A 72,089-nucleotide genomic window follows, 5' to 3' on the forward strand; every position below is an offset into this window, starting at 1 on the left:
TGTTGTGGAATCCGCTGGTACTGATTGTTTGCGTGATCTCCAAGAGACAGCTCCTGATCCAAGACTCATAGCATATCCTGAAGTAGATACCCCAGTTTCTTTGTCTCCATCGAAGTCTGAATCAGAGTATCCAATCAAGTTGAAGTCGTCCACCTGTGTATACTTGATTCCAAGGTCTTGAGTTCCCTTCAAGTACCTTAGAACTCTTTTTGCAGCAGACCAATGTCCCTCACAAGGCTTTTGCATAAACCTGGAGAGGATTCCAACAGCAAATGAAATGTCTGGTCTGGTAGTAGTGAGGTAGATGAGACTTCCTACAAGCTGTCTATACCTTGTTGCATCCTCAAATTCCTTTCCTTCAGTAGATGTGAGCTTCAAGTTTTGTTCCATTGGAGTAGAAAGGGGATTGCACTCTGTCATGCCAAATCTGTATAACAAATCTCCAATGTATTTCTTTTGAGAAAGAAATATGGACTTTGGATGTTGGGTTACTTCAATGCCAAGATAGTAATGAACATAGCCCAAATCAGTCATTTCAAAATTTTTTCCTAATTCTTTCTTTATGGATGCAATATAGCTTTCATTGTTCCCTGTCATTAAAAGATCATCTACATATACCACAAGATATACAACTGTTTTGCCAACTTTCTTGACAAATAAAGTTGCATCATCAAGATCAAAATGTTTGAAGTTGAGTTTCAGAAGATGCTCAGTTAGTTTTTCATACCAGGCTCGTGGTGCTTGTTTGAGGCCATAAAAGGACTTCACAAGTTTGCATACTTTGTGTTCATGTCCTTTCACAGCAAATCCTTCAGGCTGGGACATAAAAACATTCTCTTTTAGATCTCCATTCAAGAATGCAGTTTTTACATCCATTTGATGGACTTTCCAACCGTTCTGAGCAGCTAGTGCAAAGAGTGTCCGGATGGTGGCCCATTTTGCTGTGGGAGCAAAAGTTTCCTCGTAATCGACCCCTTCTTTCTGTGCAAAACCTTTTGCCACAAGCCTAGCTTTGTGCTTGTCAAGTGAGCCATCAGCTTTGTACTTGTTCTTGTAGACCCACTTGCAGCCAATTGGTTTGGTTCCAAATGGAGGATCAACCAGCTTCCAAGTGCCATTCTTTATGAGGGCATCATACTCCTTCCGCATTGCTTCTTTCCATTCATCATGAGAAGCAGCTTCTTTGAAGGAAGTTGGTTCAAAATCTGTAGACAAGTTCAATTCACAATCATAAGTAACATCCATATCAATAGGTGAATTAGAGTTATCTACATCACCTCCATCTTGTCGGTTTGAATTTCGGGTTCCTGTTTTTCCAATTTCATCAGGATGAACACTTTCAAGTGTCTTTGTCAGCCACTTTGGGGGACCTTTCTGAGATGGTCCAGGCTGTTCTGTTGATTGAGTTGGGTCTGAATCAAGATTGAGTCTCCCAATTCTATCAATTACATCACTTAAAGCATCATCCGTTGTTGGAGTGTCATGCAGGGGAGATTGTTCTTCAGAAGAAGATTCCACATGTTGATCTAGTATAGGAATCCCCCCTTCAAGATGTGGAATCTGATTATCAAACTCTTGAAATGATTTCTGTTTTGTGAATCTATCCAAGCGATCAAGTTGCCGCTCAACAACATTGTCAGATTTGGATGATTCAAGAAAAATGACATCTCTAGATAAAACAAACTTTTTATTTACTTCATCATAAAGGCGGTATGCTTTAGATGTGTTTGAATACCCCAGGAAGATACACTTACGACTTCTTGCACCAAGTTTATTTCTATGTACCTTTGGTATTAAAGCATAACAGGTGGAACCAAATATCCTGAGATGTTTTACCGAAGGAACATGTCCATACCACAATTCATAAGGAGTCTTGTTTCTTATAGCACTAGATGGACATCTATTCTTTATATATGCAGCACATAGAACAGCATCAGCCCAAAACATTGTCTTTACATTCTTGAAGAAAAGCATAGATCGTACCATATTCAAAATTGTTCTGTTCATTCTTTATGTGATAGCCTTATGCATTTTCTTCTAACATTCCATCAGCATATATATATCACTGCTCACATATATATATCACTGTTCAATCAAAACAAGGGCGCTCAAATCACTGCAATACTACATATGCTTTGAAAATTACTGCAATACTACATAAGCTTTGATACTCTGACTGATATAATGATTCTGATATATATATCACTCTGACTGCTTTTGAAAACTGCGAAATGTGAAAATTAAACCTCAGGAAATAAACATTCATATCCACATGCAACAGCAACTTTGCATGCGATGACCTGAATGACATAGACAAACCGGTGGCTATGCACTACTCAAACCGGTGTCAATATAACAACTCAGTTTTCAAACTCAGTATTCAACAGAGAAAAAGAGGAAAGCGCTGTATCTTCAATATATATCACTATCTGAACAAAAAATCAAGGGCGTATCAATATATCACAGTTTAAAAGAGAGGGTGCTCTTCGTTGCCACAGATGTCTGGAAACAAGTATGAGGGCGCTCTTCAATGTCGCTTTTTCCTTTGCTGGAAAGTTATTGCAGTAAAACAAGAAATTAACAATATCAACAACCAATCTGGTGTAAACATTAGGTAAAACGATGCCGCTGTTTCAATCCAAAAACGATGCCGCAGTTCTGTACAGTCTTCAAACGCAGTCTCTACCACCGTTCAGAACGTCAGGCACCACGGACTTCGTTTGCTTTCCACTATGAATCTCCAGAGACCCTCGGCGTCCATTTTCTCGCAGAGGAACTTGAGACTATTTTCACTCTTTCCACTTTCAATGGCCGCTAGGGCGGCGTTCTTCTGCTCTTCTAAGCGGGCGAGATAGTAGAATCACATCTTTTCTGCTGTGCATCAATTCTTCGATAGCGTCAGGCCAACTTAGGGTTCAGGGTTTAGCACTGCATAGATGGGTTCAATGGAGGAGGACAAGCAACGGCTGGAGGAGGCGTTTACAGTTCTGGATACCCAGAGAGGCGTTCTAGAGAAATGCACTCTCCAATGGAAGGAACTCACAGACCACTACGCCTCACTGGAGCAATCGCTCCAGAAGAAATTCGAAGAACTCGCAGAGAAGGAAAAAAAAATCTGGAGCTCAAAACCAAAGAAATGGAAGAATTGCTGGACAAAAGAGAGCAATCGATCGAATCCAACGAAGAAGCCTCTCTCACCCCACCACAGTCTCGGCTGCAGCAGAAGACAATATCAAAACAAAACGCTCACATACAGCAGCGTATTCCACGCTCACCGCACAGAGGCGCAGAGGTCAAGTCAGAACAGGTATGTCAGAGGCAGTGGATTCAGGCAAAGGGAATCACGTCAGAGGGGCAGCGGATTCAGAGGCAGAGCTGCTCTTAAGAGAGGAGTTACAACTAATTTAAGAAACCTGAGCTCTGATACCATGTCAGGCCAGGGTAACTCCAGCTATTGATGAACGCAAGACAACTTGATATTTCACATTAGATAACAATTATTTATATACAAAAGAAACGGATCAGTTCATCTTCTAGATGACTGTCCGGCTTCACCTCATCCGTTTCGGATTAGGTGTCAACAATAACATTTATCAAGTAAATTATTATAATTTCTTTAGTAAGAATAACACCTTTGTTTGCAAGGAGTTCTATTTCAAAACTTATATTTCACATTTATATATGATTATTGATACATATAAGTAAACATAAGTCATTAAAAATAACATGCCTCAATGGTTCATGTAAGATAATTTGAATGGCAAACAATTCATTTAAGAACACACACGAGCGTGCACACACATCTGGGAAAAAAATTCGATACAACAAAGTCATTGCAAAAACATTTATAAATAATAAAAAATATACATATTAATATAATTGGCAATTCCCATATATTTCAAAAATTATAAAATCATACAAATTGATTCAACAAAAACTATGTCCAAAATGTATTGAAAAATTGGAATGTACTTTTCAACAAATTTATAAAAGAAATTATCTCCATGAATTACAATGAAGTACATGTTCTATTGAACATTCGAATGTACTCATGTTTTTGTTTGATATGATGAAGTGTCTTAAGAAAGGGGAATAAAACTTGCATAAGCCACGTATCTTACTCTTTTCCTATATATGATTTTATTAAGATGTGGTTTGATCGATATCTGATGAATTGAGAAGTATGCTTTTCTATATCTATTAGCAATAAATTTGATTCTTCATAATTATCTCCATATTGGGACCACACATCAATCAACTTTTTCTCATAAAATTGTCTTGCTCTCCCTACTTCCAATTTTGTTTGCAAATGACAATGAGACTTGCCCCATGCAAACTTAAAGTCCTTTATATCAATATTGGATTTTTCAAGTACTTTTCGGATGTACTTGTTAGTGACATTTAATGTCCATATTGCGACATCATAATTTCTTAAGCAATATTTTAATACTTCTGACTGAAAAGGCCTTAAAAAATAGGACCTATCAGCAAACTGCCAATCTGGTTCTCTTTGAATATGAAAATTTTGTTCACCTTTGGTGTATGATTGGAAGAATACTCTTCCATTTCAAATATCAACAACATCTTTTGACTTGAAGTAATTCCCATCTGCATCTCCACTGCAACCACATGTATGATATTAATATATCTCCACTTCAACACTTCATTGCTTAAGGACATAAAAACCTATCATTTTAAAAATGATGTCAACATTTATTATGAACTATTTCCGTTTGTATGCAAACGTAATTTTACAATGAGTTCAAAGTATCACAAAACACAAATACAATTGCCCCATTAAAATGAACAAACAAATAATATTTTTACTTTATACATAGAGCCTAATACCTTTATTTAATTTGTATGGAATAAAAGTCTTATAAGTATGCATTGACCCACCATTTAAATCATTGATTTTAAGACTTGTAATGATTTATTCAATTGCAATTGAAAAATATAATTACAAAGGTCTAGTACAAGTAAACAAACTAATTATATATTAATTTTCACATACAATATAATACAATTTTTAAATTTCAAACCTAATTAATTAGATGTTAATTTATAGAGTTTCTACCTTAGTTATTTTTTGTGCTTCTTTTAGTACAAATTGTATGTTTATGGTTGGTGCTACATACAACTTAATATAATTTTTCAACTTATATGGAATAAAAAGGGTTAAAAGAATGCAATGGGTCATCCTTCACATTACTAATTTCTAAGAGGTATAACGATAACTTAAACCACATTTAAGGCAAATAATTGTAATGATCTAATTAAAACAAATAGACCAGTTATCTATTAATTTTACATACAATGTAATCCATTGTAACTATATATATATATATATATATATATATAGATAGATAGAATGGGAAATTTTGATATGAAAACATTAAATGACCATTCATCTCACCAAAAATCAAAATCAAAATCAAAATATTTTATTTTTAGTAAAGAAAAACCAAATCAACAATTCTTTTATTAGTGTTGTGAAATAAAAGTAATTACTCATGATGTCATACATATAATAGCATGATATAAACATTTGTAATCTTAAGGTACTTCTAAATGTAATTGAACATCCTTCAAAATAGCTCACACATCCATAGCCTTGTTGAGTTTTTGCAATATTCTCCATAGCTCATTGATCAACCAATTATCCCCTTGATTTGCTCCAATGGATGGAGGGGCAAGAATCAAATTTTCTTTTGGATTCTCTTTCACTCTCTCAATTAAACAAGCAACTATAATACTATTGGTTGCATCATATTGGGTATGAATTTCCCACACTTTTTTCAATGATTTAGTGTGTATAACTTTCGTTGTATTGTCAATGACCTTATGTCCCTTTTGTGGCTTACAGTCTGAAGCAGTCCACTTAAACACAAGTTTATCTTGTAATGTTTTTGAAACCAACTTTTTTAGAAATATTGTTGTGCTTTGTTTCAAAGTTGTCATCCAAATTGCAATGTCAAGACATTCATTTTTGAAACACATTTCAAAAAATGATTATGCACGTGGATGAATCCAAAATAATTTTTTCTCTATTGTGTAATCAGCATCAGCTCCCACTTTCTCAATATGCCCTTTTTTTTTGCTTCATCATCGATGCTATGATAAAAAATGTCCTTTAGTTCAAAAATAACTAGTTTCTTTTCAGTTATTTTGGCTGCAACACAATGGAAAATAATATAGTCAAACCATTTTATTCATGTTACAAAATTTACTAAAAAAATTGTTGAAACGATACACTTATCTTGAGTGGTTTTTGCACTATTTATAGATGAAACAATAATTTCTTTTATCATCTTGATAGGACTTGGAGTAAACATATTAAACCTTCAATCAAATACCAATTGTACTTCTTATTAAACCTTCAATCAAATATCAATACCAAGAAAAACATTAGTAATGCAACCTTTAAAAAGAAACACACACACACACACCTTTGACATTACTTTGATTGTTAATTTTATCATTTTTATTTGTTCCTATAAAAAAATTATATACAAAGTTATGGTAGTTACAAGCATTTGAGTTTGAAGAATAATAAGATAAACAAGAAGACAAGTTATAAGAATCTGATATGACATTATCTTTATATTTGTAGCGTTCCACCTCATCATCATCTTAGTTACCTTTATTTGTTTCCAAACTAAACATATAAAATATTTTGAATTGTGAAAATGAATAGAATCATTAAATAACAAGGAAAACAAGTGGACAAATTATAAGTACCTGATGTTATATTTTGTTCTTGATTAAAGTTTTTTTTAACTTTCATTTGATTGTCATGGTTCTCTTTGCTTTTCATTATAATAAACATTAAAAAAATGTTATAAATTGTGACATCGAGCAAAATTCATTAAACAACTATACAAAAAAAGAATCATCAATAATCGTCCATAATAATATTTTGGTCTTGATTGTAGTTTTGTGAGACAATACCTTGGTCATTATATGCATTCTCTTTATTTCCAACTATAATCAACATATGAAATGATATGAATCACAATAATTTAGAATAATAATAAAATTAAAAAAGATAGAGTTACAATGATTAATACCCATTTCTATCTCCATCGTTCCATGGTTATTGTCTTGATTAAGTTCATTCATCTCATAATTCCCTATAATAGTCATCCAAAAATGTTATGAATATAGAAATTAAATAAATTGAAAAATTATCAAGAGAAAAAACCAAACAAATTATGTACCTAGTATGATAACTTCTTCCTCTCCTCCTCCTATTTCCATCTCCATACTTTTTTCAACAACATAAGCACTATGTTGATTAATTTTTTCTTCCCACTTTCATCCTTCTCTATTTTGGAATCTCTGTCATTAGTCATTTTAGTAAACACTTTGACAATTAAGAAATAGGAAAAAAATAGTATCCAAAGTATTATAAGAAAAAAAAATGAATTGTAGTACCCGAATTTTCCAAGAAGTTAATGGATACTGGATTTGATAGTTGAAAAGATTTGTAATTATTTAACATGATTGTCCTTTGTGACCCTGTTTGCACAACACATGAAATTCTTCTTCCATATGTACAAAAAGCCTTGATTAAATTTTTCTTTGCATAAAGAGAAATAACCACTTTTGTATCACTACATTGTTGGTGTTTTTCCACTAAATCCATCTAGAAATCATAATCTCTCTCATTTTCATCAAATGTGTGAGAGTATTTTATAGCCTCCAAAATTTTAATTCTTAAGTATAGAAATGTATAATAAGAACTATATCATAACTATAATTGTTTTGGGACTTATATTCATAAATGCCACTAATCATTTTATAGTTGAACTTGGAGTTCTTTATGGAAATTTCCAAAGACTGATGGACATCATTACAAAACCAATGTTTTACTAAGAGAACTATAGTAAAGTCATTCAACTCCTTTTTTTCGATAAGAAATCGAAAAAATTCAATGTAATATCCCTTGTGGAATTGTTCGTTTTTCAAAGCAAGTGTATCCAAAACAACAAGGTCAGTATGTAAAATTGGTTGCAACTGACATGGAAAAGAGTGCAAAAGTGTTGACAAAAGATGAGGGCCCCCAAAATGACAACCAAATTCAAAATTGTTATCAACCTGTTGAACACTTGTTGATCCATTTATCATTCTGTCAAGGACTCCACATGCTTGCTGAGAAAGGGACTCTATCTTTGTATTACGTGTTCCTTTGACATAAGTAGACCCCTCCACCGTGTTGCAAAAATTGGTAAATATGATATCATTAATTTCATAATGCTCAAGAATGTCGAATGTGGTAAGAGTCATCTCATTCAAGTTTTGATCATGACTTTGACAATATGTAACCATTGCATCCAATATTGTTCTATTCGTTTTCAATTTAGAACAATAATATTTTAATTTTATGGCATTTGATGATGATTAATTGGAATAAAAAGCCAAATGGTTCCATCCAATAGCTTATATGCTACTGAAGCAATTTCTTCCATGGTTAATCCCTGAAGGGGCCGAAGACTAGGTGATGTCAAACTATGTAGACTATTTCTCTTGTAGTTCTCAAAATCAGGTTGGCTTGGAGAACACTTTAATGTGCCTAGTTGGTAACAGTTAAAAATAGTGTCGCATTTATCCCAAATAGGTTCATCAAGATATAAGAGAATTTTTTTTGTCAGAAAAAAATTGTAATTGGTCAGTCAAAGAATAAGCACAACATTTCATCATCAACCTGATAAAATAATAAATATAAACTAATAAGAATTCAACATAAAAATGAAACTAAATAATGTGTTATAATCTAATGAGAAATCATTATAAATATAAAAAATTACGCCTTATTTTATCAGCTTTAGTCATTTATCTACAATAAAAATAGATACAATAATAAAATGTTAAATGTAAAAATAATCAAAATTACATACCTTGTCTTCAGCCGTCTTAGAACATCCAATCCTCCTTTTCTTTAATTTGTCATTGGCAGTTAAGAAATGTCTTGCTGAGCGTACACAATCAATAAATGGAGTTTTGAAGAATACCTTATTTGCATAATTTAATTGACAACAAATGCGGATCACCTCAATGGGTTCAAATGATGGATACAACAATCGAGCATTACGTTTTTTATATTTTTTTTTTGCTTCTCTCGATACATTATATTTAGGATTTGTTAAAATTTCTTTCGCTGCTTGAATGGTATGTTGACCATCAACTATCGAAAAATTGATATTCTTAGAATTTAGATCTGTCTCATTTATAATTTTGATAGAGTTGACCAATGGATCAGGCTCATTGATGTCAAATGGAATCAGAAGAGCATCGGGTAATGAGGTTTGAAATTTTTCTAGGGATGATTTCACTAATACTTGAACATTTAAATCATCTCGTGATCTTAATTTGAACACTTTGGGGGCTTCTTTACATCTTTCAACAACCACTTTTCTATTAAAGGAGTTTGAAAATAGATAACAATGCTTGAAGGCTTCATGAATCTCATCACATTGATTTGCAAGGTTAGTTGTCTCAAATTCAACTTTCCTAGTTTTTTGAATTTCTATAGTGAGCTTGAAATCACTTTTTGTTATGTTCTCCTCTAAATTAGATAAATATAATCTTTTCAAATCAAGTAATTGAGAATCAATTTTATCATCTCGTATTTTATTAAGAAATTTACCTTTTTGTTGTAAATGAAGAAGTACAAATGATTTTTTTTAATTCTTACATAGCGATATCTCAGAACGGTGGCGATGCATTTTAAAAGATCTGCACAACTATTTAGTCCATATTTAGAGAAGCTCTCAAAGTTATCCAACTTGAACATTGAATTCTTTATCGTATTTGTTGAATCAGTACTTGAAGCTTCAATCAGATCTAATCTAAAATTTGTATACTACACTTGACATGAAATTAATATTACCTCATTTTCTTTAATCATTTCCTCTTGAAAGTCGATGTCATTTTCATTTTAAGCATAAAAATTAATTATTATTCCTAATATCTCTTGTTCGTTTCCATCTATTGATCCAAATAGATATATATCAGGAAACATATTCATGGGAGCTTCTATTTGGATGTACCAATCTTGCACAAACTCATATTTATTATATGTATTGTATTTTTTAATCATTTCAAAAGTAGAAGTAGAAGGTGTTATTGATACTGCCTTTTGAGCTGAATAACTTTTCTTTTTCTTAAGTGGTGGTTGTAACATTTCATTTTCTTTTGGACCAACCAATTTTGCAAATAACAACAAAAAAATATTTGCATTAATCAAAATGAAAATATAATTTCAAATATTGTCACATAATGCTCTTATAAATACTGAAAAACCACCTAATCTAACCATTTCTAAGAGAGTGTACATAAAATATAAAACCACCATATGAGTTGGAGGCAATGTTTGTATATCACTTTTTTTGGTTTCTTCTTCACTACTTTACTTCGAATTTCAGGCACACCAAATTCCGTAGTTTCTAGAATTTTTTTTTATGGAATACATGAAATACCAAATATTATTAAACAACCTTATAATACACGATTTCTATTTACATGCACAATAATAAATGAGTACATATGCTATGCAAGTTCTACTATATGACACCAAAAGTTATCACGTGGGTAAAATTGCTAAGAAAAGAAACCATCGAATCCAACCATTTCTAAAATAGTACATAAAATATAAAACCCCCATACCAGTTGAAGGGGGCATCATTTGTATATCACTTGTTTTTCTTTTTCTCTTTGCTACATTACTTCGAATTTCATGCCCAACAATTTCCATGGTTTCTAGAAATAAAAATATTATGGAATACATGAAATAACAAATAGTATTAAACAACCTTATAATACACGATTTCCATTTACACGCATAATAATAAATTAGTACATATGTTATGCAAGTTTAGTAAATGACACCAAAAGTTATCACATAGTTAAAATTTCTTGGAAAAAAAATACCCATGTTAGCATGGGTTGTCCTCATTAAAACCCCACTCCTAATTCTATTTCCATAGGTTTTATTAATCAACAACGAGTTATTAAAAAATGTCTAACGATTTTAACAAAGTATAAACTAAAATTGTCATACCATTTAAAGAATTCGGTGTTGTGTTTCTTGAACTTCATTTTTCCTTGGATGCTTCCTTTGAATTCTCACTAGCTTCATAGTCCATGGTATCTGAAAATAAAGTAAAAAATTGTTATCACAGTTTTGAATTATTGAAGAAAATATGAATTTATAAATACTATAACTACTCCCATCATTATATGTGTAACAAAATGAACAAGAACAATAACAAGTGTAGAACTCACAATAATAGCTAATCAAAGTTAGAAAAAGGGCACCCCCAAATAATTTATTATGTTCTTTTAATCATGAATATAGGAAAGCAAACATCTACTAGGTTTCCTTCTAGCATGAGCATAAGAACATTTCCAAAAGACATTACATTGTGAATAAATAAAAACAATTGTAGAGACTACAACAACATGATATATACACAAAATTTATCTCTTATAGTCATGTATATTCTTAGTTTGCTTTAGAAAAAATAAAAGCAAAACACAATGAAAGAACATTAACTATGGCGATCATTAGATTTCTTCTAGATCTTTGACTAGCACAAAGACAAACACATAGCAACTTTGCAAGGTGAAAGAAATATAAATGTGATATAATTACTTCTAACATGAACAAAAGCATATTGCCAACAAGAATCTTGCAAAGCAAAAGAAATATTCGCATCCTAGATTTATTTCTATTACAAACGCATGGATATTGTTAAAAAAAACATTGTAAGGTGAAAGAAATCTAGCACGTGCTAGAATTATTTTTAGTACGAACACATTCATATTTCCAAGAAAAACATTGCAAAACAATATAAATGTAGCACAAGCTAGATTTCCTTCTACCACAAACACAAACACATTGTCATTAAAAATATTGCAAGGCAAAGAAAATGTAACCCATGCTAGACTATATTCTATCGCATACAAGAAGATTGCCAACAACAACATTGTATTGTAAAGCAAATCTGGTGGATGCTAAATTTCCTTCTAGCAAAAACATAAACACAATGTCAATAAAAACATTGCAATAATAATATTTCCTGGGACATTTGACCTTGCCTTTTAGAGACGATGAGGTTTTAGTCCATGCCTACATAGACTGTTGTTACAATATAAAAAATGTTAAACCCTGGAATGATTAGAAGGCCCTTCATATGGAATATGTGGTCTAAGAATGGGATAGTGTACAAAGATTTCCTCCTATAAAAAACACAAGAACGTTGCAAATAACAACATTACAAGGTGAAAGAAATATAATGCATACTATATTTCCTTCTAATGGAAACATAATCACATAACAACATTGTAGGGTGAGAAAATTTAGTCTGTGTTACATTTACTTATAACACAAACATATAAATATTTTGAATGACAACATTACACGACAAAAAAAATCTAGCATAAGCTAGATTTCCTTTTAGCCTAAACAGAAACATGTTAGCATTCACAACATTGCAATGTAAAAAAAAATCTAACATGTGTTAGATTTCCTTTTAGCGCAAACTTGAGCACATAGAAACATTGTAGAGTGAGAAATCTATCAAGTGCTAGATTTATGTCTACCACAAATGCAAGCATGTTGCCAATAACAACATTGTAGAGTATAAGAATTCTAGATTGTGTTAAATTTTCTTCCAACACAAACACAAGCACATTTTAATTTGAAAGAAATTTAACACATGTTATATTTCCTTTGAGCACAAACACAAGAAGATAACAACATTGTAGGACTAAATAAGTTTAATGTGTGCTAGATTAACAACATTGCAATTTAAAATAAAACCTAACATGTGTTAGATTTCCTTTTAGCGCAAACTCGAGCACATATAAACATTTTTAGAGTGAGAAATCTAACAAGTGCTAGATATGTCTACCACAAATACAAGCACGTTGGCAACAACAACATTGTAGAGTATAAGAAATCTAGCTTGTGTTAAAGTTTCTTCCAACACAAATACAAGCACAATTAAATTTGAAAGAAATCTAACACATGCTATATTTCCTTCTAACACAAACACAAGAACATAACAACATTTTAGGACTAAATACGTCTAATGTGTGCCAGATTAACAACATTGCAATGTAAAAGAAAATCTAACATGTGTTAGATTTACTTTTAGTGCAAACTCAAGCACATAGAAACATTGTAGAGTGAGAAAGCTAGCATGTGCTAGATTTATGTCTACAACAAATACAAGCATGTTGCCAACAACAACATTGTAGAGTATAAGAAATCTGGCTTGTGTTAAATTTTCTTCCAACACAAACACAAGCAAAATTAAATTTGAAATAAATATAACACATGTTATATTTCCTTCTGGCACAAACACAAGAACATAACAACATTTTAGGACTAAATAAGTCTAATGTGTGCTAGATTAACAACATTGCAATGTAAAAGAAAATCTAACATGTGTTAGATTTCCTTTTAGCGCAAACTCAAGCACATAGAAACATTCAAGAGTGAGAAATCTAGCAACTGCTAGATTTATGTCTACCACCAATACAAGCACATTCCCAACAACAACATTGTACAATATAAGAATTCTAGATTGTGTTAAATTTCTTCCAACACAAACACAAGCACATTTTAATTTGAAAGAAATCTAACACATGCTATATTTCCTTCTAGCAAAGACACATCAACATAACAACATTGTGGGACTAAATAAGTCTAATGTGTGCTAGATTAACAACACTGCAATGTAAAATAAAATCTAACATGTGTTATATTTCCTTTTAGCTCAAAGTCAAGCACATAGAAACATTGTAGATTGAGAATTCTAGCAAGTGCTAGATTTATGTCTACCACAAATACAACACGTTGCCAACAACAACATTGTAGAGTATAAGAAATCTAACCCATGTTAAATTTTCTTCCAACACAAAAACAAGCACATTTAAATTTGAAAGAAATCTAACACATGCTATATTTCCTTCTAGCACAAACACAAGAACATAACAACATTTTAGGACTAAATAAGTCTAATGTGTGCTAGTTTAACAACATTGCAATGTAAAAGAAAATCTAACATGTGTTAGATTTCCTTTTAGCTTAAAGCCAAGCACATAGAAACATTGTAGATTGAGAAATCTAGCAAGTGCTAGATTTTTGTCTACCACAAATACAAGCACGTTGCCAACAACAACATTGTAGAGTATAAGAAATCTAGCTTGTGTTAAATTTTCTTCCAACACAAACCCAAGCAAACTTAAATTTGAAAGAAATTTAACACATGTTATATTTCCTTCTAGCACAAACACAAGAACATAACAACAATTTAGGACTAAATAAGTCTAATGTGTGCTATATTAACAACATTGCAATGTAAAAGAAAATCTAACATGTGTTAGATTTCCTTTTAGCGCAAACTCGATCACATAGAAACATTATAGGGTGAGAAATCTAACAACTGCTAGATTTATGTCTACCACAAATACAAGCACGTTGCCAACAACAACATTGTAGAGTATAAGAAATCTAGCTTGTGTTAAATTTTCTTCCAACCCAAACACAAGCACATTTAAATTTGAAATAAATCTAACACATGCTATATTTTCTTTGAGCACAAACACAAGAACATAACAACATTGTAGGACTAAATAGGTCTAATGTGTGCTAGATTAACAACATTACAATGTAAAATAAAATCTAGCATGTGTTAGATTTCTTTTTAGCGCAAAATCGAGCACATAGAAACATTGTAGAGTGAGAAATCTAGCAAGTACTAGATTTATGTCTACCACAAATACACGCACGTTGCCAACAACATTGTAGAGTATAAGAAATCTGGCTTGTGTTAAATTTTCTTCCAACACAAACACAAGCATATTTAAATTTGAAAGAAATCTAACACATGCTATATTTCCTTCTAGCACAAACACAAGAACATAACAACATTTTAGGACTAAATAAGTCTAATGTGTGCTAGATTAACAACATTTGAATGTAAAAGAAAATCTAACATGTGTTAGATTTCCTTTTAGCACAAACTCAAGCACATAAAAACATTGTAGAGTGAGAAACCTAACAAGTTGTGATGGATTTCTCACACAAAACAATCTCATACTCACCTCCATATCCCTCCAGATGCTCCTTCCCATCTAGGAGATGCATATACATGTTTATAAACCACATCAAGTAAATTATCTCTCTCACTCATGTGAAATCCTGGGTCTTTGTAAGATTCCCAAACCATGCAAATAGAACAAACTCTAGCATTATCATCAAGAAAAAAATTCCCTCTCTATGCTGGCTAAATCTAGAGTTGAGATGGATCTAAAGGAAAAGCTTGCACCTTGAGAAATTTGATCCCTTTGTAAGCTATCTAAATCTAGAGTTAAGATGAATCTAAAATGGTTTAATTATTAATAATTATAATTCTTCTTTTATTTTATTTTATATTTATGTAATTTGACTAAATTAACAAGTTTAAATAACATTACATAACCTTAGGACATCTCATTCACTTTGGGCTAAAGTCTCCCATGTAATCATTCATGTTGGACTAAAGCCTCTCCATGCAATTATTTAAATTTGTAGATATTTATTTTTATCTTAATCAATAATATTTAATATAAAGTAGAAATCATAAACTTGGAAAAGCCCATAAATATTATAAATATCAAGTGAATTACAATGAGATTTGAACCATTTAAAATCATAATTTTATATTTTTATTTTGGAAAATTTTCAAACCATAAAATTGATAATAATAAAAAATTTATTAAATATATGGTTATTTTATTTAATTTTATAAATATCATATACAATAATACATGAAAAATGTAATATAATTTCAAAAATTGTAATTTATAATTTCAAAATCACTAATAAAAAATATTAACTTACCAAATTCTTTGTTATTATTAAAATTTGTAGATATTTATTTTCATTTTAATGGATAATATTTAATATATGATGGAAAGTATAAATTTGGAAAGGGCTACCCATATTATAAATATTAAGTGCATTATAATGTAATTTGAACCATTTAAATTTATGATTTTATATTTTTAATTTAAAAATAAAATAAAATTAAAACATATAATTAATTAAATTTATGATTTTACATTTCTAATTAAAAAAAAAAATCAAAACATAGAATTGAAAACATATTGAAAAGAGGGTCCTCTGCATGGAGTTGGTAGAAATGTTCACTGAAAATGAGATAAGGTGTCCTTGAAATCACATTATACACTTGCCTGATTCATCACTGTAATGAGCCAAGGTATACAAATTTTAGGGATACCCAAAGTGCAGCCAATAGCTAAAATTCTTTATGCCAACACGATGGAACTAGAGGGAAAGGATTCAATGGAGATCAAGACCTTGCGTTGTGTTTTGCTAAGTGGAAGAGGTCCCTATAAATTAAAATTTTCCTAGAGATAGGGACAAGCAACTAATAACAAGCGAAAGCACTAACAATGTATCGAGGAGTTAGGTTCCTCAAGGACATTGTGCAAAGGGATGTAGTTATTGTTGAGGATTCCAACATAATCACAAAATTTACTTCAAGGGAAATACCATTGTACTATGAGGAGCATACAAGAGTATGCTTACATATTACTACTATATTCAATGCTAACCCTAAAATTCATGAATGGTATATGTTGAACTAGTCTTATGATTTATTATCTGTGTTGTTTATAATCAAGGTAATAATGAGAACCAACACATTGCACAAAAAAGAACAATTATCATGAATTATATGGAAAGTGAACCAAATGGTAGCATACCCTCCTAGTGGAATTATGTCTTTCATAGTTGAATATTACCTTGTAATTGAGTCACAAGTGTAATCAATCAATCAAATGTTGTAAACATACCAATGTCATTTTGGAACTAGATTGATAAGCCTAATAATAAATGTTTTATTAATTTATAAATAAGATTAAATACTTGTTGACTAGAAATGACATGGTACACTAATTAGAACCAATCTAGATCCATTTTAATTCTGAATTTATTAAATGCTAAGGGATCAAATTTTTTGGCATACAAACATTTCTTCAGGTTTTGCACTAAAAAAGAGGTTTTCACTTCAAAAGATTTGACCTCTCTCAACAATTGATAAATGATTTAGGCTAATATGTTAAATGATTTAAATAGCTGAAATTCACATTATATTAATATAAAAAGTTATTAATCGATCAGTTGGATGAATACATTGTTCAAGTTTAATTCTTTTTGAATAGATTGCTGTGGAGCCGCCGAAGATTGAAGACCTAGCTGCCAACCCTCTGGCCGCAGGCCAGCCTCGGCCCCCTCACTGCAAGAAACCTGGCTCTAATCATGCTGAACCAGAGCCCATCGCACCTGGAATATTGGCAAAGTCTGTCTGCTTGAACTGGTAAGTTTGGGCTGTTGGGAGCAAGATAGCACGGACCTGCGGATGCCATGGAATCCAGCGGGGGCTCTGCCCCTCCTCTCAATCCACCTCCAGAGATATCAACATTCAAAGCACTAATAGCCGCAAGTCAGAAACTCCCCCTCACGGCAAGCCAGCAGAAGTTCGTCAAGAAACTTGGATCGATTCCTACGGTTGCCCTTCCTAAAGATGAAACATGCAAGGCAGCACTGAACCTAGCAGAAAGAGGATTAATAGGACAGTTTACGGGCCTCTGGCCTTCTCCAAAATTGGTCGAGAACTGGACCCAAAGAAATTGGTCTCCATTGATCAAAGAAGGGGTCAAGAGCTATTTTGTCGGCAAAGGGTTTTTCGTATTTGTCTTCAAGAACACAGAAGATAGAAGTCTTATCTTCAGAAATGGGCCTTATTTCATGGGACCACAAGGCCTGTATCTTAATAAATGGTCTCCTGACTTTGATCCCTCTCAGGATGTCCCCTCCTCTGTCCTAGTGTGGGTGCAACTACCCCACCTACCCCTGCACTGCTGGAATCAAAAAACCCTCCAGATCATTGGTAATGCGCTCGGAAAATACATACATCAGGCAGCAAGGAAAGATCAGTACACATGCGCTCGAATCTGCGTAGAGGTTGACCTAGAAGAGGGCTTGCTTGAAGCAATAAAGCTCTCTGTCGCTGGGTGGACTCACATACAGGAACTGGATTATGAACAGCTCCCTTTCAAATGCAGACACTGCCACGAGCATGGCCATTTCATGAAGCATTGCAAGAAAAAAGCAGAAGATCAAAGAGACAAAGCAAAAGAGGACCAATGGACAGAATTCCGAAAGACTATTCATAAAAAAAAAGGAAATGGAAAAGGGCACACCTCCGAAGCTCTAGGCAGCTCCAAGAGCAACCAAGACATGGATTCGAAAGACACTGAGAAAGACAAGACCGAAAACCAAGAAATGGACGCAACCATGAATGACAATGAAAAATATCAGACCGTCATAGCAGGCAAGAAATAAGAAAAAAAGGAAAATACAGAAGATCCACCATTAAACCAAGAAGGACGAGAAGCTACTCAAGCTGTGCAAGGTAGCCCCTCCAATCCATATTATGCAGAAGTAACAAGGAAAAAAGCAATAGACAGTGCGGGTTCTTCAGAGGACGAAGCCTTTGAATGCCCCTCTAGAAGAGCAGGAAGGAAATCCCGCAAAGAAATAAGGGAAGAGGAGGCTGAGAGACTCAAAGTTCAAGGCAGCCAGTCCACAATAGAAATGTCCATTGGAAGAAATACAAGACCAAGGCCTTCAAAGGGAGGCGCAACCCCCCTCCTCAAGTAAAACATGAAGCTCGTCTCTTGGAACTGTAGAGGTTTGGGGAACCCCTCCAAAGCTGAAGTAGTCATGGATCTCCTGAAAATAGAATCAGCAGACATTCTCATGCTCCAAGAGACGAAGATAGAAGCCCGAGCGCTTCTAGATATCAGCAAGACAAAGTGGAAGAAAAGTTCAGGCAAAGCAGTAAATTCAAGGGGCTCATCCGGAGGACTAGCAACCCTCTGGTCAGAAGAATCTTTTTTACTCAAAAAATCTCATGAAACCCAGCATTGGATATTCACGGAGCTTACACAATATTCAAGTAAGTTGTCTTTCTCTTTATTTAATCTCTATGTCCCTGTTTCTTATTTTGAAAAAAGAGAATGCTGGACCTCTCTCTCAGCATTTTTAGACCAGCATACCCCAAGCAACATAATACTAGCAGGTGATCTCAACATAGTAATGAAATCAAAAGAGAAAAGGGGTGGCTCTGCCAACAGAGACCCTATGTTGGCCTTCGTGGAAGAGCTAGCGCACCAATGGGACCTCTTAGATTTCAAGCCCATTCGTGGTCTATACACCTGGTCCAACAACAGATTTGGGTCTGAACATATATCTGCTCGATTGGATCGATTTTTGGTACAAGGATCTCTGATCATGGATAAAAAGATAATCAAACAAAAATTTTACCCAAGTTAGCTTCTGATCACAAGCCGATCCAGCTGCTCCTTGAAGATGAAGAGGATCTAGGTCCTCTACCATTCCGCTTCAGCCCTTTATGGATTGAGAGAGAAGGTTTTTTTGAAACTATTAAAGAAGCCTGGGCCAAGTCATTCTCAGGGTCCCCAAGCTTTGTTTGGGAACAAAAACTAAAAGCCATCAAACAAGCGCTAAAGGAGTGGATAAGGAAACCAGCCCCTACTCCAATCAGCATAAGGAAAGATGCAGTAAGCACATTGGAGACTTTACAAACAGAATTAGAGAGCAAAGAGATCACAACTGAACTTCTGGAACAAGAAATCAAGGCTCAAGCTGCTACATACAAATCATTCAGAAAAGAAGAAGAATATTGGCGAATCAAATCAAGGAGTCTGTGGTTAAAGGCAGGCGATCGGAACACCACCTTCTTCCACAAACAATATAAAGCCAGGCTGAACAGGAATCACATCTATGAAATAAGGACAGCAGAGGACCACGTCAGCAGAGGCTTTGCCCAAGTCAAATCTGCTGCAGACAGCCATTTCCAAAATATTTTTAGTAGAGGAGAACAAGCTTCCGAGGAGGAAATCGCAAAATTCCTTTCCAATATCCCTCATCTAATCAGTCCAGAAGAAAACACTGCCCTCACGAGAGAAGTAATAGAGGAGGAAATTATTAAAATTATATGGTCCATGGAATCAAATAAGGCGCCAGGCCCAGACGGATTTACGATACACTTCTACAAAGTCTGCTAGAACATCATCAAAAGAGATCTCCAAAAAATGATCAAGGGGTTCATGAGAAAAGCTAAGATTGGTGGAGGAACCAACTCTACGTATCTAGCATTAATCCCCAAAGAATCTAATCCAGAAACATTCTCCAGATTCAGACCCATATCTCTGTGTAATGCATCCTATAAAATTCTGGCAAAATTGCTAGCAAGCAGAATCAAGCCCTTGCTCAAGAAGATGATCTCTGGTCCTCAAGGCGGCTTTGTGGAGGGCAGACACATCCTCGACAATGTTATCCAAGTCCAGGAGACAATCCACACCAGCGTGAAGCGAAATGAGAAAGATATGTTGATTAAATTAGACATGGCAAATGCGTTTGATAGAGTCAATCGCTCTTTTCTCATTAAGGTACTCCTCACCTTTGGATTCTCGCCTCATTTTGTTCAGCTTATTAATGCTTGCATAAATAACCCCTGGATTGCCCCCCTGGTCAATGGCCGCCCCTCTAATTTCTTCCAAGCCCGGAGAGGCATCAGGCAAGGATGCCCCCTCTCCCCTTTCCTGTACATTGTAATGGCAGATTCCCTCAGCAGAAGGCTCACAGCTGAAAGAACTCTTGGCACTCTTCCTGGGCTCAAATCATCCTCTGATGTAGTACCCCAGAACCATGCTCTCTTTGCCGATGACTTACTTCTCCTCGGAGGTGCGTCACTCAGAATCACCAAAGGTTTCGATTCAATCTTGAAAGGCTACTGCAGGGTCACAGGTGCTCTCATCAATGAAAAAAAGAGCAAAATTTATAGTTGGAACACAGGTCAGCAAGAGACCAACAGCATTGTGGCAATCATGGGATTTAGAGGACATGCCAATTGGGAGAAAATTAAATACCTCGGCCTTCCAATTATCAATGGTGCCAATAGGAGAATGCTCCGGATAGATTTAATATGTAAAATTAAATCCAAGATAGAAGCGATGGGAGGCTATTGGCTTATCAGAGGGAAAATAGTCCTAATCAAAATTCAGCTATCTGCGTTCCCTATTTATCAGGCCACCTTCATGCTGGCCCCCAGGAACGTCACGGAGCAGATTACAAAATTGCTACGGGATTTCTTATGGCAAGGCGGGAGAGGGAATGAAAATAAAATGCATTTAGTCTGTTGGGATATGGTCAGACGGCCGACAGCAGAGGGAGGCCTTCAAATCCGAGACCCCTCACTCGTAAACCTTGCGATGGGTGGGAAATTACTTTGGAAAATGGCCAACGAACCAAACCATCAGATTAGCAATACGATGATGTCAAAATACTCCCGAAATTCCACATACAGAGGCTTGCAGTTCGATTCCTCTGCAATTGGCACGCAGATATGGAAGCTATGCTGTAAAAGTAGCAAATTTTTTAATCAGCACCTTTACGAACCAACATCTGGAACGATAGAATAATGGGGAATGACCCATTAGAAGAAAATGAAGCCATAGCGGATATCAGAGAGTGGCTGTTGCATGCAGGTAAAACTAGACTTTATGACATTTCGAGCTGGGACAGCAGAGGTGAATGGGCCGGTTGGGATATCAAAGGTATCCGAGATTGGCTAATATCGCAAAAAAATCGTCTTATCGATTTGCTGGAAGGATCCTCTCGCAAGCATCGGCACACAAGAGACACCTGGGCGTGGGGAATGACTGGAACATATACCACAACAACATGATATAAAGCTCTCCAGAGTCCAAGAAACAGCAGTCATGCACTAGCCTTCTGGAAGTCTGTTTGGGACAATCTAGCTCTTCCCAAAGTTAACTTCTTCTTTTGGATGTTGGTGCACAACAAACTTCTCACTGGCGACAATCTAGAGAAAAGGAATATTGTAGGACCACACAGGTTTGAGTTATGCAGAAGCTACTCTGAAACAGCCCAGCATTTATTCCTAGAGTGAAAATTTTCCAAGGAAGCATGGGAGCACGCCCTTTTGGACCTGCAGATTCCAGCGTTTCCCCAAAATACAGTAGCAGAACTGTTTGCCTCCTGGAATAATATCTATCCTCATAACATCCCCAACAAATCCTTATAAAAAACATTTGGACAGCAATTCCAAACTTCGTTTGTTGGCAGATATGGTTGGCTCGTAATGATCAAATTTTCAATGGAAACAGAAACATTCCTCTTCAAGTTGCAGCCAAAGCTAAAGCATTACTCTTGGAAGCATCGCAACAACAGTTTCATAAAGAACATCCACTGCTCCTTCCTGAAGAAAGGAGATGGCTCCGTCCGCTTGAGCCTTCTCCTCGTAAGCTCCATCTCGTCCCTCAAACAGTTAATCCGGAGTGGAGAATAAGAGAAACTGAGGAAAGTTTCACAAATTGGTGGAAATCCAAAAATCTCACCACCATCTTTTTTTACGGAGCCTCCAAAGGAAATCTCGAGAACGCTGGAGCTGGAGGGTTCATTTACTCTCCGGACGGCAACTCAAGACACAACTTTTATTGGGGTCTAGGCCAGAAATCTAATAATCAGGCAGAGATCTATGGCCTACTCAAAGCTTGTTTAATAGCAAGAGAAAAGGGAGTCAAAGATTTCCAAGCCTTTGGTGATTCAGAGATCCTAATCAAAAAGTTAAATGCTGAAGATCTTTCCAACAATGCAAGCCTTAACAAACTTCTGGGAAGATTGAAAAGAATCATCCAAGAATTCACTTCCTATAAATTCTATCACATTCTTAGAAACCTGAATGGCGAAGCAGATCAAATGGTGAACAAAGGATGCCTGCTCATAAAAGGACAGTTGTTTATCAATGGCGAAAACTTCCACCAAATTCCCTGAAAAGTCTATAATTCACAAGCAGAATAAGCTTGTTGTTTTCTGTGTAAACGGGGCTGCCTCGGCAAAGACCCCACCTCTTTTATTCAAATAAATAAAATCCTACAGCGGTTACATTTAAAAAATATATATATAAAAAGTTATTAAATCATTTATAATTCAACTTTATATTTCTTTTAATTTAAAATATATTGATAAATTATACTTGTTAAATAATTTATAATTAAATATATCATTTATATTAAATTTTAAATCTAACTTGTTTAGATTTAATGATAATTTTGTCTAACTTATATTAATTTCATTATTTTTATTAAATATTAAAATTTAATTCTTTTTTAAAAAGTTTACTAAAATCACTATTGAAATTTCAAAACTTTAAAGATATTAACATTTATACACAATTCAATTAAAAAACTCAAACTTATATGACTTAGAAGGCTCTCTTATATATAATTTATTTAGTTAAAAAGCATTTAATATAAACAATTTGTAAAATTGTCTATCACTAATACCATCTAGATCCATTTTAACTCTTTATCTACTCAAAAGGAATTAAATCACCATGGAAAATACCATGGGTTCTCATAAACTTAGAGCTCAAAAACTGACTTGACCAAGTCAAATTTACCATAACTACCCAATAAAAATTAATTAAAAATAATAACTTTTTATTTTAATATATGGTTATTTTTATTTTTATTTCAAATTGACCTTAACTACCCAACAAAAATTGATAAAATAAATAATAACTTAGATTTTTTATTTTAATAATGTTATTTTTATTTTATTTTAAGTAATCAAGATTATAATATAATATATCAAACATTTCACCCAAAAATAATGAAAAAAATGTAATTAAATTAATTACATTTTACACAATTAATATTATTAAACATTTACCTAATTACATTGTACACCATTGAACATTTGAAAAAAACTAAGGAGAAAGAAGAGTATGAACATGAACATTAAGGACCAAAGCCAACTCTAAATAAAGCCACTCCAGATTTAGTGACATATGTGCAGGTGTGTCGTAGCTTTTATTACTCTGCCATATAGTGCATACATCTCGCTCAATGTTGGGAATTGATATGTAATTTGCAACCACCTTGTCTCTTTCATGATAAGCTCCAGGGCAGATATTGTCACAATAGTACAGTTTCCGACACAGGAAAATATTAAAAGACTCATTGTAGTAAACAAATGGAAAAAAAATCTAAGTTATTTTACACTGGTTATTTTTATTTTAATTAGATTTTGAAACTATTTTAAAATTTGACGGACAAAATATTAAATAATTGACATCATTTTTATCAATCAAATTTAAAAATATTCTATATGCAAAAAAATGTACAATCACATTAAATTCAACCACTGTAAATACTTTGCAAGAGAAGTTTCATTATTTGTTTAAACACTTATATTGGACTTTGACGGAACAAATGAGAACATAAGGAGTCACGATAGGTTCTATGGTGGATGTGCAATACCCATCAAAGTTGGCATCCTTTTCATTGTGCAATTTGTTTATCAAAAATTGAAGTAAGATGTTGTAGAGCTTGATATCCATTGTTTAGGCATTGAACCATAGAGCTCTCTATTTGATTTCTATTGTTGATGTTTTTAATAAACAGTTAGTTAATACAACATCAACTGCTAGAACAAAGATAAGGAGTGGTGAGAATTTTTTATCAAATGAGTGAAAAAAGTACCTGGCCTCTTTCTTATTATTATACCTGCCCACTGCTAGGTATATAGTGATTGATAAATCGCTGAAAGCCTATTATTTTCTTTCGACTTTTTCCAAATGGCTTGATTTAAGCCAATGTTTTCTAGAAATTTTTATTTAAAATTATTTTCATTTTATTTTTAATTTTTTTTATTGGACAAGAAACTTAGAAGTCTTATTGCAGTTTATTACAAGATTTTCACTTTTATATTGGGTTAAAGAGTCAAGTTTAGATATAATATATAGAATATGATGGAAACATTTAATTTCAAAAAACTAATCCTAAGTGTCACGTATCATTAATCTAATAACATTTTTTGTTTGGTATTTTTTAGCCTAATTACATAGCTTAATATTACATAGCCATCTGGCTCTTTTCGTGTTAATTACATACCATTGCATTGCTTAATATTACATAGCCATCTGGTTCTTTTGTGTCTGTGAGCACTAACTTTCTCTGTCCAGCAAATTTCTTGTTTTAGGTCCTCTGCACCCAAACCTGGTCATGCACATTCTCTCTCCTGCAGACTTCTGGATTTAAGTCCTCTACAAGGATACACATTCTCAATGAATTGCTATGTTTCAAGCACCCTAATTTGTCCCTGCTTCATATGCCTGTGGCCTGCATAATAACTCGCCAAACACTAATTAATTAAGGTATAATTTTGCAAGTACTAGATCTGCAGGTACTAGATGATGATTATTACTGTTTTGTTCATTCAGTTCCTCAGCGCTTCAGGCCTCGCACTATTCTTATTACAACAGCATATCAATGCTCTCTTCCTCTTCATACATGTTGGGTACATATAACAGGCTGCCCCATATACAATTTGATGGCATAGCTCTGTGGTTTCCTGACATTACCTCTTCGACAACGCTTCAGGGCTCACACTATTCTTATTACAACAGCATATCAATGCTCTCTTCCTCTTCATACATGTTGGGTACATATAACAGGCTGCCCCATATACAATTTGATGGCATAGCTCTGTGGTTTCCAGACATTACCTCTTCGGCAATGGGGGTTCAAAATCTCGGCTTCCATCATTATCAAGAAGTAGACAGTTTAGTAGGCTAAAGATTTAATCAGGATTGTCTTACAGTTATCGGTGATAGATTCTTACTTATGAAAAGTAGTTTCATGTTCTAACTCTAACCAGGGCACTATGCTTTGCTAATCATAGCACTATGCTTTTATACACCTATAGGGTGCTATAATATATTCTTTAGTTATTTGGACTTCTTTGGAGAGAAAACCCCGTCTAAAGTTCTTTAGTGCAGTATGTTACTATCCTCGGTCTACTCTCAACATACGGATGGAAACTTCCCTTCTATAGATTTGCTACTTGAGGTCACATTGTTCTCCATTGTTCTTTATGGGTTTGAGGTGTGAGGGCCTTGCCTTTGAGACAAACTGTGCCAAGATATAGAGTTTAGAGACCCATATGCTTGCACATGATCAAGAGAAATAAAACAATTCCACATGCCATTGTTCAGGTAGAGTTTGTGACCCATTCACTCTGGCTTGACACCATTTTTAGATTGGTCTAGCTGTCGCATCATATTTGCTATATCTTTGACACAATATTTAGTAGGGAGTGTTATCCATACTTCGCTTTTTATGCCTATTAGGCCATAGCCTCGAATAGAGACCCATTGATTGGCTTCATCGTTGAAAGCAGACTCGAATAGACCCATTGATTGGCTTCATCATTGATGCTTTCAGAGGTTTCAGACCATTGTCAATCAATTCGCATCTTGGTGGATAACTTCCACATATACAGGTAGGATGGGTAGGCTTGACTTGACCTACCAAGTAGGTTAAAGGCCAAAATGGCCTTTTTTGTAGAGATTTTTCCCTCATATGGTATGAGGTATTCAACCTAGATTCTCGATGGATCTGTCAGTCACAGTGTATGGTCTTCCATTTGAGCTACAAGGTCTAGGTCTTTGTTCCGTTGGTAGTTCAAGGGCTTCCCTCCAAAGTTCGCCATGCCAAAAGGAAGAAGTTAGATAGTTTATGCCCCTTTTATCATCGTTTAAAATCCTTGAAGCATCTTTTAAGGGATTGTAGATTTTATAGATCATGCTGGAGGTTGGTGCAGGACTGGCATTTTGTTCTGCTTCATGGGCAGCTTGATTCGTGCACACAGCTTCATTGGTATGGTCAACCTACAACATTTCTTTGAGGAGAGACATTGAACATTGCTATCATCCCATTGTATAGAAGTTACGCTGGCATCACCCCTGATCAAGGCTCACTGTAAAAAGAGCTGTCTACATCAACAATCAATGGATGTGTCACAACTACTAGTGCTAGTTACACATAATTGGTGGTCTTCCCCGCAAGTCTTAGCAGGTTTCCAATCTAGAGGCCACATTACCCCACAACACGACGTATTTGCACTGATCATAGAGCAGCTACCAACTACCAAATGATCATGATCCATATCCATAATAGGCAGACCAGTAAGGAACTCTATGGTCATAACTTAATCTCAAATTTTAACATACAAAGTGAAGTGGGTATGGTTTAAAGGCAAATGCAACACGTTGATGTATTGGCAAGAACCCATAACTAATCTAAATCCCTCACACAATAACAATGTGATTATCCGAGAGCCCCAGCTCCATTACCAATGTTGACTAACTGAACCGTCTCTAGAATCTAATTTACGAGCCTTATAATTACAAAAGGATTAAATTCCCTCTAGTATGAAGGAACAATGGCATATGCATCCATTGTTGTTTCCTTCCTAGTTCAAATTTGAAAAACATAAAATTAAAATGACTACAATGCAATAACTATTGTTGTTTCACAACCTGGTCTATCAACTTGTTTGCCTTCTTTCTCAGAGCATCCATTATTTTCCTGTTATCAATCATAAAGAGCCCACATTTCAAAAATCTCTATACAAATCCACATCCATATCCAAGAGCAAACAATCCTTAAAAAAATGGGAATTTGAGGAACACTGTGCCTCTCAATAATTCAAAAATATTGTGGATTCAGATATTCACAGATCCACTGTAGTCTGTCAAACATGATCAGGTGGGTAAACACAACTAAATGCTAGTTTCAAATCAAGACCTTAATATTAGTCAAACCTTCTGGCTGAGATCCCCCAAGAGCCAATAATGCAATGCAAGTTGCGAAGGGGCTCCGTCGATCATTTAAAATGATTAAATGCATAACTGACATTTATGTTTCGATCACAGCAAATCAATCGCAATTAAAGCCTAAAGGCAATTCACAATCTGCAAGGACATCAAATCCACTCAGTTCTCTCGGAGCCAAGCGAAGGCCAAAAAGGATATGAATGAATAAAAAGTCATGCAGGAAGTAAATCATTCAAACACATAAGGAATTCAAAAGCCTCGATGCTTTTGTTTCATCCGTCGAACTCCCATGCCACTGTGCAAAACTTGGTATGCCCATAAAGAGCAGATAATCAAGAAGGAAACGCTTCAATCACAGACTGGAAATCAGGGATGGTGATTATTTTATAACGACTGAATCCACCTTCTAATAAAATCTTCTTCCATTCTTTCTCGGTTCTTTCCTTCCCACCAGAGCAGTGGGCCACTGTTACCAGATCAAATCCACCCAACCACCCAAAATAACCCCAATTGACTCACATGTTGTGTTTAGTTAAGGTTTTTTTTTCAAATATTAAAACATGAAAGGCCTTATATTTCATCAATATTATGTACTCGTGCCAAGAGCATATAAAGAATGTATTTCCATTCTTTCTACTGAATAGAAATTAAGATTTTTTCCATTGAAAAAGGAAAGTTTCATGTCGAAAAGTTTAACTAATGAAAACAATAAATTATGTATGGAAACTTCCCACTAAGAGTGCAGTGTGCACTACATAGCTGGGTATTAGAGAGAGAGAAACAATCATATGGCCATTGGCAAATCAACTTACAGACCATAGCAGAGGATTTTTAGTATCAGAATTTTTTTTATTGAAGTAACCTAAACAATCTTGCTATGGCATCTTGCAAGTTATACTCAAAATATTTAAAGAAAAAAGAAAATATTAATGAAAAAATTAATTGAAATATTCAAAAGGAGGCCATTCTCATGTCATCCAGTAGACACGATGTAAAGGAAGATAAGCATAGTCACCCGACAGTCATCAGCGAGGTAGAATCTGCCTATTCAAGGTAGACGTCCTCCGGAATTTGAATATAGCTAACAGGCAAAGAAATATTGAAACTAGCAGGTTCTTAGTCAATGATGTTCACATTAAAACGGAAAGTCTTGCTGAAAGACAAGGGGCAAAATGCGCATTTTTTACTCGATGGCTCCAAAACTCAATATAACATCAATTTGATCAGGTAAAGAGACCTGTCAATCTAGTAGTCAATAAAATGACTGGCAAATACTAAATAGAGATCATTGGTGCAAATTACACTGAATCATACATCGCCTGGATGGCATAGACTCTAATACGAATAGCTCTCCATGCACTTGAGCTAGCTACAGTGCCTTTCTTGGTTATTTAGTGTAGTTGCTATAGTAAACTAAAGAGGATAAGTAAAGTTGCTTTGCATCAATTATTATCCTCAAATCCCACATTTCTTTGAGGAGAGACATTGAACATTTCTATCATCCCATTGTATAGAAGTTACGTTGGCATCACCCCTTATCAAGGCTTACTGTAAAAAGAGCTATCTACATCAGCAATCAATGGATGTGTCACAACTACTAGTGCTAGTTACACATAATTGGTGGTCTTCCCCGCAAGTCTTAGCAGGCTGCCAATCTAGAGGCCACATTACCCCACAACACGACGTACTTTGCACTGATCATAAAGCAGCTGCCAACTACCAAATGATCATGATCCATATCCATAATAGGCAGACCAAGAAGGAACTCTATGTTCACAACTCAATCTCAAGTTTTAACATACAAAGTTAAGTGGGTATGGTTTAAAGGCAAATGCAACACGTTGATGTATTGGCAAGAACCCATAACTAATCTAAATCCCTCATGCAATCACAATGTGATTATCTGGGAGCCCCAACTCCATTACCAATGTTGACTAACTAAACCGTCTCTAGAATCTAACCTAAGAGCCTTATAATTACAAAAGGATTAAATTCCCGCTAGTATGAAGGAACAGTGGCATATGCATCCATTGTTGTTTCCTTCCTAGTTCAAATTTGAAAAACATAAAATTAAAATGACTACAATGCAATACCTGCTGCTGTTTCGCAACCTGCTCTATCAACTTGTTTGCCTGCTTTCTCAGAGCATCCATTGTTTTCCTGTTATCAATCATAAAGAGCCCACATTTCATAAATCTCTATACAAATCCACATCCATATCCAAGAGCAAACAATCCTTAAAAAATTGGGAATTTGAGGAACAATGTGCCTCTCAATAATTCAAAAATATTGCGGATTCAGATATTCACAGATCCACTGTCAAACATGATCAGGTGGGTAAACACAACTAAATGCTGGTTTCAAATCAAGACCTTAATATTAGTCAGACCTTCCAGCTGAGATCCCCCAAGAGCCAATAATGCAATGCAAGCTGCGAAGGGGCTCCGTCAATCATTTAAAATGATTAAATGGATAACTAACATTTATGTTTCGATCACAGCAAATTGATCGCAACAAAAGACTAAAGGCAATTCACAATCTGCAGGGAAATCAGGGATGGTGATTATTTTATAACGACTGAATCCACCTTCTAATAAAATCTTCTTCCATTCTTTATCTGTTCTTTCCTTCCCACCAGAGCAGTGCGCCACCATTACCAGATCAAATCCACCCAAGCACCCAAAATAACCCCAATTGACTCATATGTTGTGTTTAGTTAAGGTTTTTTTTTTCTAATATTAAAACATGAAAGTCCTTATATTTCATCTCATTATATACTCGTGCCAAGAGCATATAAAGAATGTATTTGCATTCTTTCTACTGAATAGAAATTAAGATTTTTTCCATGGAAAAAGGAAAGTTTCATGTCGAAAAGTTTAACTAATGAAAACAATAAATTATGTATGGCAACTTCCCACTGAGAGTGCAGTGTGCACTACATAGCTGGGTATTAGAGAGAGAGAAACAATCATATGGCCATTGGCAAATCAACTTACAGACCATAGCAGAGGATTTTTAGTATCATAATTTTTTTTTATTGAAGTAACCTAAACAATATTGCTCTGGCATCTTGCAAGTTATACTCAAAATATTTAAAGAAAAAAGAAAATATTAATGAAAAAATTAATTGCAATATTCAAAAGGAGGCCATTCTCATGTCACCCAGTAGACACGATGTAAAGGAAGATAAGCATAGTCACCCGACAGTCATCAGCGAGGTAGAATCTGCCTATTCAAGATAGACGTCCTGTAGAATTTGAATATAGCTAATGGGCAAAGAAATATTGAAACTGGCAGGTTCTTAGTCAGTGATGTTCACATTACAAGGGAAAGTCTTGTTGAAAGACAAGGGGCAGAATGCCCATTTTTTACTCGATGGCTCCAAAACTCAATATAACATCAATTTCATCAGGTAAAGAGACCTGTCAGACCAGTAGTCAATAAAATGACTGGAAAATACTAAATAGAGATCATTGGTGCAAATTACACTGAATCATACATCACCTGGATGGCATAGACTCTAATACAAATAGCTCTCCATGCACTTGAGCTAGCCACAGTGCCTTTCTTGGTTATTTAGTGTAGTTGTTATAGTAAACTAAAGAGGATATGTAAAGTTCCTTTGCATCAATTATTATCCTCAAATCACACATTTCTTTGAGGAGAGACATTGAACATTTCTATCATCCCATTATATAGAAGTTACACTGGCATCACCCCTGATCAAGGCTCACTGTAAAAAGAGTTGTCTACATCAGCAATCAATGGATGTGTCACAACTACTAGTGCTAGTTACACATAATTGGTGGTCTTACTTGCAAGTCTTAGCAGGCTGCCAATCTAGAGGCCACATTACCCCACAACACGACGTACTTTGCACTGATCATAGAGCAGCTGCCAACTACCAAATGATAATGATCCATATCCATAACAGGCAGATCAGGAAGGAACTCTATGGTCATAACTCAATCTCAAGTTTTAACATACAAAGTGAAGTGGGTATGGTTTAAAGGCAAATGCAATACGTTGATGTATTGGCAAGAACCCATAACTAATCTAAATCCCTCACACAATCACAATGTGATTATCCGGGAGCCCCAGCTCCATTACCTACGAGCCTTATAATTACAAAAGGATTAAATTCCCGCTAGTATGAAGGAACAATGGCATATGCATCCATTGTTGTTTCCTTCCTAGTTCAAATTTGAAAAACATAAAATTAAAATGACTACAATGCAATACCTGCTGCTGTTTCGCAACTTGCTCTATCAACTTGTTTGCCTGCTTTCTCAGAGCATCCATTGTTTTCCTGTTATCAATCATAAAGAGCCCACATTTCAGAAATCTCTATACAAATCCACATCCATATCTAAGAGCAAACAATCCTTATAGAATTGTGAATTTGAGGAACAATGTGCCTCTCAATAATTCAAAAATATTGTGGATTCAGATATTCACAGATCCACGAAACTGGAAGTAAGGTATTGCCTTTTAAAAAAAAACAAAGATTAAGGTTTCATAATTATAAGAAAAATATTATTAGGTCAAGCAAAGAAAAAAAAAAAGATTGTAAAGTAGAGAACCTGCATGAACTTACTCGGCAGGGCTGAGGTTTTTCCATATATGTAAAATAGTAAAAAAAGATTCGATAACACAATTTTAAGAAAAATCGAATCAAAATAGTTGGATTTTCACCCAAAACGATTACGGCTATACCAACATCAAAGACGATTTTTCTATTTGAACATTTCATGACCTACTCAAGTCCTGTGCATTACTTTGCCTTATATTTATAGGAAATTTGTTATGGCATTATTAAAATATCAATCCACAGTCCAAGCATATTTTACCAAAAAGGGTAAAACATAAACAAAACAAGAGACATGACTACATGATGAATAGAACAAGAAATAGGACTCAAGGTTTCTGGTGAATAATAAGCGTAAATCACCTCCGTGACAGCATACATTACCATTATAAAATTGAGTTTTGGAGATACAAAACCTACTTTACTAGAAAAAGGAAACATAAACATAACCAGAAACAAAACAAAACTAGAATCGTGACTATAGAATTTTGACGGATAAGCAACTTGAACCCACCCATCTCCCTGAATATATCATGCACTTAAAAACTGGTGGTGTTGTAGAAGTGTAATCCCAACAGAGGAATGGAAATGATAATAGGAACAAGAACTGAATGGAAAAGAGGTATACTAGTCACACCTCTACTGACATTGATCTGAGTAATGTTGCCTGTCATCAAATGGGTATGTAGCACAGGGTAGAGATGTCCATCGGTCAGGGGTAGATCTAATCTTCCATTCATTGCCCATCATAGTTTTAACAAAAATTTACTTGGGAATATCAACCTCCAACCTAAACCATTCTATTGAATGACATATGGCAAGCTATTAGTTTTTCAAAAGTGAAAATCTCTACCTAAGCCACCAACAAGGCATTGGTTCACTAGTGAGGTCAGCAAAGTTTAACCCAACCACCAGGCTTCACTATCACTGTTGTCCACGCCACCTAAATGGAATAACAGGAAAGCACCGGGGGATTTTGGTAGAAAAATTACCATCCAGAATTATCACCTAAACCAACGGAAGTCACTCATGGATAAGTTTCTTGCATTAATTCTTATAATTAAACAATAAAAATAAAATGTAGTTACCTACCTCTTGAGTGGGTTTAGTATCCTCTGGAAACCTCTCCTCTGGCACAGAGCCTCGATCCTGCTTGTCTCAGTTCACATACATTTCCTCGGCATTTGATTTCATTGCTTCGGAACTCTTGGAACCCTCTGGTGCAGGCAAATCCAAGGCCTTTTTTGTGTCTCTGAAATTTATAGGGACGACTGGATCATCGCAATCCACCTGTGGCAGAGCATCTAGATGGTGACCTCCTACAGTCTTGGGACATTTTATTTCCTTGTCTTAATCAACACATTTTTTCACTCTTTTCTGCTTAATTTCTTCACTGATTTCAGGGTCGGAAAGACAACTGTCGTCTTCTTTGGCACATAACCCATACCTTCGGCTCCATCTTCCTCTGCGGAATCTTGTATATACAGCCTCTTGAGTGCCTCTTGCACTTGTCTAGAAGTGTTTTAAAGTTTCAAAGAGTGATGGAGGCTTGGGGATGGGCCATCGCACAGGAGTGTGGGCAACCTTGTGCAGATCCCCTCGTAGAATGAAACCACCACGATTGGAGGCACCTAGAATCCAATTTCTTGTATTCAAAAAAATGTATCAAATCAAACCTGCGACAACATGGCCGCGACCTTCCTCTTTCTTCCCTGGAAAAACCATGCAACATGAGGAAAATGAATAGGTTTTGATATTTGAGAAACAAAATGGGATGACATGGCGACCTTCCTCCCTGGAATGCGAGGGAAATGAACAAATTTTGATATTTGAAAAACCCTGGAACGCGAGGGAAATGAACAAATTTTGATATTTGAAAAGCAGAAATGCCGTGAAACTTTGAATGGAACTTAAATGAAATGATTTTGTGTTTTTCCATTGGACTTAAATTCCATTAAATGAAATGTGTAAGTGTTTTATTTGGCTTAATAGGGAGGTATTGCTTATGGAAAAGAATTATTAATCATATGATGCTTGTTTCTATGTAGGAAAATTTATTTGAGGGGATTTTAGTTGATTTTTCAATGTAACCATGTTACATTAAAGGTGAATTATGGAGACATAAAAATAAGTTGTGTGTGGTTAAAAAGTGCAGTGAAGTCGTAATGTTATAAGATTAATGATTATTTCTAATAAAATGTTTGGTTTAGTAAGGCTAGCTAATCTATGGAGATGCTCCAATATTAAATAAGAAATTGCAGATAGAACAGAAAGCAAATGGAAATAAAGAATTTGTCTAGAGAAGATCATATGGAAGAATCCAAGAGGAATTTCCATGGCAGTCTAACCCTAGGGTTTTTTCTAGTGTGAAGATGGGTTTTCACCTGCACCCGGGAGCGATAACAGCGTGAGGGAATGGTCACAACACTAGCCAACAAGGGTCAGTGCACCTGGTTTATATTTATCTGCGGCGGTTTGGCAGCTTATGGTCTTGCGCGTTTTCTCAGTCAACTAGTAAGGGGATCGAACGATGGAGGTGAACGTTTTGTTCAGTTGGTTCAATGTCTCTCAGAGGGTGCCGTGAACAACATCACATAGGGATAGTATAACGGAGTACATGTGAACATCATTTTGTATCGACGAGGAACTTGTGGATTATTCTTCTCATTCTATGGAGGCTTCCCAAATTTGGGTTGAGGGGCCACATCAACACCGAACTGGGATTTCACCAGCGACACACCATGAACCGGAAGTCCAAGTCAATGCATTTACCTCAGATATGGATAATGTGAAGGTTTCCCTAAATTCCCTAGGGTTTTCCCACCCGGGCTCGACGATAAATCCGAACTTTCTTCAACTACAGGAGGACCAGGCTCAATCGGTCTTGAATATCCCATCACCATCGGAGTTACAGTACTGGGAACTCGAACAACAGGGTCTTGCGACAAATGTACAAGGGGCGTCTTATGTGGTGGTTGGGGGCACGAGCGTTCATGGGACTGATACATATGGCGTCGTAAATACTGAGAATAATGTACCGTTCTCATCAGGAGTAGACCCCCAAGGCTAGCGACTTGCTCATGTAGCTCGCACTTCAGGACATTTTGATGGCATCACTCATCAGGAACCTGGATTTGAGGATATTAGAGCATCGGATTTGGATGAGTATGAGTCAGCAAAGGATGAACAATGCCCGATAGACCACGCACAGAGAACAGGGGGGAAGAAAAAAACAAAATGCACCAAGGTGCATGAGAAGGGGCATCTGTTGGTATTCGAAGAAGGTAATAGTATGGCCCAAGATGCATTTACTGAGAATATTGTGCTTGTTGGAAGGGTTCATGGTCGAAATTATACCCTTGGGCGATTGAAGCATTGGACTGTGGAAATTTGGGGACATTTATTGACCAGTTGCTAGCGATTATTACCATGACAAGAAGTTGGTTTGCACTCATCTTCACGCAACTAGACCAAGGAGGAACCATTTTGGTGGAACTTGGCCATAAAAGGGACATCTATATTTGCATAGTTTTTTAAGAGAAAATACACCTAGTGGATTATGATTGTAGGCACATCATTTTAGTATCTAGACTAATGTGTAAACACTAACCAAAGGGTATTTAGCTAAACCCACAAAATTATTATAGGTGCTTCTAGAGAAGTAGGTGTTCTTGTGCTCTCATTAGTTAGGTATGGACAATGAAGGTAAAGTAAGTGAAGGACTTGGCCACTAGTCTTTCCCATAATTTTGGTCCAATTTTTCAACATCACCATTTTTAAGGTAGTTGTACGTTTAGAATTGAGAAGGCCAACGTGAAATTGAGATAAGCTTTGATGGATCCTTTTAGTTGAAAAATACAATTGGGAGGAGATATCAAACATATTTTAGGAAGAGTATCTAGTAATGTGGCTAAGATGAGGGTTATGATTGCCTAAAGTAGCTATGTTGCACGTGTATATATTTCCCCATGGTTATTCTAGTTATCATTATGTGCAATTGTAATAAAAAATCCACAGGGATATTAGAGATCTACCTATGTATGCTAGTCCTACCATAATAAAGTTACACATGTAAAGGCTTCATAAAGAAAGTTACCTACTTGTGATCATCATAATCCAATATTTAGATAAGGGGAGTTATCATAGGTACAAGCCATACTTACTAGGTGAAAGTTTGATATGTGCCACGCGATTCAAATATTGGTCATAAGAGGAGGACATATATGAAGCATAGAACCCAACTCAACGATGAGTTGGAAGGCATGACCGAGGCATTTTTGTTTATCATCTTTTACTAAGTTTTGGCACAGAGAGAAGCTCAACAAAACTTGAAAAAATATGAATTTGTAGAAGTAAACATGTAGAAGGTTGAATATGTGGATCTATATAAGGCAAAGTACACAAGGCTAATGAGTCATCTCATATATTCTTTGCACCTACTTTTATGGATAATTTGTGTATCTCTCTAAAGAAATAAACTCTTTTGTACTCTTTTTTTTTGTTAAGTGGCTTATGGTTGGTTGATTCTCTATTATAACTTTGAATCTTTTGCAGCTACTCTAGTTTCCTATATATACGAGGTTTGTAAGGTACTTAAATAGATTCAATATTAGGGATAATTTGTAAGAGGGGTTACATTTTTTTATCAATTTTTGGTGTTCACTCTACATTAGAGTTATGTAATACCATGCATGTTATTAGTATAACGAAATACTATTCTACTGATGTGTTTGTATTTGTACTATATTTGGGTGATATATGCATGTTTTTATTCATTTGAATGATGTTAGTTCTAATGGTTTAAATTGGCACCAATAATATCATAATGAATGTGATCCCCGCTAAAATATTTGACATTTTGCGCATTACTTAATGGGAATTATTATATGTGCCTCAAGTGAGACCTTCTTGCTCCTAGAAGATGGAATATTTTAGGAGATTAGACAATAATAGGCCATGTTTGGAAACATTCCATTAACCTTGAGTGTATCATAGAGCCAACATAAAATAATGGGAAATAATTGTCTAAAATCTTTGAACTATGGTAACTAAGTTAAATTAGGGTTTAGTGATCGAGGGGGTAGGATTAACCTACAAAATGGCTTCAAGTGATTTAAATGATTTTAACCATGGCCCTAAATTTCCCCTAATCTTATTTAGGGATGCTAAATTACTTGGAAATGGGTTGGGAAAGGTAGAAGGTGACTTTAGGGAGAGGTGCTTCATGAAAAAATCTATTTTAATGGCTTTGGGAAAAAATCGAAAATAAATATTACTTTTAGGAAATTTTTTGTATGTTAGTGTACAATTTTTACCTCAGAAAAGACGATTTTTTCACTAAGCCATGATGGTAATTGGAGTAGTTAAAGACCTCAAGTATTGTCTAAGTGGATAGAGGAAGATATGGTGTACTTAGTCATAGTGGGGTACTAAGCTTGGCATTTTATTTTGAGATGAAGGTGGTGTTGTAAGCCAAATACCTTATAATTACAAAAGTATTAGCCTTACTTTGATATTAGAACAATTGATGACATTGTATTGTAGAGTATATTGCTTGAGTGAATCTTTAGGGAGTTAAAAACCTATGTACTAATTGTAAAAAAATTGTTTCTTGGATTGAATTGGTCGCTCGTGGTATGGGAGCTACTACAATGTAGTTGTCCAATCTTCCCAGTTACTTCCCAAACCTGCAAGTTCTTTGGTTGCTCACAAAGTGTTTGAAGAAACACCTGAATGAGCTAAGTGGGGCGGCGCTTGGGGCATTTGGGATATGTTTGTCAAAATGTTTCGCCATGATGAAGAGGGTAGGCATGAATCTATCCCTCACTTCTCACGGAAAAAACTAGTAAAGCATGGATCTTCAAATTCATAACCACCCCTTTTCATAATATTTGTAAAACCTCTCTCACAAGGGACTTCCTGTATCATGATGTTAGTAGCTAACTTGGTAGTCATGCTTGCTACCAAACTCCATGAACGTACAAGAATTCCAGTTGCGCTTTCGATGCTTATGTAGAAAGGTAGGATGCTACAAGAGGGATTCCGTCTAAGCAACTATGGCATTCAAAATGAGGCTTTAATCTCCCTCGTTGTAGAGATGAAAGGGGGAGCTAAGGGAGAGGAGGCTCCTTCTACCACCAAGTCAGAAAGGCTGCAAGCCTGGTCCCAACTCTTTAAATTTTAAGGATTATTCAGGCTTGGTCTTTGTGGTTGAGCACTCTCTAGCCACTCCTAGCCTGGAACTAATAGAGGTTGGCATCAATTTGAGGGCTGCATAGTAACTCAATCAAGCAATCATATGTCGTTTCAATGGTTTTTGACCCTCATCATCTACCCTTAGGGATTGGATCTATCAAAACTAGGCTTATAACCTAGAATTGATATTTTGCTCAAAGTGTTTTTTTGTGGTGATCTTCAAATGTCTTGAGGATAAGCAAAAAATCCTTGACCAAGGTCCATGGTTTTGGGGATGAGTTGGTCTTCCAATGAAGCCATGGTTTCCCAACTACAGTCTTCTCACTAAGTCGTCAATGACTACTCCAGTATGGGTAAGATTGCCTAGTTTTCCCATTCACTTTACCCATCCAGGTCTCTTAGAAAAAGTGGGCAATTTAATTGGAAGATTCGTCAAAGTACATGGGGAAAGACTGTTGAGAGGCATTTTCAGCTATGTTTGCATATGTGTTTAGGTAGATCTCAATGAAGGTCTACCAGATAAAATAGATCTCAAGTGGATGGGCATTGTGTATTCCCAACCCTTGGACTACGAAAATACAACTTTTTTGATGTAGGAATTACCAACAAGCTAGACACCTTCAAACTGTATGTCCCTCTCCGAAAGGGGCTTCCTCCTTACAGTCATCTAAGAACTCTAACCATGGTTGGAGGGATCTTAAGGAAAGAAGGGGATCCAAAAATTCAACTAGATAGGGAAGAGACAACCCACAACATCCTAATACATTGAACAATAAATCTTAATGCATTCAGAGCATATTCTTTTGGATTAAATATTCCTCTACACATTTCACTATAGAAGTAGATATGTCCCTCTAAAGTTGATCGAGTGTCTACTAGTAGATCTGTGCTTAAGGTTGATTTCTACCTTGTTCCATGAATTATGATAAACTTTGGGTCCTCTTTTAGTAGACACTCAAGCAACTTTGGAGGGACATGTCTGCTTCTATAATGAAATGCATAGAGGAATCTTTAATCCAAAACAATATAATCCCAATGCATTAGGATTTATTTCTTAATGCATTTATCTATGCTCAATATCATCTTTCTATTCGTCGTGGTACTCATAACTTTGAGCCCAAGAATTAGCATGAGGATAGGGGATATCGGTTGAGCCATATATAGGTGATATTAGCCCACAACGTGGATAGCATAGGAGGAAGAAACCTAGCTATTAGGTCAATTTTGAATAATGGTTTTGGCTTATGACCATTATTAGCCTAGTGAGAATAAATTAGATGGTGTGGGAAATGTGTGGGTTAACCCAATGCATTGTGGGCACTAATAAGTCTGATTGTGGTTTGATGATTTGTCATCATGGTTAAGTAGAGATCTATGCTTAAACACAATTGTGGAGCTCAACGCTAGTGTATGAATTATGGTGCATGTACTAAAATAACTCTGGATAGAGAGATAGAAAGAGGGAGTGAGAGGGATAAGGATATGTATAGAGGGAGGGAGATAGATAAAGATATAAAGAGAGAGTGGGAATGAAAGAGTAGGAGATAAAGAGAGAAGCAGAGGAAGAGATAGAGAGGGAGGAAGAGAGAAGGAGAGAGGGAGTGAGGGAGAGAGAGGGAGAGGGAGGTAGCGAGAGATCTAGACAGTGAGAAAGCGTGGGAGAGAGAGGGAGAGTGAGAAGAATACGGTTCTCAGATATATTTGAGGTCATTAGGTCATATTAGATATGTCATATTCTTTAGGCCAATCACATAAGTGTACCTTCCATCTTTGTTTGGCCTCCAATACCTCCAATATACAACAATACCCTTTTCCAAAAGATCCGTGAGAGAATGACCATGGGTAGAAATATCACCGGTCATCCAACCTGTGAAGGGTAGATTTTTAATAACATTAAAATGAAAAAAAATAAAAAAATTGATTGCTCGAATAAACTTTGAACCAAAGCCTTATTAATTCCAGCACAATACCCCTTTCCAACCCAAGAGAGAATGACCCTAGGTAGAAATCACCATAGTCATCCAACCCGTAAAGGATAGATTTTTAATAATGTTAAACTATAAAAAACTAAATTAATTGCTCTGATGAACTTTGAACGAAAGTGTTACTAGTTGAAGCGGGTGAACGCTTCATATCTTTTCATCGATGAAAATCACAGAGTCTTAAAGAAACCACGAAAACAAACTCAAAGGCTTCTATAGATCGCTTACTCGACTTTTTCTCAGTTCGAGACACTAAAACTTCATTACTATGGAAATTTGTTCAAGTCGTCGGGATTCGGCCATAGCTTTGAGCTAGCCTCCTTCTCCCCTATCTGTCGATCTTTATTTCGCTGGATTTGTTCACAATTTCACTGTCAAACCCTCAGCGTTAGGGTTTTTATTAAATATATTTTTCTTTCAATCCTGAGCTTTACCAGGCTTGTTAAGCTGAAGTGGGTATGCAAAGACCAAAAAATTATTAGATTTAGTTATAAGTCGTTGTTCCCGGACCCCGTCTTGTTCGAGGTATCCAGTGATGTTTTTTCCTATGGGAGGAAGAGGGCAGCCGCAACAGGGGGCTAGTAGCAATAATACTCATCGCAGTAATAGAAATCACAATGCGAAGGTGCATTAGTCCTGGGGATTTCATGGACCTAGCAATCGGTCCATCGGGCAGACATCCTCAAATATGGGGAGTGAGTGCATGGCCTAGATAGGGCAAAAACGGGACAACAACAAATTTTCTGGAATGGGAGGTAGTGGAAGCGGCCATAATTTTCATCTCAGAAGCCCCCACCAAGCGGCAGTCTCCAGGTAAGAAAAATTTAGAGCCTATCCACATTTGTTAGGATCTTATATGGCGTTCCATATATTTTTTATTTCAATATCTATTTATTTTTGGTTGTTACTAAGTGAATGAAATTTGCTGCCCAATTATTCAGATTTTTCTATATTGAAAGTTATTTTGATTGCTATATCAACGAGCATAATATATCAATTTATACAAAGGCGAGAATCAGTGTAAAACCCTTGAGAACCAACGGATAGAAGAGACATAACAGATAGAAGAGACCCAAAAGACGATCTGAACTATTGCTAACCTAAATATTGACCCTGGCCTAGCAAAAGATCTAAACAATAACTAGCCTAGTTTCTAGCCTCTTGAAAATTTTCAATCACCTAGCCCACATTCTGTCAATGCAGTAAACAAGAAATTGTAATAGCGCTCTTATACATCCCCGCTGACAAGAAAATGTTGTTTATCAGCTAATAGGTAATAAATCATCAAGTGCCTCTAAGGTGAATGGTTGGCCTAGTGGTGCTCATCGCCAACATCAAGGTTTCTTGTTGGTGGCTAGTGTCCTACTTACTAATGTTTACTACCCAATTTGTGACATTTTGATAGGTCGATGTACCAACAACTAATACATGTTTGTTAATCGAAGTGATATTTGATTTCAGCTCTTAGTTTAGCTTTATTCTAAGGTTTTTAAGTTTCCTTGTGTTAACTTGGCCCATTGACCTAGGTGGTCAATATCCCTCTTGTATCATTTATGTTCACACATTTGTTTATGGGAAATTTTTTCTTACAGCTTATCTTAACATTTTCTGATTATAGTTGTAGCACTCTTACATTAGTTATATAGAATTTTTACTCTGAATTTAGTTCATTTCCATTACTATTTTTAATTTTTTGTTCATTATATGTTATTCATTGTTACTTATACTCTACTCTATTTTGCAATTACACTCTACTTTATTTTGCAACTACAAGAAACACTACAACCTTGCATTTTGGTAGATTAACCCTACCACAAGTTGTTTTAATGCATTGGATACGTTCACTTTCCAATTTTCCAACTTCTCATTAGCATCATTGCCATCCAATATCACATTTAGCATATTCACCTTCGCATTAGACTGTTTCTTGTAGAAAAATAAGGACACCTGTAGCAGTTTGCAACCCGACTTCTAAGATTGCCCAAATTCACACAAAACACATGATAATCCGTGATTCAACAATTTGGGAAACTTTTGAATATAAAGATAATCAGTGATCCGTGTACTTTGATAATCCGTGATCTGTGTGCTTTGAGGAGCGGATGCACACATTATCTCCAATATGGTCGGGGAGTATCCTGTAGCATTAACAGGTGAGGTGCATCTGTCAACAACCCTTTCGAACGGACAAGACAGTTTTATAAGCTCTGCATTTGATACCATTTTTTTTCTGTGAGGCCGATCTTCCATAGTTTTTGCCTAAAACATGTATCTGTTTAGGCTTTCTGTTTGTTTTATTAAAAAATAGCTCTTTGAATAAATTATTATCATATCCTGTTGCTTGTTCAGATTGTTGGGGCTACCTTTAGATTATATCTTTTTGATTGTACAAACTTTAAACACATATCCAACCCATTTCCTTGTAAGCTCTACTAAGCATAGGATGATAATACGTTGCATTTTCTTGGATCGGATTCCAGCTTAGTTATTTCCTCTGCTTTTGGGCATATGTAAAGTTAAGTGCATTTTAATGGAATTTGATTGCTTGTTTCTTTATGTTAAGATATTTGCAAATTTCCTTGCTGACACTCTGACATCAATGTAAGTTCATCCATATGGCACCAATAGGATGCTCATCAAACTGAGTCGAACATGGTCAACCCTTGATCCAATACAGCTCCCAAAAACACTGATAACTGCTTGCTGCACTAGCTGTAAGTGCTTTATGAGATATGGCGTCAACATTCAATCCTCTTCCTTCACACAGTTACCAATCCATGACTTAGAGGTGCAGCTCCACCATTATCACGCTTTCAAGTCAATACCTTTGCTGCTAGCTATGGCCTGTGGTCTAGCCTAGCAGCAAGTTTGGCCTCTCATCTTCAGTCAACAAATAATATCAATGCAGTAGTATAATTCGTACAAGGACTTGACTCAATCTGAGTGTACTGATTTGAACTTTGGTCTAGGACAGATTTCATTAATATAATATGACTGTAGGTTACCAACCTTATAAACAGTCCTCATAAATAGTTTCAATCACAATGCTGTCATCATCATGTTGCCACTGAAATACTAAGACATGCTAGGTCTCCGTACTTGAACAACACCTAAAACACATCCTTTAGGACTGTGTGTTGAGTCTCTTTCTTATTGTGGATTAGGGGTTCATTTAGGCTCCCTTTGATTGTGTCTTAGCTGTGAATAGAAGACTGCAACTAGGGCTCTTTTGGAGCTTCCTTTGATAGCATATGGAAGCCTCCTTGCTGTGATGAAGAACCTTCTTTTGGGACAGCGAAGGAGCCTCTCTTCATTGTGATTTAATCCCTGTGAGAGCACCTTTTCCAGGCCCCAAAATTGTCCCTCAGCATTGAATTCATGTGGATTTGTTAGAGGTTTGTTGTCCACATTTCCTTTTAAAAATCTAGTGTGTGAATGATTGTCCACATGTTCATGGAGAAGAGAACATATTTGCGTTTGATGTGGTTCAGAGAGAAATTTTTTATTTGGTCAAGCCTGTATTCTTCATCAAAGATTTTCTTGACATCATTTTCATTCTCAGCACTGTAGTTGTATATGTCATTGAGGGTTTCATTACAGGTTTAATCAATTTTCTGGGGTTGTCCAACTTTGTTATTGTCAACAATAGAGCTATCTATAGGTGGAAATGGATTTGTATGACTTACAGCTTCAAGAATTGTGTGTTTATAACATACTCTTTGTTTGTCTACCAAGGAATATCCATCACATATGTCAATAACTTTGTCTTCCAAATGAGTATTGATAGTAAAAGGATGAGGCTTCCATATCCTATCTAGCTTGAGGAATAAATTCAGATCGTAGGCATAAAAAATAGCAGGACTGTCGGATTCCATGATATGGGATCTTTTAGGATTGAACTATAAAATCTTTTAGGATTGAACTAGCAAATCTTCCCACAATCGTATTTAGGGAGTGCTAACCAAATCCATTTGAGTAGTGAATTTCCTTTAAAGCAGTCAAGGTAGTGATTGTACCATGATTGAAAAAGTTGAAAGACATTTATTTATCATAATATGTGAATGGAAATGCCTCAGAAATCACTGAAATAATACTAGTATTCATGCTATCATAAAGGTGAATCCAATTTACCTCATTGGCCAAGAAAATAATTGTTCTTCTGAAAACTAAGTTAAGCCATCTTCACCCAAGCTTGTAAGGGCACAGTCTATGGATTCCTATACTTACAACCATGACATGAGCTTTGCATGAATCTGCACAATGAGAAGCAGGAGAGCCAACCAATCAGAGCACAACCAGTTACAAGTTACAACCATGACATGAGCTTTGCATGAATCTGCACAATGAGAAGTAGGAGAGCCAACCATTCAGAGCACAGACAGTTACAACCATGACATGAGCTTCGCATGAATCTACACAATGAGAGCACAATGTCTTAAGAGCACTTTTTTTCAATCCAAGTTATATGATAGGAATAAAATAAATGTACAAGATTGAAAAATACAAGCTACTTGACATATCATTCTGATAGGAATAAAATGAATGTACATTTTGTTGTTTCCATATCCCCTTCCTCTTTAAGATTGTTCCAGCTACTTGACATCATTTTGTCTTGCCTTGAAGTTCTTTGAAGTACATTGATAAGCAGAAAAACCTTTATCGCTTCTGAAACATTTTCACCATGCACTTTTTGGGTAGAAATGTTAGGACATCTTATTCTTTTCAATGGCATATTACCACAAGAATGCTTGAGATGAGGGATACCCAGATTACATCCAGAAAAGATATAAATTGGTGTATTTTCAATGGCATATTACCACAAGAATGCTTGAGATGAGAGATACCCAGATTACGTCCAGAAAAGATACAAATTGGTGGTTCTTTCAGTGACCTATCCCTAGCTAGTTTCTCAGCAATAACTTTCACATTTTTATCAGGAAGACTAATTTGAAAGGCTTCCATCTTTATACGAAACCCTCCTCTTTCTTTTTCATGAATAGAAGATTTTGATATCATTGGGCATGGACTATTAGTTGTAACCAGTCCCAACATAAGTCGTCAAAATGGTCATAGATTTTGTTCAATAGTACAATGCCTGACCTGCAAAACATAAACCCCGTTTGTTAATAACATCTTGAGCATTAAAAAACACATTTTAATTCACAATGAAGCAACATATAAACCCTCAAAATTGAAAATATCCATGCTTACAAGTAGTGGAAAGACTGAACTGTAAGTCCCATCATAAGTCATCAAAATGGTCATAGATTTTGTTCAATAGCACAATGCCTGACCCGCAAAACATAAATCCCATTTGTTAATAACATCTGGAGCATTAAAAAACACATTTTCCTTCACAATGAAGCAACATATAAACCCTCAAAATTGAAAATATCCATGCTTACAAGTAGTGGAAAGACTGAACTGTAAGTCCCATCATAAGTCGTCAAAATGGTCATAGATTTTGTTCAATAGCACAATGCCTGACCTGCAAAACATAAACCCCGTTTGTTAATAACACCTGGAGCATTAAAAAACACATTTTCCAATCCTCAAAATTGAAAATATCCATGTTTACAAGTAGTGGAAAGACTGACCTATAAGTTAAAATTTAGTCTAATCATTCTTGGGAGGGCCATCATAATAGCATTTCTATCGACATCATGTTGAAATTGGGGTAGGACTCACTACGAAATTGTTGTTGCATTATGACTTTCAAAAGTCATCTTGAACATGTGAATGTATTGACTTTGAATTATGAAGGCTTTTGTCAAGAAATTTCAGGCCCCGTCCCCTGGTTTCTTTCAAACAGTGTCTTTGTCAGTTCCACTTTTCGTAGTTTGTCTCTATGACCATTTTAGCTATCATGAGATAGACAAAGCTCAGCATATGAGATACCCTTACTACCCTAGTTCCCCACACAAACTGCATTTCCATTTACAAATCGAGACATAAGACTGGAATGAAAGAATTCACTGTGTCTTTGTTGTGAAGGTTGATTCAACCATAAGTCCAGCATTTTGTTCTTGATGACCTGTTTAGTTGAGGCCACATAGCTTAGGACAAAGCTAACTAGTATTTTCGGCAATTGGACTATATGATGTTATTGATATAGAACAAAAATCCCCACAGTTTTTGTATGGAATACTCATATGGTCTGACTGATCAAGAAATATAACGTTATTTTTTGTTGAACATGTTTGTCTTGTAGGACTCTCTTTGAAGGCTATCATAGCTAATTCTACGTGCCCATGCAGTAGCTGCATGAATAGTTAAAGAATTCCTCTTCCTCTTTGATCTGCTCCCTATTGATAGTCCATGAAACAACGATGCTGATCATTTAATTGCTGCAAGGTGGAAGAAACAAAATACCAAACCCAGGTAGTGGAATTACTTCCTTGCCATTCTAATTCTTTTCTTGGAGGCCTTTGAGAGATGACATGGTTCCTTTATTGAGACTATCGAAAGCAGAAGAGGTAGGCTCTTCTAGACATCATTAACAACATGTGCTATCTATTTTCTAGACTGTAAGTTATCATAGACATTCTCCTGTCTCCCCTCTACCTCCAGGCCAAAAGGTTTTCTTGCTTCTCATAAAGAGACATACACATATAACTAGATAGACAGATAGTTCGAACAGAAACTGCCTTAATGTATTTTGTAAAGTTTAAAGCGAGTTTTCCCATATCTAACCTTTAGTTTTTACTAGAGATGCATGATGCATTAAATAAACACAATGCAATGTTTTGGGAAGTCCATTCAAATGTGGAACATTGCTATGGAAGAAAAAAAATCCCATAGCAATTTAGGAAGAAACAAAATCCATAGCAATTTAGGAAGAAACATATCCATGCTTACAAGTAGTGGAAAGACTGAACTGTAAGTCCCATCATAAGTCGTCAAAATGGTCATAGATTTTGTTCAATAGCACAATGCTTTACCTGCAAAACATAAACCCCGTTTTTTAATAACATCTGGAGCATTAAAAAAAACATTTTCCAACCCTCAAAATTGAAAATATCCGTTTTTACAAGTAGTGGAAAGATTGAATTGTAAGTTGAAATTCAGTCCAATTATTCTTGGGAGGGCCATCATAATAGCATTTTTATCGACATCATGTTGAAATTGGGGTAGGGCTCACTGCGAAATTATTGTTGCATTATGACTTGCAAAAGTCATCTTGATCATGTGAATGTATTGACCTTGAATTATGAAGGCTTTTGTCAAGAAATTTCAGGCCCCGTCCTCGGGTTTCTTTCAAACAGTGTCTTTGTCAATTCCACTGTTCATAGTTTGTCTCTATGACCATTGTAGCTATCATGAGATAGACAAAACTCAACATCTGAGATACCTTTACTACCCTAGTTCTCCACACAAACTGCATTTCCATCTACAAATCGAGACATAAGACTGGAATGAAAGAATTCACTGTGTCTTTGTTGTGAAGGTTGATTCAACCATAAGTCCAACATTTTGTTCTTGATGACCTGTTTAGTTGAGGCCACATAGCTTAGGACAAAACTAACTAGTATTTTCGGCAATTGGACTAGACGATGTTATTGATATAGAACAAAAATCCCCAAAGTTTTTGTTTGGAATACTCATATGGTCCGACTGATCAGGAAATAGAATGTTATTTCTGTTGAACATGTTTGTCTTGTAGGCCTCTCTTTGAAGGCTATCATAGCTAATTCTAGGTGCCCATGCAGTGGTTGCATGAATAGTTATATGATAGGAATAAAATAAATGTACATGATTGAAAAATATCCATGCTTACAAGTAGTGGAAAGACTAAACTGTAAGTCCCATCATAAGTAGTCAAAATGGTCATAGATTTTGTTCAATAGCACAATGCCTGACTTGCAAAACATAAACCCTTTTTGTTAATAACATTTGGAGCATTAAAAACACATTTTCCAACCCTCAAAATTGAAAATATCCATGTTTACAAGTAGCGGAAAGACTGAACTGTAAGTTGAAATTCAGTCCAATCATTCTTGGGAGGGCCATCATAATAGCATTTTTATCGACATCATGTTGAAATTGGGGTAGGGCTCACAATGAAATTGTTGTTGCATTCTGACTTGCAAAGATCATCTTGATCATGTGAATGTATTGACTTTGAATTATCAAGGCTTTTGTCAAGAAATTTCAGGCCTCGTCTCCTGGTTTCTTTCAAATAATGTCTTTTTCGGTTCCACCATACACAGTTTGTCTCTATGACCATTGTAGCTATCATGAGATAGACAAAGCTCGGCATCTAAGATACCCTTACTACCCTAGTTCTCCACACAAACTGCATTTCCATCTACAAATCGAGACATAAGACTGGAATGAAAGAATTCACTATGTCTTTGTTGTGAAGGTTGATTCAACCAAAGTCCAACATTTTGTTCTTGATGACCTGTTTAGTTGAGGCCACATAGCTTACGATAAAACTAACTAGTATTTGCGGCAATTGGACTAGATGATGTTATTGATATAGAACAAAAATCCCCACAGGTTTTGTTTGGAATACTCGTATGGTCTGACTGATGAGGAAATAGAATGTTATTTTCTGTTGAAGATGTTTGTCTTGTAGGACTCTCTTTGAAGGCTATCATAGCTAATTCTACATGCCCATGCAGTAGTTGCATGAATAGTTAAAGAATTCCTCTTCCTCTTTGATCTGCTCCCTATTGACAGTCCATGAAACAACGATGCTGATCATTTAATTGTTGCAAGGTGGAAGAAACAAAATACCAAACCCATGTAGTGGAATCATTTCCTTGCCATTCTAATTTTTTTTCTTGGAGGCCTTTGAGAGATGACATGGTTCCTTTATTGAGACTACCGAATGTAGAAGAGGTAGACTCTTCTTGACATCATTAACAACATGTGCTATCTATTTTCTAGACTGTAAGTTATCATAGACATTCTCTTGTCTCCCCTCTACCTCCTGGCCAAAAGGTTTTCTTGCTTCTCATAAAGAGACATACACATATAACTAGATAGACAGATAGTTCGAACAGAAACTACCTTAATGTATTTTGTAAAGTTTAAAGCGAGTTTTCCCATATCTAGCCTTTAGTTTTTACTAGAGATGCATGAAACATTATATAAACACAATGCAATGTTTTGGGAAGTCCATTCAAATGTGGAACATTGCTATGGAAGAAACAAAATCCCATAGCAATTTAGGAAGAAACAAAATCCATAGCAATTTAGGAAGAAACAAAATCCCATCTAAATCCCATCTTGCAAATTTAGGGTGCATCTTTATGTGCATTTGTGGCTTCTTCAGCACAAGCATACAACACAGAGATGATTCGATTTGTGCTTGTGCTGAGGTGAGAAATGGCATTTTATGAACAATGTTGTTCAATGTTCCTTGAACAGAGTTTATATTGTTATAGTCCTTGTGCAATTCAATACTAGTTTGGAAAATTGATGGCTATTTCATATTTGTACAGGTCATGCTCGGAGGCTATTTTGATTTGAAAAGAGTTGAATATCAATATACAGATTTGTTGTATCCATTTCCATTTGGAATCAGTAAACCATTAAAAAAAAAATTCACCGCCTTTGGAAGTAATAAATACCCTATTGATATTCATTTGTATCTCTAGTATATCAGCATTATTTATGGAGGAACAGAAAAAGGGACTGATGTAGTATGGTCGGATGTGTGCCAGCATTTTCTTAATTATAATTTATCATTTATATTCCCAGAATGATAGTCTGCAACTTGGTAAAACCCTGAAGTTGGATCTCTGAACTAATTAGGCTGGTGAATTAGGGTCTCTGAATTATTTTTGTTGTCCTCGGAAGCAATTAGCAATCTATTTATTTTGATATTTATCTCTATTATGTGAACATCATATATAGAAAGACAGAAAAATAGGACCCACCTAATATGTTTGTCGCAGTTTTCAGTTATAATTTAGTTTTCAGCATGGCACTACTACTGTGTGTAATTCAGTACTAGTTTGCAGAATTGATGGCTTGGACTTCCTTGATTGGATATGCTATGCCAATAGAAATTTGGCATGTTCTGTGATTATTAAGGCTACATATATGAATTATTAATTCACCCTATTTCATGCCAAGAAAATCTTCCCACAATCGTATTTAGGGAGGGCTAACCAAATCCATTTGAGTAGTGAATTTCCTTTAAAGCAGTCAAGGTAGTGATTGTACCGTGATTCAAATAGTTGAAAGTCATTTATTTATCATAAGATGTGAATGGAAATGCCTCAGAAATCACTGAAATAATACTAGTATTCATGCTATCATAAAGGTGAATCCAATTTACCTCATTGGCAGAGAAAATAATTGTTCTTCTGACAACTAAGTTGAGCCATCTTCACCCAGGCTTGTAAGGGCACAGTCTATGGATACCTATCATAGCTAATTCTAGGTGCCCATGTAGTAGTTGCATGAATAGTTAAAGAATTCCTCTTCCTCTTTGATCTGCTCCCTATTGACAGTCCATGAAACAACGATGCTGATCATTTAATTGCTGCAAGGTGGAAGAAACAAAATACCAAACCCAGGTAATGGAATTACTTCCTTTCCATTCTCATTTTTTTCTTGGAGGCCTTTGAGAGATGACATGGTTCCTTTATTGAGACTACCGAATGCAGAAGAGGTAGACTCTTCTTGACATCATTAACAACATGTGCTATCTATTTTCTAGACTGTAAGTCATCATAGACATTCTCTTGTCTCCCCTCTACCTCCTGGCCAAAATGTTTTCTTGCTTCTCATAAAGAGACATACACATATAACTAGATAGACAGAGAGTTCGAATAGAAACTTCCTTAATGTATTTTGTAAAGTTTAAAGCGAGTTTTCCCATATCTAGCCTTTAGTTTTTACTAGATATGCATGAAGCATTATATAAACACAATGCAATGTTTTGGGAAGTCCATTCAAATGTGGAACATTGCTATGGAAGCCAAGTTAAGCATTTATTTTAGATCTTGCATGCACATTTGATGGATTGTTGTAGTAGTGACATAAAAATAGACTAGGTCAGTTATATCACACATGTCAAAGATAGTTTAACTCAAAGAATGAAACTTCCATTTAAGCTATAAACCTGACTAAATGGTCCAAACCTGAAACTGTGACCCTTCCTTGCAAATTGTATGTGCTACCAATTAATCATAGTTAAATGGTTTTAGATTCAATACGAGAGTAATCTTATGGAGGAGCTATTGGGTTTGGAAAGTCACCACAGAACAAAGGCCAGTGGGTTAATCTCCTAAAACAAGGTGTTAAAATAGTCTGCTGAGATGTACATTTTGCATCAGGATATCCCCTAGACTGATATCTCTTTATGAGGAAGCAAAAACCTGGAAAATGTTTGGTTAGGTAGGAATACAACTTGTCAATTTGGTCTAGCTTGAGTGATTAAAAGAGAAGGTTGTTAGGCTCTCCACCATTTCATGGATTGAAATAGAGATGAGACAAAGGAGGCTCTCTCTTGAGAATATATGAAATACACAATTCTTATCTATGCATTCATAAGCAACATCTGACAAACACATTTGGCATCTAGCCTTTAGTTTTCACTAGAGATGCATGAAGCATTATATAAACACAATGCAATGTTTTGGGAAGTCCATTCAAATGTGGAACATTACTATGGAAGCCAAGTTAAGCATTGATTTTAGACCTTGCATGCACATTTCATGGATTGTTGTAGTAGTGACATAAAAATAGACTAGGTCAGTTATATCATATATGTCGAAGATAGTTTAACTCAAAGAATGAAACTGCCATTTAAGCTATAAACCTTACTAAATGGTCCAAACCTGAAACTGTGACCCTTCCTTGCAAATTGTATGTGCTACCAATTAATCATAGTTAAATGGTTTTAGATTCAATACGAGAGTAATCTTATGGAGGAGCTATTGGGTTTGGAAAGTCACCATAGAACAAAGGCTAGTGGGTTAATCTCCTAAAACAAGGTGTTAAAATAGTCTGCTGAGATGTACATTTTGCATCAGGATATCCCCTAGACTGATATCTTTTCATGAGGAAGAAAAAACATAGAAAATGTTTGGTTAGGTAGGAATACAGCTTGTCAAACAAACACATTTGGCATCTAGCCTTTAGTTTTCACTAGAGATGCATGAAGCATTATATAAACACAATGCAATGTTTTGGGAAGTCCATTCAAATGTGGAACATTACTATGGAAGCCAAGTTAAGCATTGATTTTAGACCTTGCATGCACATTTCATGGATTGTTTTAGTAGTGACATAAAAATAGACTAGGTCAGTTATATCATATATGTCAAAGATAGTTTAACTCAAAGAATGAAACTGCCATTTAAGCTATAAACCTGACTAAATGGTCGAAACCTGAAACTGTGACCCTTCCTTGCAAATTGTATGTGCTACCAATTAATCATAGTTAAATGGTTTTAGATTCAATACGAGAGTAATCTTATGGAGGAGCTATTGGGTTTGGAAAGTCACCATAGAAGAAAGGCTAGTGGTTTAATCTCCTAAAACAAGGTGTTAAAATAGTCTGCTGAGATGTACATTTTGCATCAGGATATCCCCTAGACTGATATCTTTTTATGAGGAAACAAAAACATGGAAAATGTTTGGTTAGGTAGGAATACAGCTTGTCAATTTGGTCTAGCTTGAGTGATTAAAAGAGAATGTTGTTAGGCTCTCCACCATTTCATGGATTGATATAGAGATGAGACAAAAAAGGCTCTCTCTTGAGACTTGACTAGGTTATTCATAACAGTTGTGGTGTTGGTGCCTTAACTTAGCTAGAAAATACCAAAACTCTATTGATGAATAAAATTTATTACTGAATCTACCTCAGAGTATTCCATAGTCACTGAATATGACATGCATGGTTTTACCAAGGAGGCCCTAAACTTTTGAACAATGAAACTTTACATTGGTATGGTCAACCTACATGGGGAGAAATGAAACTTTTTTTAATAAGATGCTAACAAAACTTCGAAACTGTTGTGTGGGATTATTGCTTGGTACCTGCAGATTGCACAACATCCTTTGTTGGTTGAGCCAACAGGAATTGATTTCTTCAAGTGGATCTTCCTGGTACAAATGTTCCTTTCCTTATAAGACCTTCATAGGGGTTTATAGATTCTTGTCAATAAAATGCATATTTGTCTGTATAGTTGTTTATTACATAATCATTTAAAGGAAAAATGATTACATGAATATGGGTTAGGCTGCCTCATAACTGTATATTTGCTGAGTCTCAATTGTGATTACGTGATCTTGGAAGATTTTGAGAGTATATAAACTTTTCATGTATTATGATTTCTCTGGCAATGTTCTCAAGGCAACTGTTCCAAAAATAAATAAATAAATATCTTTTGTCATTAAACAGAGATTGTTTTCCTTTAGAAACAGAGAGAGATTGTCTTTACAATACCTTCTTTTGTTTGTGGCATGTAAGGAGATCTTGAGAGTAATCTAGAATAGGAAAACTAGTTGGTCAACTTGTGATAAAGGTGAGTAACTACTTGGACACTAACTTTTGAGCCTGCCACATTCTTCTAAGAACATTGGATCTAGAAATCTCGAAGGCTTCAACTATGTTGATTATGTCATAGAAGTTGGAAGAACTAGAGTTGTCATGGATGTGTAACTATTAACATTATGAAGATGATATCACGTGTGTCTTTCAAGGTACATTACCAATCGTAGTGCAAACAACAAATTTTACCACTAATATAGTTCATCGATGTTAATTTACGTATGTTCTATGCTTAGAGCAATTTATTTCAATTTTCACAGTTAGCTCAATATCTTTTCCAGATTAGCAATCACATCAGCATTAAAGCAAGCTATAGATAGAACATAAAAATAAATCGCGGAAGACAAGCCAAGACAAGAGGACACAAGATGTGGTGCTAGCGAGTGACAAACCCCAATGTGGGGAAACCCTTGATCAATTCTTCTTATATGTTCTTCAATAGTTCAGCAGAGAGAGAGATAGTACATTTACAAAAAGTCAACATTTTGACTTATCTAGATAAGTGCATAGATCATCTCTAAGAAGATGATACATGAGATCAGTTGAAGACATGTTGATTCCACTGATTCTCCAAGGTGACTCCTTCACCTATCGTTGTGCTGCATTTCGTCATCATGTTGCACCATGCTGCACCCATCATCACTATGCTGCATCTCATCATGCTTCCTTAATCATGACTGTACCCATCACTGTACAACATTATGTGCCATTATTGCACCATGTTGCCATACTAACCTATGTGCTGGTTGCATCTTGCTTGCTTGTTGTCTCTAGCTTGCTTGTTGTCCTTAGCATGCTTGTTGTTGCATGCTAGCTGTCCCTTGCATGCTAGTTGTAACATTGTATGCTTGATGTATTTGCTGCTAAGTACCATACAACTATCCCAATGTTAGTTAGTTGTCCCTTGCATGCTGCTCTCCTTCGGAGACAGATGCTCTGGCTGTTCTGGTAGTTCCCGACAGTTCCAACAGTTCCTGGCAGTCCCGACAGTTCCCACTGTTCCCGATAGTTCTAGGAATTCTGGCTGTTCCCAGCAGTCCCAACAGTTCTGACAATTTCAGTTGTTCCCGAAAGTTCCCGGTAGTTTCGACATTTCCAGCTTTTCCAGGCAGTTCCGACTTCTACCCTCTGTGTAAGCTTCCCGGTTGTTTCGACAGTTCCGGCTGTTCCCGATAGTTCTGACTATTCACGGCAGTTTCGGTAATTCTGACTATTCCCGTCAGTTTCAACAGTTCCAACTTTTCTGGCTATTCTCCGCAATTCTGGCAAATCTTGATAATTCTAGCAATTCTCGTAGTCCTGGTAGTTCCGACAATTCTGGCTATTTTCAGCAGGTCTGGCAGTTCCAACCTTTCCGGCTTTTCCGGCCTTTCTTGACAGTTCTGGCAATTCCAGCTTCTCCTGACAGTTCTGGAAGTTTCGGCTTTTGTCCTCTGCGTCAGCTTCCCGGCTATTCCGACAGTTCCGGTTGTTCTCAACAGTTTCAACTATTCCCGGCAGTTTCAAGAGTTTCAGCAATTCCGGCTATTCCTGGTTGTTTTGGCTATTCCAACAATTCTGATTATTCTCAGCAATTTCAGTTGTTCTCGACAGTTCCGACTATTCCCAGCAGTTCCGGCAATTTTGGCTATTCCTGGCTATTTCGACAGTTCCGGCTGTTTCGGACAATTCCGACTATTTACGGCAGTTCTGGTAGTTCCGGCTATTCCCATCAGTTTTGATAGTTTCGACTTTTCTGGCTATTCCCAGTAGTTCTAGAAATTCCCGACAATTCCAGCAGTTCTGGCAGTTCCGAAAATTCTGGCTATTTCCAGCTATTCCAACAGTTCTGACCTTTCTGGCTTTTTTTCCTTTTCCCGATAGTTCCAGCAGTTCCGGCTTTTCCCAGCAGTTTCGGCAGTTCCAGCTTCTATCCTCTGTGTCAGTTTCCCGACTGTTCCGACAGTTCCGGCTGTTCTCGACAATTCCGACTATTCCCGGCAGTTCCGACAGTTCCGACAATTCCGGCTATTCCCGACAGTTATGGCCTTTTCGGCTATTCCCGGTAGTTTTGGCTTCTGCCCTCTAGATTAGGGCAGCATTATCCCTTAGGATCTCTCCTCCTACTAAAACCCAAAGACAGCTAGAGAGGAAGAGATCCCAAGTGTGTTAAAATGACTTGAAGGCCACCTCTATTTATACTAAAACGTTGAGCACAAGTGGGGTTTATTTGGTTGCTGGCCAACTTTAACAAATTGTCCCATAACATAAATAAATTCATATCTCCATGAATACTTAAATGAATCAGATGATCTTTAGATCAATCCTACACCTCTCGATGAGAGGGATCCAAGAAAAATATCAGCTCCCGGCAGTTCCGGCAGTTCCCGGCAGTTCTGACAGTTCCGGCAATTCCGGCTGTTCCCGACAGTTCTGACAATTTCGGTTGTTCCCGGCAGTTCTGATGATTCCAGCTTCTGCCCTCTACATTAACTTTCCCGCATGTTTCAACAGTTCCTAGCAGTTTCGGCAATTTCAGCTATTCCCAGCGGTTCCGGCAATTCTGGCTATTCCCGGCAATTTTGGCAGTTCCAGTAGTTCCGGCTTTTCCTGACAGTTCCAACTTCTGCCATCTGTGTTAGCTTCCTGAATGTTTTGGTAGTTCCCACCAGTAATCAAATTTGAACACGTCAGAGCCCTTCAAAGGGCCTCTGGCACAACGCAGAAGTGGGAAGAAAATTTTTCTATTCAAAAAAAAAAATTAAATTTGAATTTTTCCATTATTAAAGAAAATTAGAATAATATTATAAATTTTTTTAAGAAGGGTTGTTAAGTTGTCAACCTGTCCAATTTATTTTTTTAAATTTCATTTTTTTCTAAAATCTAGATTTTGGGAATTCCAAATTCCAAATTGTCAGTGCACTGTGGGTCTATCACAAATTACAATGGTTGAACTTGTGAATTTCCTTTCTCAATTGATGTTAAATCCCATTTCAGAAACAATAGTTTCCAACTTCGGAGTTGCTCCCATTTCAAAAACAACAATTTCCTTTTGAATTGTTTTTTCTAATTGTAACTTGTGCATATGATGCAAGTTAGCGGTTGTGCCTGTAGGCTGCCCGTAAAGCAAGGTTTGACGACGATTGGAGAGGATCATAGATTCATCATTCAACAGACGCCTGTCAAGCAAGGTTTAAGCACGATTTATGATTGGAGAGGAGCGCATTCGAGAGACTTAATAAGTTCATAGCATACTGGATTTCATAGAACTTCACATTATGCTTCAATATATACATCTAGGTCCTGTTGTTTATGTGATGTGAAGGAGCAAGACTAAATACAAATAGATCTGTAAGTTACTGATTTTGCTTTGATATCTATATTTTTCACTTACCTCTAAGAATATGCAATTCAAACATCAAGACAAAAATTAAATTTAATGCCTTAATAGCATGAATGAATCAAATAGTAATAAGAATGTTGGCATTATGATTCAAGTGTTGTCCTTGATGGCAACTCACTCAGTGGATGGTACAGGTGCTCAGAGGTTGGTACAGGTGATGGCAACTCAATCAGAAGACAGATCTCAGTACAGCATGCCAAGGAAGCTCATAAACGCCGTTTCGTTAAGCCCAAGTCGCGTGTACACGCTAGTTCGATTCAGAAAAAGCGCGTGTATGTGGAAAGGTTCCTTTGGTTCATGGTGGTTAGTCCTTGGAAGTTGTGCCTATGATTTCGGACCATTATGTCTCGACGGGCGTGTCGATCCCTAGTTTTAAAGTTGATGGTATTGTGTTACTATGGTTTTGACTCTTGGTATTGAGAAAGGCCTAAGGCTATATAAGGAGAAGAAGATCATCAGGCAAAGATCATCTTTCGACAAGGCTTGAATATCTAAGAGAGAAAGAGATCTGATATGCAGGTTCTGAGTTGCTTGATCTAAGTCAAGGAGAGATCACATCGGTTGATGGAAGACTAGATCTAAGGATAGATCGGGATCTAATGGTTTGAAATGCACTATCATGATATGGTTGATTATGCGTATTTCTAGATCTGCATATTGTCGCAATGTTACGTTCTGGGTCTAACTAATATCTGGTACAGCTGCAAATTGAGAAAGTTATTTTTAGATCTGTACGCAGGTTGGCTTCGGTAAAAGAGTGTGTACACGCGGGTTCTGCTCATTAAAGTAGCGTATATCTTTTGAAGCTTGATTTTGGGTTTACAGTGGGGTCTGACTGTTATTGCAGAGTTCTGTAGTCTGCTCTGTGTTCTGGTAACTGGTGTTTGACAGGGTTCAGTGGTTCAGTGACTCGAAGTTTGGTTGTCTTATGCTTCAATGATCTGTTGTGGAAATTGAATGAATTGTGGTCTTCAGATTGTAATGTTGTGCTTCAGGAATATCCAAGTCTGAAAATGTATGAAAAGTGATACCTGGAAGAAGGAAGATTGTAGGTCAGCACCTACGTACTAGTATCTTGGCTAGTACAAGAGCAAAGGGGGTTGGAGCTCCCTTCCAAGGAAGTTTGGAGAACGAGAGAAGGTTGAAGCCTTCTGCAGGTTGTAGCCTGCGTACTGGTACAAGGCTGCACCAGTACAAAAGATTGTAAACTGAAGTTTCATATTAAAGAAAGATAGAGACAACTTGCAGCAGGTGGTTTTCACCCACATTGGGTTTCCACCTTATATCTTGGTGTTCATGTGTGTGGCTTTTTATCTGTTCTGTTATACTGCACATGTTTACTGTTAATATGATGAATAATGTCCTGATGCACTTAATTGAAGAATAAGCTAACTAAATTGTGAGTTTTCTGCTTATACGCTGTTTTACTTCGTCACAGTAGCGTGTACACGCTGGTTCACTTAACTGAAGTAGCGTATATGTTTCTGGGCATAGAAAAAGTTTGATTACTCTGATAATACTGATTCACCCCCCCTCTCAGTATTATTTCCAACAATTGGTATCAGAGCAGGTCCTTCAGAGAAGCTTGATCGCTTGAAGGAAGATCATTCATCATGAGCAACTACGAGAAAGAAGCATCAATCAGGCCACCGGTTTTTGATGGAACAAATTTCAATTATTGGAAGGTAAGAGTTACTGCATATCTTCAATCTCTTGGTACAGAAGTTTGGGACATTGTAGAAACAGGCTATGCTTTTCCTTCAGCTACTCCTACAGATCCAGCTGAGAAAAAGGCATATGAAACAAATGCAAAAGCAGTCAGTACTCTATTAGGAAGTATATCTCAAACAGAATTCATGAAGGTCATGCACTTCAAATCAGCAAAAGAAATATGGGACAAAATGATCACTAGCTATGAAGGAGATGAACAGGTAAAGCAAGCTAAACTTCAAACACTCAGGATTCAATATGAGACTCTCAAGATGTATAATGATGAAAGTGTGGCTAATTATTTTCTTCGGGTAGATGAGATTGTTAATTGTATGAAAAATTTGGGTGAAGAAATAAGAGAAACTATAGTAGTTCAAAAGATTCTAAGATCTTTATCCCCCAAGTTTGAATCTAAAGTATCTGCAATAGAAGAAAAATAAAATCTCCGTGTTCTCACTATGTCTCAGCTACATGGAATTCTAACTGCTTATGAAATGAGAAAGGGAGGTCCATCTGACAGAAGGGAAGCTGCTTTTAAGGCATCAGGAAAAGAAGATTACTATGAAGCAAGCCATGTTCCAGAAGAAGAGGAAGAAGAATCAAATTTTGTCAGAAATCTTCAAAGGGGTTCTGGAAGGTTCAGAGGTAAGCTACCTTTCAAATGCTTTGCTTGTGGGAAAGTAGGTCATTATGCTGCAAAATGTCCTTATAAGGATAAAGGAAAAGAACCTGCTAGATGGAACAAGAAACAAAGTGCAAATAAGAAAAGCTACTACACCCATGAAGATAGTGATGGCTTATCAAACAGTGATGAAGATGAACAAGGTAATAAATATAAGTTGTTAATGGCATTTGAAGATGATGATTATGAGGATGCTATAGATGTGGATAATCTCTATAATGAAATCACTAGACTCAAGAGAGGCATAGAAGAAAAGAATGTGATCATTGATACTTTGCAATTTCAGATTGATGAAAAGGAAAAACATCTTGAAAAACTAGAAGGTGAAATTGTTGGTCTCAGAAAAGAAATTGAGAAAACAAAAGCTATTAATCTTAAATTTGTCAAAGGATCTGAAACTTTGGATGAGATTATCAGTGTGCAGCGGTCTCCTCTAAACAAGACAGGTTTGGGCTATAATGGAGAAACCTCTCAAGCATCCACCTCAAAAAGTTATCTTGATGCAGCAAGAGGAAATGAGCGGAAGAACAATGAAGATAATCAGGTAAAGCAGGGACGAGTTACAAACAGAAACTATCAGGGACAATCCTCCTTAAGGATGAACAAAAGCTACAACCAACCACAGGTAAAATCTTCTCAGTTTGGCTCAAGAATAGATGAAAATAGAAATTACAATCAGTTGGCTGGTAGATTCAATAACCGCAAAAGCTTCTTCAATGGACAATGCTTTTCTTGCCACAACTTTGGTCACAGAGCAGCTCAATGTGTTGCATATAAAACAATCATGACTAGGGAAGCTCAAAAACAAAGAAGTATGACAGGGATTACAAAAAGGACCTATAACAACTTTTCGGTGCTTGAAAATGAAGTTGAATGTTCTATTTGCAATAATTTTGGTCATAAAGACTCTGAATGCAGGAGCAGGTTTCAGGAGAAAAAGGAACAAGCCACAAGCACCAAAACATGGAGAATAAAGGAACCTCAAACAGAAAGATGTGGGATAGCATTTTATGCAGAAGGACAGGAAAATCTATGGTACATTGACAGTGGATGTTCGAAACATATGACAGGTGATAAAGAAAAACTTGAATCTTATTCTACTTTAGAAAAGGGAAAGAAAGTTTCTTTTGGAAATGATACTCCTGCAACTATAAAAGGAAAAGGTATTGCTCCTTTGAAAGAAAAGGTCAAGGCTGGAAATGTTTTGTATGTTGATGGATTGAAGCATAATCTTCTAAGTGTCAGCCAGATGTGTGATCAAAAAACAGAGGTTATTTTCAGATCGAATGGATGTCTTGTTCGTGATCTTGATACAGGTAAAACAGTTCTCAAAGGCAAAAGAACTCCAAATAATCTGTACATATTTGAAGAAGGACAACAACAATGCTATCTTAGCAAGGATGAAGAGCACTGGTTATGGCATCGAAGGTTGGGACATCTAAGCTTCTCACAAATAAGGAAAGCATGCAAATATCAGGCAGTTCGCGATCTTCCAGATATCAAAATTCCAGACAACACCATATGCAAATCTTGTCAGTTTGGAAAGCAAACCAGAACTAACTTTCCAGAGAAGGAAGGATCAGCTAGCTTGCCTCTTGAGCTAGTCCATACAGATGTATGTGGTCCATTTAGGAAAAGGACACCTCGAGGAGAAGAATATCTGATATTATTCATTGATGATTTCTCAAGGTTTGTTTGGTTAGGGCTTATGAAGCACAAAGATGAAGCATTCGAAAAATTCAAATCCTTCAAAGCATTGGCTGAAAATGAATCAGGACACAAAATCAAGTGCCTCAGATCTGACAGAGGTGGGGAGTTCACATCAAATGAATTTTTCGATTTCTGCGATGAACATGGAATAAGAAGAGAATTCTCTACAGCTAGAACTCCTCAGCAAAATGGGGTTGTGGAAAGAATGAACAGAACTATCCAACAAATGGCTCGTGCTATGCTCGATGAATCAGGTACTCCTGCAACCTTCTGGGGTGAAGCTGCACATGCTGCTGTTATCATTCTTAACAAAACAAATGTCCGAGTAAACAGCACTCAAACACCTCATGAGCTTTGGAGTGGTAAAACTCCTTCCGTGAAGCATTTCAAAATCTTTGGGAGCAAATGTTATATTAAGAATACTGATGAGCAACTTGGCAAACTTGAACCTAGAGCAGATGAGGGCATTCTTCTTGGTTATTCTCCACATAGCAAAGCATACAAGTGCTACAATAAAAGACTTGGCAGAATTGTTGACAGTATTGATATAGTGGTTGATGAGAAGGGATATATTCCTAGGCAAGTTCATCATGAAGAAGATGAAGGTTACTCTCAAAGGCGAAATGATGAAGAAGAAGAACCTCAAGAAGAAGAAGAATCTCAAGAAGAACCAGAGGAGCAGACAAGAATAGAAGAGAAGACTCCATCCAGATATGTCCAAAAGAATCATCCAGAATCTCAGATTGTGGGGCAGAAAGAAGCAGGAGTACAAACAAGAAGGACACTTGCAGAAGCTTCAAGCTACTTGGCTCTACTCTCCTCCATTGAACCACAAAATGTGAAAGAAGCATGCAAAGATGAATGTTGGGTCAAAGCAATGGATGAAGAACTTGAGCAAATCGAAAGGAACAACACTTGGGAATTAGTTCCTAGACCAAAAGATAAGAATGTAATAGGAACAAAATGGGTCTTCAAGAATAAGTTAAATGAAAATGGAGAAGTAATTAGAAACAAGGCCAGACTTGTTTGTAAAGGGTATGCACAGCAAGAAGGAATAGATTTTGAAGAGACCTTTGCTCCTGTGGCAAGACTAGAGGCCATCCGAATGTTCCTTGCTCTCTCAAGCTTTCAAAACTTCAAGGTATTTCAAATGGACGTGAAATCAGCCTTCCTGAATGGAGACTTAGAAGAAGAAGTATATATTGAGCAGCCAGATGGGTTCATTCTTGGGAATGATCCAAACCTTGTATGCAGATTGAAAAAGGCTCTCTATGGGCTCAAACAAGCTCCAAGGGCTTGGTACTATCGGTTGGACAAATATCTTCACCAACAAGGCTTTTCAAAAGGATCAGCAGATAGCAATCTCTATATAAAAGTTGAAAATAACAAATTGCTAATTCTTGTTGTTTATGTAGATGATATTATTTTTGGCAGCAATGAAGAGACTATGAGTCAAAACTTTGCCTTGGTTATGCAGAAAGAATTCGAAATGTCACTTCTTGGAGAATTGACATATTTTCTTGGATTGCAAATCCAACAAAATGAAGGAGGTATCTTCTTGTCTCAAACCAAATACCTCAAGCAGATCTTGAAGAAGTATGGCATGGAAGAGTCAAAACCAGTATGTACACCCATGGTTACAGGATGCAGCCTCAGTGCAAATGATGAATCAGCAGCAGTTCACCAACCCACTTATAGATCCATGATTGGGAGTTTGCTTTATTTGGCAGGTACTCGACCAGATATTACACATGCAATAGGAATGGTTGGAAGATTTCAAGCCAACCCAAAGGAAACTCATCTTCAGGCAGTCAAAAGAATCTTCAAATATCTTCAAGGGACCCAAAACTATGGCTTATGGTATCCTAGAAATATAGATCTCACTCTTCATGCTTACACAGATGCAGATTGGGCTGGAAGTGTGGATGATAGGAAAAGCACAAGTGGAGGTGCTTTCTTCATGGGTTCCAGATTAGTATCTTGGTTCAGCAAGAAACAAAGTTCGATTGCCTTATCTACAGCTGAAGCAGAATATGTGGCTGCAGCATCTTGTTGCACACAACTTCTTTGGATGATGCAGACCTTGCAGGACTTTCAAATCACTTGCACTCCACCTGTCTCTATCTTATGTGATAATACAAGTGCAATCAGCATTTCAAAGAATCCAGTCATGCACTCAAAGACCAAGCACATACCAATCAAGTACCATTTTCTTCGGGAACAAGTGCTTGAGCAGAAGGTCAAGTTGGAGTATGTTCCTTCTAAGGAGCAAGTTGCTGATATTCTCACAAAACCACTGCCCAGGGAAACTTTTGAATATCTCAGACAAAAGCTGGGAGTAGTTGATGCTTCATCCTGTTGTTGAAATTTGTTTGTTCTACAGAAAAGTTGGTATACGCAAGTTACGGAAGGGATATGCGCGTATACACGCGGATTCATGCTGGGTAAGTCGCGTGTATTCTGGACGCTTGTTGCAGAAAGAATATCCGCGTACATACGCTGTTTTATACAGGATAAAACGCGTATATGAAGTTCTGAACAGCAAGGGAAAACTCTGAAGTTCTGAACAGCAATTGGAATGTCAGAATTATTCAGGCACAGTTTCAGGGAGTGCAACAGGCACAGGTTCAGGGGGAGCAGCTCAAAAGTCTCATAAAGCATTGTTGGCATTCAGATGTTTTGGTTGTTGGTTTCAGGAGAAGGAGCTCAGAAAGAAATTCTAGTTGCTGATCTAACAAGATGTTTATCAGATGCTGCTGGTGTCTTTCCTAAGTCTTGGTCTAGATCTGTTGTCTCTATGTCATGTATCTCTCTTGTCTCTTTTATGGTGTCAAGGTCATGTAACGGCCTTTGTTGGTTTCCCCACTATGCCTGGGATGAATGCTGTAATATAAAGTGGTTGTTTCTGATATGTTATGGTTGTATGTATTGAGTCCTTGATGATAGAAAGGTCCCTTATGGTGTATAAGTCTTGGTTCTTGTTGAAGAACATCTTTTGCAGATCTGGCCTACTGTCAGGGGGAGCACGAGTCAGCACAGCCAAGCAGAGGTATCAGCATGTCCTCAGGGGGAGCATAGCCCTTTGCCCTTGATGTCAAAGTGGGAGAGTGACTTGGTGTGGTGGTTGCCATCAAGTCCAAAGGGGGAGATTGTTGGCATTATGATTCAAGTGTTGTCCTTGATGGAAACTCACTCAGTGGATGGTACAGGTGCTCAGAGGTTGGTACAGGTGATGGCAACTCAATCAGAAGACAGATCTCAGTACAGCATGCCAAGGAAGCTCATACACGCCGTTTCGTTAAGCCCAAGTCGCGTGTACACGCTAGTTCGATTCAGAAAAAGCGCGTGTATGTGGAAAGGTTCCTTTGGTTCATGGTGGTTAGTCCTTGGAAGTTGTGCCTATGATTTCGGACCATTATGTCTCGACGGGCGTGTCGATCCCTAGTTTTAAAGTTGATGGTATTGTGTTACTATGGTTTTGACTCTTGGTATTGAGAAAGGCCTAAGGCTATATAAGGAGAAGAAGATCATCAGGCAAAGATCATCTTTCGACAAGGCTTGAATATCTAAGAGAGAAAGAGATCTGATATGCAGGTTCTGAGTTGCTTGATCTAAGTCAAGGAGAGATCACATCGGTTGATGGAAGACTAGATCTAAGGATAGATCGGGATCTAATGGTTTGAAATGCACTATCATGATATGGTTGATTATGCGTATTTCTAGATCTGCATATTGTCGCAATGTTACGTTCTGGGTCTAACTAATATCTGGTACAGCTGCAAATTGAGAAAGTTTATTTTTAGATCTGTACGCAGGTTGGCTTCGGTAAAAGAGCGTGTACACGCGGGTTCTGCTCATTAAAGTAGCGTATATCTTTTGAAGCTTGATTTTGGGTTTACAGTGGGGTCTGACTGTTATTGCAGAGTTCTGTAGTCTGCTCTGTGTTCTGGTAACTGGTGTTTGACAGGGTTCAGTGGTTCAGTGACTCAAAGTTTGGTTGTCTTATGCTTCAATGATCTGTTGTGGAAATTGAATGAATTGTGGTCTTCAGATTGTAATGTTGTGCTTCAGGAATATCCAAGTCTGAAAATGTATGAAAAGTGATACCTGGAAGAAGGAAGATTGTAGGTCAGCACCTACGTACTAGTATCTTGGCTAGTACAAGAGCAAAGGGGGTTGGAGCTCCCTTCCAAGGAAGTTTGGAGAACGAGAGAAGGTTGAAGCCTTCTGCAGGTTGTAGCCTGCGTACTGGTATAAGGCTGCACCAGTACAAAAGATTGTAAACTGAAGTTTCATATTAAAGAAAGATAGAGACAACTTGCAGCAGGTGGTTTTCACCCACATTGGGTTTCCACCTTATATCTTGGTGTTCATGTGTGTGGCTTTTTATCTGTTCTGTTATACTGCACATGTTTACTGTTAATATGATGAATAATGTCCTGATGCACTTAATTGAAGAATAAGCTAACTAAATTGTGAGTTTTCTGCTTATACGCTGTTTTACTTCGTCACAGTAGCGTGTACACGCTGGTTCACTTAACTGAAGTAGCGTATATGTTTCTGGGCATAGAAAAAGTTTGATTACTCTGATAATACTGATTCACCCCCCCCTCTCAGTATTATTTCCAACAAAGAATAAATTCCACTGTCTCACCAATACAATTTACAGTTCAATTGAATCAAATAGTAATAAGAATAAATTACATTGTCTCACCAATACAGTTTACTGTTCAATTGAATCAAATAGTAATAAGAATAAATTAAATTCCACTGTCTCACCAATACAGTTTACAGTTCAATTGAGCTCTCATCATTAGAAACACCATCCAAATCAAAATCCTAACCAAAGCACCTTCAACTAATCCCTTGTTAGGCCTAAGTCATTAAGTCCCAACTATTTAATATCCAATGAATAAAAATTAACGAAATATATGAGTAGCATAAGTCATAATTCATAATGTCCCAACAACCTAAATTATAAAAGGAAAGAAGCCAAAGTCCTCCCAAGTTATCAGGATAAGAAGGGATTGCTGAATAGTAAAGTTCACTCCCACTGCTACAAATTAAAGCATTGAATTCAAGAGGCAATATATTGCAAGAGTTCAACATCCCTAGAGTTTCATCAACTGTTAATGTAGTTGATAGTACAAGACCGAAAAATCTTGTTGTTGTTGCATCAGAACGCACAACTTTGATTATCTCTTGAATTATTTCCAACATATGGGGATATACATTGCCACTGTAATCATAGCAGTCCACAGCTATAACAAAAAGCTTCTTCTTATTTCTCAGTGCAGGATACTTGTTTGAGACAATTAGGTTATTTGTTGGAGGCCTTGGCTTAGGTTCAGTTTCTTCAATGTTAAAAGATAGCGACGCCCTTTTTAGTTTATCCAAAATAAGTTCTGGGTCGCCCTTTGGTGCCAGAAGTTTGTCAACTTTGGTAGAATTATCTAGAGAGCCATTGATGGAATATTTCTCGCCATTGACAGAAAGCTGAAGAGACATGTCCTTCAGGGAATCACCCATCGATTCCTCCCCCATAGTAGTATCAATTACAGTGATAGTCTGCCATTGAGGATGCCTCATCCCGCATATAGTTACCCGAGACAAATATTTTCTACAATGTTCAGGCCATGAGAAAAGGTGAATGTTTCTCAACCCATTACAGCGGCATTCATTCCATGGGTTTTTAGCTCTAGCAATCCATTTACAATGGCCTTCTGTTCATGGTGTTTGACTAATAGTCCATTGTTCAAAGTCTGCAAAATTTTCAGAAACAGAGAATTTTTTAGAGCTTTGCTTTTTTTTCCACATGCTTAAACATCAGATTTGAAACTGAAAATTTTTCTTGGAAACTTAGTTTACCCGTCAAAATTATTGCCAGAACCTAATTAGCACAAGGTGGAAACTGAAACTAATTCTTTTTTGGGTGTTCTTACACCAACCTCTGCTTAATATGACAATAATTCAAGGAAAAAGACAGAAAACATAAGATTTGGCGAACATAAATGTTATGATCACAGTTGGCTTGTCACGTGTCAGTTACAATGTGTATGAATTGTATGATAAATACTAGACTTGCAGCTGTGTTGGAAGGGGTTATTGTTCTTGATAAACTGAGGAATATTTTGCAGCTTGCAACATTGTAAAGACATCGACAACCAATAGTATGTTGTCTTGGAACTCACAGCGTTAGTTCCAACCAAACAGTTACTGATTCACCATGTGTTAAAAAAAAAGAAATTTGAAAATAATTTACTGTTGTCAGTTGAATTTCATTTTTTTTGTGCTTTTCATTATAGAAGGGTGACCTCAATGTGCGCCCTTCTAAATAAAATTAAGACTTGCCCTTCAAATTTGATCACTGGTTCCCATTGTTCCCGTCAGTTCCGACGATTCCTGGAAGTTCCGGATATTCCCGACAGTTCTGGCTTTTCCGGCAGTTTCGACAGTTCCCGGCGATTCCGCCAATTCTGGCTATTCCCGACAATTTCGACAGTTTCGGCAATTCCGACTATTCTCGACAGTTCCAACTTTTTCAGCTTTTCCAGCTATTCCCGGTAGTTCCGGCAGTCAGCCAGTTCCGACTTTTCCCGGCAGTTCAAGCTTCTGCCCTCTGCGTTAGCTTCCCGGCTGTTCCGACTATTTCCGGGAGTTCCGACAATTCCGGCTATTCCCAACAGTTCTAGCTTTTCTGGCTATTCCTGGTAGTTCCGGCTTTTTCCCTCTGGATTAGGGCAGGGTTATCCATTAGGATCTCTCGTCCTACTAAAACCCAAAGACAAGTGGAGAGGAAGAGATCTCAAGTGTGTTAAAATGACTTGAAGGCCACCTCTATTTATACTAAAACGTTGAGCACAAGTGGGGCTTATTTGGTTGTTAACTAACCTTGACGAATTGTCCCATAAAACAAATAAATTCATATCTCCATGAATACTTATTGGAATCGGATGATCTTTAGATCAATCCTACACCTCTCGATGAGAGGGATCCAAGAAAGATATCATATTCCATTAATAAGGTGACCTACATGGGTACTGTGATGAGTGGTTTGACGGTAAGTCTACTTGGGCGAAGCCTAGGAGACTGCAGTTCAAATCTCATTGAGCACACTAACCTGCTGTGGTGGCGGCTCGAGGAGCAGATTCCCCACCTCCGCCTTGGCGGCACGAGAGTCTTGTTCTTGCTAAAATCATAGGATCTTATTATATCAACTTGCAGGTAGTTGGATGTACTCCTAGTGTTATAGAGACAACTATGAGGATTGATCCTGGGTCTCCCATAGATTAGGACTGACAGTTACTGATTCACCATGTAGTTAAAAAGAAAAGAAAAGATGTCCCACATGGATTTTGGCCCTAGTTGCAAATTTTAACAATCAGGCATTGATATCAATCAAGCCTAGTTAGCCTTACATTCTTGGTAAGGAGATGAGGCTTCATGTTTTTCACCCTTTTCCCCCCAAAGAAATTTATTCTAGCAAGAAGAATTATTCATTACTTTCCCCTCTTACAAGCAAACACTCGGCAAAAAAATGATTTCACACCTGGGAGTTTTTTGTAGGATAAAGGGAAAGGTGAGTGACTATCCTGCAATAGTTGCATTGGTCTTATTAGTATTACGCCACTTTTCATATGGGTCTTCACAACAGAGAATCACCATTACACTTTGTTGATTTGTTTTAAAAATAAACATAACATGCAATAGATTTCTTTTGGGATGCAATGTTGTTGTTGGTAGTATGATTGTATTTGTGCCACATGTAAAGCTAATATAAATTAAATTTCTTTCACCTTGCAATATTTTTATTGGAAATGTGCTTGTGTTTGGGCTAGAAACTATGCTATATTTCTTTTTCTTTGCAATAGTGTTGTTGTCAATTTGGTTGTTTATGATAAAAGGAAATCTAGCAAGTGTTAGATTTCCATCACTTTGGCAATGTTATTGGAAATGTTGTGCTTGTGTTTGGGCTAGAAGTTGTGCTAGATTTCTTTTTCTATGCAATATTGTTGTTTTCAATTTGGTTGTTTATTATAGAAGGAAATCTAACACGTGTTAGATCTCCTTCACCTTGTTAATGTGTTTTTGTTTGTGTTAGAAGGAAATATAGCATGCACTAGATTTTTTCTGGCATGAAATGTTGTTATTGGTAGTATGCTTGTATTTATGCTACATGTAAAGCTAACATCTTTTAAATTTATTTTACCTTGCGACGTTGTTTTTGGAAATGTGATTGTGTTTGTGATAGAAGTTGTTGGATTTTGTTGGCTTTTGTTTGCCTTACAATGTTATTCTTGGCAATGTGCTTTTGTTTGTGCTAGAAGTAAGTCAAGCGTATGCTAGATATCTTCTACACTGCAATGTTATTTCTGGCAATGTGATTATGTTTGTGCTATAATAAACTCTAGAATGTGTAAGATTTCTTTTACTTTGAAATGTTTTTCTGAGTAATATGCTTCTATTTATGTTAGAAGAAAATTTAGCATGTGGTGGATTTCCTTTGCCTTAGAATATTGTTATTGGCAATGTGTTTGTGTTTGTGCTAGAAGGAAATCTAGCATGTGCTAGAATTATTTGACCATGTAATGTTGCTTCTAGCAATATGCTTATGTTTGTAGTAGAAGGAATGATATTGATTGTTAGCTTTCATTTGAGGAAACAATGTTTCATTACATACAACATGACTACCATTCGATTTTTATTTTTGCATCTATATTACTTTTTCCTAAGTTATGTGTTTTTGGGAAAATATAAAGTCACACTTTACACGGTTCATTCTTTTAATTACAAGTTACGATGTAATTGTTGTTATAGAATTGATGCAAGCTACAATGGAAAATATAATTTTGGCAAAAGGGAACTATGTTGATCTCCTTATTAATGATCAAGTCATTGGGCTAGCAAGGGTTGAATCTACAAAGTCTGGAACTTATTATGTTGGAGAAAGGGTTAATGCTGGTTATGTTGCAATTTTGATAATTGATGTCATTCAACCACATTTGATTGATGATGATGTTAATGAAGGGGACATACATCCATGGAAGATTGTGGATTTGAGACACCACATAGGTAAATCAAAATATTGAAGCATGTGTTATATATTATTGATACTATAATAAATGTTTTTTTTTCTTCAGTAAATACTAACATTATTTACATTTGTTTATAGGTACAAATGTTTCTTCTACATTTTCTATTGGAGACAAGGTAAATCTTCTGCAACATGGAGTGAAGATGGGCGAGGGCTCCATATTCAATACAGAGCTTGGGCATAAAGTGCATGGAAATATGGTAAAGAAATGATGCATAGTGGTTAAAATTGAAAAGGTGTTAAAACATAATGCTCCTCTACCACATCCAACAAGATTTGAGCATACACTTGCAGGTGCATTAGAATCTTATGAAATTTGGCCAGAATCAGATTTGGAGCCTCACTTTCATGATCATGCCATAAATATTCCCCAAGATAGGGTTAAATTCATATGTGCAAAGGTTTCTCTTACACATGAATGCATGGGAACAAGCATGTGCATTGCCAAATGAATGCTAGTTAATGTCTGCGAGGATGACATTGTTGAGGGTGAAACACTAGGTGAAATGGATTTTGGTGTTTTTCTAGAAGAGATAGATGGACATTGTGAGATATGCAAAATTGGTGATAAGTATATATAGTGTTTGGTTAGATGGCCAATAAATAAGTTATCGACAACAAAGGTGTGATATTAAGAAATGGTGATATGGGATGTTATAGAGGACACAAATCCCTTAAACAAATGAGATGGGTACCTTTGTAATGAAAAAGATAGAAACTCAATTGATATGAATGTAACAAGGCCATATAAAAGGATTAAACGAGTTATGGCTACAAAAAAAAATTGCAAAATGTCAAACAAAAATAGATGAAGAGAAAGAAATTTGACTTTTGGCAACAAATGTATGTTGTAGAAAAGATTGTCTTCAACATGTGGATAGGAAGGCCATTGCAGGTGCTAGAAGGAGTATGAGACAAATAAATACAAATGGTATTAGAGAATTTGTCTTGAATTCACTCATGTCAAACACAGTCATGTCAAGTGGCCATGGCCTACCACCTATTGCTAGAAATGTAAAGGACATGAGATTTAATGGGAATATTATTTGTAAGAAAGCTTGGTATAACATACATAAAATTCCTCAAAGCACATTATATAACTACCAGCATTATTTCCAACATGGACAGATCAAAGCTATTCATGGTAACACTAACACATGCAAAGCATGAGCTCACACAGTGGCAGCCACAGAAATATTGCACAAAATTGTAATGGATAATTCAGATTTTTCACCTAACCAAACATGTCAAAGTTGAAGAAGATGGAACATCTGCTCCTTTAAGACTGCTTCCTTCAACTTACACAAAAAATTCTTTGTTAAAAGAGATCAATGAGGCTCTTCAAAAGCTCAATTACCCATCAATATCACAACCAACAATGAGCAAGATCTGGAATACTAAGTTTCGAGATGTGG

At 36.3% G+C, this 72,089-nt stretch overlaps 2 protein-coding genes across 2 annotated transcripts; both read left to right on the forward strand.

Moving 5' to 3' along the window:
• Window positions 1–17,443: 17,443 nt before the first annotated feature.
• Window positions 17,444–18,424, forward strand: LOC149229258 (uncharacterized). The gene has a single exon (XM_089380989.1). The coding sequence runs from the start codon at window positions 17,444–17,446 to the stop codon at window positions 18,422–18,424; it is 981 nt and encodes a 326-aa protein (XP_089237115.1).
• Window positions 18,425–18,745: 321 nt separating this feature from the next.
• Window positions 18,746–20,172, forward strand: LOC149229259 (uncharacterized). Its single transcript, XM_089380990.1, has 2 exons — window positions 18,746–19,040; window positions 19,388–20,172. Exons 1-2 carry the CDS (start codon window positions 18,746–18,748, stop codon window positions 20,170–20,172), a joined length of 1,080 nt encoding a protein of 359 aa, XP_089237116.1.
• Window positions 20,173–72,089: the final 51,917 nt, after the last annotated feature.

Source organism: Pinus tabuliformis, chromosome J (genome assembly GCF_031772625.1).
Source record: "Pinus tabuliformis cultivar Carrire ecotype Pingquan chromosome J, CPIR1, whole genome shotgun sequence".
NCBI classification, from domain to species: Eukaryota; Viridiplantae; Streptophyta; class Pinopsida; order Pinales; family Pinaceae; genus Pinus; species Pinus tabuliformis.

What these genes read in the sequence shown, in the direction of transcription:
- LOC149229258 (XM_089380989.1), top strand. Translation starts at nt 17,444, where the DNA reads ATGGAATCCAGCGGGGGCTCTGCCCCTCCTCTCAATCCACCTCCAGAG.
- LOC149229259 (XM_089380990.1), top strand. Translation starts at nt 18,746, where the DNA reads ATGAAGCTCGTCTCTTGGAACTGTAGAGGTTTGGGGAACCCCTCCAAA. An exon ending in GGAGCTTACACAATATTCAA is followed by an intron (nt 19,041 to 19,387) that starts GTAAGTTGTCTT and finishes ATGGATAAAAAG; the next exon opens with ATAATCAAACAAAAATTTTA.